The 71,210-nt window shown below is 49.0% G+C and overlaps 1 protein-coding gene across 1 annotated transcript; it reads right to left on the bottom strand.

Annotated features, from left to right (window-relative positions):
* Positions 1 to 28,486: 28,486 nt before the first annotated feature.
* Positions 28,487 to 69,150, bottom strand: SLCO2B1 (solute carrier organic anion transporter family member 2B1). The gene is made up of 14 exons (XM_023736497.1): positions 69,121 to 69,150; positions 67,811 to 68,011; positions 66,430 to 66,567; positions 64,838 to 65,000; positions 61,092 to 61,325; positions 60,740 to 60,838; positions 58,059 to 58,249; positions 46,068 to 46,170; positions 40,334 to 40,691; positions 37,142 to 37,307; positions 31,679 to 31,842; positions 30,134 to 30,198; positions 29,698 to 29,818; positions 28,487 to 28,667 (listed from the first exon to the last, which is right to left on the bottom strand). Exons 1-14 carry the CDS (start codon positions 69,148 to 69,150, stop codon positions 28,487 to 28,489), a joined length of 2,214 nt encoding a protein of 737 aa, XP_023592265.1.
* Between the last annotated feature and the right edge of the window lie 2,060 nt (positions 69,151 to 71,210).

Raw genomic sequence — 71,210 nt, 5'->3', positions numbered from 1 at the left:
CTTAGTGGGGGCTATTAGTCTTGTGCTGCTTGGCTTTTTAGGGGTCGTAGTCAGGGAGGGTAAGGTAATACTGTGCTTTGCCCAAGTTGGGCCCTGGCCTTCTCAGTGGCTTGCACTGTTTCCTGAACTTGCCCCCCCTCCCCCAGGGCCTTAGTTTGCCCAGGTATAAAGTGGTGATGATGTTCTCCAGGGGTCCTTACAGGTTCGATGCAGTAGTCCCTGTGAGCCAGCCTTCTTTTATCGTGGCAGCCCTCATCCTCATGCTGTCCTCCCTCCCCCTTGCTCTGCTCCTTCCTTGGAGGTGTGGAGGAGCAGCCGGCAGGCCTGACGGGATAGAGTTCAGTCGTTAGGCTATGGGGGAGGCCCCAGGTTCTCTCCTCTTGCTTCTACACTGGCAGGGAGGGGGAAACTTCACTGCGGGCCTCACTGTTCCCATTTCTCTCTCTCCCCCTCCCCCCCCCCGCCCCAACGCCATGAGACACAGGAAAATCCATAGGCCCAAGATTCATTTTCTCTGTTGAGTCAGCAGAGGCCACGCTCTGTTTTCGGAGGGGCGGGCAACTGGCTTTTAAATAACTCTCTGATATTTAATACCCTCCTGTTCCACTGCGTGGCCTGCACCACTGGGGAAAGTCTAGAATAAATGAGCTGGATGAGTCCTCTGCAGGTCGTAAGCACTCCAGCCCTCACTTCAACCTTCCCACCCCACCCAGACTCCCAGGGCCATAGGGGAAAAAAAAAAAAAATGATTCCTTACTACCTTTATACCGTGCTTTGCAGTTTACAAATGGTGTCCCAGGCCAGGTATGTTATCCCCAGTTTAGAGTTGGAAACTGAAGTTTAGAAAAGGGGAGTGACTCCCCTGGCTTCTGATCTTGGTCTGCTGCTGGCTGTGTGACTGTCAGCAGGTCCCTGTCCCTCTCTGGGCTTCTGTTTCCTCACCTGTGCTACCAGGTGGTTCAGCCAGTGGGTTGCTGTAGCTGTAAAAATGTATGATACATTGCCCTGCTTCAGGTCTCCTCCCCTCATGAGCCTCTGTTTGTTTCCCTACTCCTCCGGGGGAAGCTAAAGTGCAGAGCAGAGTGACTATCAAGGCCCAGCAGGGTCTGGCTCCAGGATTCCAATGTTAGCTAAGATGGGGCAGGGGTGTGGGAGGGAGGGGGAAGGAGTAGGGGTGGGCTTTTTTTTTTTTTTTTGCTGATGGAATTCAGAGTAGACCAAATAACCTATTTGATTCTTGTTCTCCTTAAAACTCAGGGTCTCCACAGTGATAGATGCAGTTTGAGGAGGTGGGAGCAAAAACCCCTTCCTCAGCAGTGCCAGGCCCCAGGCTCTGACAATGGAAGTTGGTGAGTCTAGCGCTCCTGGCTTTCCCAAGCACTCCCCTGTCCATTTTCACCACTGTTGCGCATCATTTGGAAGACAGGGATTGATTATCTCTGTTGGCTATATGAGAACACTGGGAAGTTAAGAGCTGTGCTTGGTGTCACTCCAGAGTAGTGAGGAACAGGGGCTATAATCTAGGTTTTCTGATTTCCGGCTTGATTCTCATGCCCAGTGCCCTGCTCCAGGTAGGAAGTTGGAGGGTAAAGGATGAGATTGGGAGAGGCAGGTGGGCTCCTACTCAGGTCTGGGGGTGACCTTAGTGTGACTTCCTGAGCCTCTTCTTGTGTCATCATGCTTCTCCTCGGCTATACCTAGCCTTCCAATTCTAGAATTAGAGACTCTTGGAATCAAAATATTGAATTCTAGGAACCTCAGAGAGCCATAGAACCATAGTCTCTTTGAAGCAGAACATAGACTTTTATGGTGTTGATGTCTTCAAATGAAGCATTTAGAGCCTGTGGTAGGTTGTTCTACTAATGGCCCCAATGAATCCCACCTATCTGTATCCACACTCTTACGTTGTCCCTTCCCACACAGACTTTGGCTTGACCATGTTGGACATCAGTAAATGTGATGCAATCAAAGGCTTAAAAAGTGCTTGTGCACTGGGGCTCCTCCTTTTTGCTGCCCTGAGATTGCCATATGTAGAGACCCAAACAAGCCTGCTGGAGGAAGAGACCAGAAATGAGCCACCCCAGCGGGAGCTTCCTAGACCAACCAGACCCCAGATGACCTTCCAGCTGACTCCACTACTGAGTGACTCCAGGCGAGGTCAGCAGAACTGCCTCACTGACCCCAGCCCAAATTGCTGACCCACAGAATTGTGAACAAATACAATGGTGGTTGTTTTAAGCCACCAAGTTTTGGGGGTGGTTTGTCACACAGCAGTAGATAACTAATGCAGAGCCTTAGAGTAGTAAAATCGTAGTCATAAATGCCATATACACTTATAATCACAGCGTCATAGAGTCCTAGGTCTAGAAACTGGAATCTTTGACGTAGACTGTGAGGAGAAGTGTCCTAAAAACTCACCTTCTTTAACTCCCATCCGGTGCTTCACTCTCCTTTAATTCAGACCAGTTGACCCACTCATCCTCTTCTAACACTGAGCCCTTCTCCTCACACGGGGGGTCCCTTATTCTTCAGTATTCTATCCATTCTGTCACACAGTACTCCTTGTTCCACTCAGCTGGTTTATTAATCCCTTCTTCTGCTCTGGGAAACCTTCCCATGTTGATCTGCTTCCTCTGGTCCTGGGAGTTAGATATGGACTTGGTGAAATTTATCTTGGTATTTAACCCAGATCCTAGCACAGTGGCTGGCACAGAGAGGAGGTTAATGGGCATACATTGAGGAAAAGAGCCGCCACTACCACCACCACCACCACCATAACTTTCCTTTATCACCTCTTCCTGCCCTATCCCATAACAGCCGCTCTCCTGGATCTGTCCACGGTGCTGAATATCTATCCTTGCTGTGATTTGCATCAGAAAGGGGGACTTCCCAATGGTAGGGATAATTCCCATATCCTAGAGGCTCTCTCTTTTCTGTCACTCTCTGTCTGTCTCTATCTCTCTCATATGCAGAGTATTGGATTGGACTACTTAATGCAAAATAATGTAAACTTACCTGTATGCATCTGAGTACCTAAAACAGCAGTGTCTTAAATGAGATAAAAATAGAAGTTCATTTTTCTCTCATTTAAAAAAAGGCCAGATGTAGCATTCCAGACTCTGAATGGTCTCTCCACAGTCAAGAGGGACGCACACTCCTTCCAAACTCCTACTCCGCCTTCCCTAGGGCATAGTCTTCATTCTTGTGGTCCAAAATAATGGCTAGAACACTAGGCATCACGTTGGGCAGCAGATGGAGGAAAGGGATAAATAAGGGTGCGGCTTCTTTTTAAGGGCACTCACTCAACACTTTCACTTAAATGGCTACACCTAACTGGCTTTAAGGGGCCTGCGAAATGCAGTCTTTTAACTGGGAAGCAATGAGCCCAACAAAAAGTTGGGTCCTTATCAGTGAAGTGTAAGGGGAAAATAACTATTGAAAAGTAACAGGAAGTCTCTTATGTTAGTAATGAGACAGTGGTCTTGATGGTGTTAGTGACTGTGTATAATATTAATGGTGATAGTAGCGATGGTGGTGATGATAGTATGATGGTGATGAGGAATGAGATGATGGTGAAGATGGCAGTCAATAGAAGCTCAGCTCCAGGAGCACAGATTCACTTAAGCACCAGCCTAGACCGGGAGAATACCAAGAGAGAAGCCCAGTGACCTCAAGGTGCCTGGAGCCTTGGAGCCTGCTCCAAGCCACAGTGAGGTGATTTCTGGCATCCCTGTTGCTTTGCAGTTTATCGCCATGAGCCTCCTGCCTTCCTGCATCCAAGTCACTCCCAGCAGAGCATGAATGAGATTCTGCCATTCAGGCTAGAAGTAACTCTGGAATGAAAACTTAAGGCCTTAGGGAGGTGAAGCAGGAAGGGAAATATTGGACTTCCATATATTGGACAGTAAACAGGGATAGAATTTGTTGTTACAGTAGAGGAAAGTTCTGTTGTGAAGTACACAGAGAAACACATGGACACATAGCCTCAGAAATAGGTTACAAAGACAGACTCACAAAGCGAGTTACAAATATGCAGAAAGAAACAGGTCCATAGTCACAGAGACCCACAGGTACAGACACACTTAATCTCACAAGGAGACACCAGACCAACCCCTCTCCAAAAAAAAGCAGGCTGCCCAGCCATCTTATTCCAAAGGAAAATTTGTGTGTTACCACACGGGTCCTCATGCACCAAAGATACTGAGGAGCCAGAAATGACGGTGATGAGGGGTGTCAGAGCTCAGTAACCAGTCAGACCTTTGATGCCCCTCCTACCTGGAGTGCACCACAGCCTACTGCAAGCCAGCCATCCCAGGTTCTGTGGCTGAAGGTGACCAGAGGAGTAGGGCTTAGGTAGGAGGGGGTGTGTCCTCCAGGATGTCTCCCCCCAGGGGCCCAAGGACACACCTGGAAGCCATTAGCAAAGGGGCCATCCAGCAGCAGGCTCGGCTTCCAGGTGAGAAGGCGTGATGAGGACATGTGGCAGCCTCCTGCCCGCTGGAGCTGAAGCAGAGGACACCTCGGTGCCGAGTTCCAGCATCACTCCCCCTGGACCCACCTGGACTGTAAAGCTGCACCATAGTGCAAGACCTGGAGCTCAAGATCGTTGGTGAGTCCACCTCTAATTCACCTCCTAAACCTTTGACACCAGATTTTCTGGCCTTTAAAGTGACACTCCTCTTCCAAGAAGCCTTCCTAATAATTTCTCTGACCCCACATAGTTTCTTTATTTTTGCTTCTGCTCAGAGCTCATGTAAGACATCTCCCTGACCTGCCGACCCTTTCCACTGATTTTTGCTTCTTTGTATGTGGCAGCCCTGCCTGGCTCCAGCCAGTGTGGCCCTCCTCTCTGCCCAGCTGGAGAAGCTTGGTTTCACTGCAGGCTCAGTCCTTTCCTTGTGATTTGAGGGCGTTTGGTTCCCACCTTGGGTCTCAGCCCCCTTTGCTGCTAATTCTTGGTGCTGGGTCTTATGACTGATGTACATTTCCCAGAGCTAGAGTGCCGGAGCTCCCAGCTCAAACTGCAGCCCCCAAGAGCCATCTCTTTGCAGACAGACCGTCTATTTCTACCAGCTGATGCCTTGAGAACTGGAGGTTCTCAGAGTCTCTTCTCCCTCCCCAGCCTCATGTTGGCCATGAGGACGTGATATCTCTGGGGGTTTCTATGAGCTCGTCACTCTCTGGCTGGCTCTGAGTGGGCAGGAAGACCTCGAAGACTGGCCAGAACATTGGTTATTGGCTGCACCACGTATTCATAGACTTGGGACAGGAACCTCAGGACAGATGAATGGACAGCAGGCCCAGTAGTCAAGAAACAGTTTCCTACTGGAGCCACCCAAACTCTGCCTCAGCATCCACCACGGCACACCCAGGACAAACAGTTCTCATCCCCTCCCTCGCACAGGGCCTGGCTGTGGTGGGGCTTTAGTTTTGTCCTGCCACTGTCTCCCCAGCCCTGCCCTAGGGAAGGAAAAAAGCCAGTTGGTAGTTCAGAAAAGGAAAGGCTAAAAAGGAGCCCACAATTGGCCCTGATTAGCCACTGGGAGAGAGAAAAAGGAGGTCAGAGGCTGAGTCTACTTCTGAAAGAGAGCACCCAGCAGAGCCATAGGCTGGCCCTCGCCCCCACACTGCTGTGCCCAGGGCTTGGCTCCACACGGGCCCACCTGACTCTAGCATTTAGCTCCCCCAGGCCAGGGGCAGACTCCACATCGATACATGGACCTGCCATGGCCCTCTTTAGAAGAGGCAGCTGGCTATAGGAAAGGAGGGAGGGAAGGCAGGTGGCCAGGCAGACTTGATTGAGCACCCACTGTATGCAGCGTGCTAAGTTGAGAGCTTTACAAATATGATTGTATTTAATCCCCACAGTGGCCCAGAAATGTAGGCACTTTGGCCCTAATTTTTAAATAAAGGAGTGGACACTCTGGTTAAGCAGTTGACTCAGGATCACACAGCTTAAAAGGGGCGGAGCAGAGAGTCCAGCCCTGGCCTGTGTACTTGGCAGCCGTGTTCTTGGTGCTGCACAGCGAACTCTCGGAGGGCACGGCCCTTGCCTGCATCCTCCCTGTGCTCCAGTGCTCAGCCCAGGGACCGGCAGGCACATGGCTAGTGCTGAGAAGAGCTGCTGAACTAAACGGACAGGAGGGCCTGAGCCAGGGAAGGACATAAAGAGAGGTAGAGAGATGGACAAATGGTGGCGACACTAGAGAGACAGAGGTAGAGCACTCCCATCCCGTGGGACAAGTGCAGGGGACCCCTGTGGGAGCTTTCCTGTAGGCAGAGGCAGTGCCCAACTGCACACAGCCTTGTGCTCGGAGAGGGGGAGGCAAGGGAGGAAGAAGTGCAGGAACAGTGCACATCCTTGCTCCTTTACCATCCCTGCCCCCAAGATGGTTAAGCTGAAGCAGAAAACAAGATGGAGAACTTTAAGCCCTTGCTGGAGCCAAGCGACTCTTGGCTGTATTCTGGGCAGGTCACCAGCAGGCCAGCTGGAGGGGATGCGGCTTGAGGAGGGGTGGGCCTGCTGGGCCTCAGGGCACGGCTGCTGTGGGAATCATTCCCCTCCGCCCAGGCTGGATCCTCTGGCAGGGGTGGGGTATCCCTAACAAAGGAGAGAAACAGCTAGACGGGGAGAAGGAAGAAACCCCTCCTTTGGCCCTGCCTGTGAGTACCCCAGTAGTAATTGGGGAGTAGGACAGATGCAGTGTGGGTCAGGCACACTTCACATATCAGCTGATTCACTCCTCACAACCACCACCCTGAAAGGCAGTGATTCTCAGCCCTAATATTAGCATTGAGGAAACTGAGGCACAGAGAGGCTAAGTTGCTTGCTTAAGATCACAGAGTGAGAAGGAGCAGGGCTGGAATTCCACCCCTGGCTGTTTGGCTCCAGGTCCCGCTCTTAATCATTATGATCTCCTGAGAGAAACAGCAAGAAGCCTGCCTGTCTGCACCCACCAGCAATTTTCAGGGGCCCCTTCGTATTATGAAAAATGCCAGACCGGGGCGGGGGGGTGGCGCTGATTAGGCTCATCAGTGCCCAGCATGGGACGTGTGTTTTTAAGATGGATCACCATTATCCTGGGCTGAAGAATTGCGTGGGGTTTTCTAATCACAAATTATTCCTGATGGATTTCATTATGTTCCCTCTTGTCCTGGCTTTTTGTGTTCTCAATAATCTTATACAACTTTGTAAAATCGTGGTTGCCAAGCTTATTTCCTAGGTCTTAAAATATACAGTTAAGCTTTTATTAAGACACAGTGTGAATGTTTGACTCAATATTACAAGAAGTGCATTTTTTTTTAATTTCACCAATCCACATTTATAATGAGTTAGAAGAGCAGGACCAGAATATACCTTCCTATAGGAAATCTTCGTTCATTCAGAAAGCAAGCTGCATGTGTTAGAGGGAGGTTTTCACTAATGGTTCTAAGCTGTTTTCAGCCAGCAGCCAACTGTTTCTAACAATAGTCCTACCATTTGTAAGCAAGCAGTCTGTGGGTTAATTTGATCATTTCTAAGTGAGCCTTTTCACTGACCACTGAAAATTCTTCCAATTTAACGGCACTGACAAAAACAGCAGCAAAAAGAATGATTTATAGCATTCAAAAAGATTCAATGGAGTGATCACTAGGACCGAGCTCAGGTATACTTGAAAGAAATCATGCCAGACTGCCTACTTTCCTCCTTTGGGGAATCCAAGGATGGATGGCTTGTCTGGGATCCCAGGGAGGGTGTACATTGGGGGTCCCAGATCAGGGGTCTGTTGGAATCTTGAGGATCTTGATTTCAAAAAAAGCATTTGGAAAATCTCTCAACATATTTTTATGGAAAGATAGGGGTGGGATCAAGTAGTGGTGTACTAGGGGGTTCATAAGGAGCCCTATTGGCACAGTGGTTAAGCACTTTGCTGCTAACCGAAAGATTAGTGGTTTGAACCCACCCAGCAGCTCCACGGGGGAAGGACCTGGTGATCTGCTTCTGTAAAGGTTACAGCCAAGAAAACCCTTTTGGGCAGTTCTACTCTGTTGCAAGCGGTTGCTTTGAGTCAGAATTGACTCGCTGGCACCCAGCAACAACAGAGGGATTCCTGGCTGCCTGAATATAGGTAGCTGGTGGAGGAGAATTGATTACTAGGTCAAGGCAGCCTGAGGGAAGAAGACCAGTGCCCTGCTCAGGCTCTGTCCTCTGTGCTGTTCTGCTCAGTCTGGTGTATGTTTGAAAGACTTGGATGAGGACAAATAAAACGCGTATCAAATCTGTGTGTAGGAGAGTGACTATGTCAGATGGCAGGTTTGAGTTTCAGAATGATCCAGATTGACTTGACCCATTGGTGACAATCAGGAAGGTATAAGTTCATGGAGGTAAATGCCATATCCCCATCTGGGTTCAAGGGCCAGGGTGGGAGAGAGGGAAAGGAGTTATTGAGCACGTACTGTATGGCCCGTCCTTCATATATCCCACTTGATGATGAAACCCCTAAGAGGAGAATGCTGTCCCCACTTTATAGGGGAAGAAACTGAGGTCTAGAGAACTAAAAGTCTGCTCTAGGTAACAGCTAGTAAGAGGTGGAGCTGAGATCAAAACTGAGACTTGTCTGACTCCAAACGCCCACTCATCTCACAAAAAATTCAGGACTGAGGAGACAGCTAAATAGCAGTTTTTGTGAAAAGAAAACAAAATCACACATTTATGTGACTTTAATCCCAAATTCATAGGCCGGGTCTTTCTGAACCTCTCTTCTGGGACCATCCTTGAGCCAGGCTCAGAGTACAGAGATGGAAACACACAGCCCCTGTGCTGGCTGAGCTCACGGTCAGGGGGAAGACAACCCAACACTACAACAGCCTCATTTCCTAGTGCTGGGGTATGCAGAACACAGTGGGAACCCAGAGGAAAGGGAGCCCTCCTGCATCAGGGAGTTGTGGCAAACAACACAGAGGAGGCGGTGCCTGGCTCAAGGATAGATGGCTTGTCTGGGATCCCAGGGAGGGAGGTGGTTGTGGGTCCAGGCAGAGTGAACCAGCCTGGGCACCTCACCTCTGCCCCTCAGCTCTGGGCCCTCCTATATGGCCCAGGAAGGGGCCGGGCTAAGGGAAGAAGGTTTGCCAACCCTCCACTCCCAGCCCCAAGCCCAGAAATGGAAGAAGAGAGCAGGAGGTGAGTGGGAGTTCTGAGAGGCATCTGGGAGCCAGAGTCAGGGACGTGCCTCGGAACACAGGAAGCTTTCTGGGACCTTGGGCCCTGAACATGCTTTACTTTGTAAACCCCTGACAGTGTTCTGCAGCTGTTCCTTCAAATGCGAAGTGCTAGAGATTGGTGTTCAGAGACAGTGAACATGTGAAGAGCAGATATACTGGGAGTAATTTGAAAGAGGAAAGGAGGGCAGCCCACGTTCTGGTTCCTGTGGGGGAGACAGTGTGAATAACGTATACAAAGACCTCTAAGGTAGGCAGGAAGGCAGAAGGGCAGGAGAGGAGAGGTCAAGAGATGGAGGTGGGAAGGGTTGTTTAGATAAAACTGGTGCTGTCGGCAAAGGCCAAGACATGATAGGCCTTGTAGGCTTATTAAAGATTTAACCTTTATCCTAAAGGCAAGGAGAAGCCACCAACGGCTTTTAAGCAGAGAGGTGGCACAACTTTATTTGCGTTTTGGAAAAGGTCGCTCTCACTGCAGGATTGAAGGGACCAAGTGTGAGAAGACAAATGAGGAGACACTTGGAAGAGTAGGGTTGAAAGATGATAGCAGCTTGGCCTAGGTGGTGACGTGGAGGCAGGAGAAGTGGATGGGTTTGAGATACCAGGACCTGGTGATAGACTGGCTATGGGGAGGGGAAGGGTTGAATCCTGGGTTTCTGGCTTGTGGATGGTGGCACCATTCACTGAGGGTGGGCAGAGAAGGGGAACTTAGCTTTGGTCCTGATGAGTTAGAGATGCTGAGACATCCCATCCAAGTGGAGATGTTGAGTGGGCAGTTGGATATTTAAGTCTGGGGGTCAGGGGCTGTGTCAGGGCTGGAGATGCAAATCTGGGAGTTGTTGGCATTTAGATGGTAATTGAAGCTTTGGAGCTACCATGCTTGCTTATCACTGGGGCCCTCCTCTGTCAATCACCTGCTTGGGAAGCTGGTGCTGACCCTGCCCCACTCCAAGACTGGCTCAGGTGGCCTCTGGGCTCCCACAGCCATGTCTTTGCACCAGTACGTGGTCAGTGCGTGTGCCTCCTCCCTTAGCTGGTGAGATCATTCAGGGCAGGGACCACATTCATCTCTGTGTCCCCCAAGCCCTGCCCAGCACTGGGCTGGAGGGCCTGGCAAAAAGGAGGCTTTGGTGAAAGTTCAATAATTGGTACATGATCAAACTATCAGTAGAGTGGGCTGCCCTGGAAGCTAATGAGCTTCTAGCCAGAGAAGGTACATGAGCAGGGGTGGAGGAGATTCCTCTATCTAGCAGGTGTCCTCCAGGACTCACTCAGCCCTGGATTCAAGCTTTCCAGGATTTGAGTCACCTCCCCTGGGGAGGAGGAAGTGTCATTTTCACCCACTCCTGAATCCAGGCCTTGAACTTAGACTCTCAGTGGCCTCCTCCTCCTCGAGAGGTTTCTGGAGGCTGTGCTGACTTCAGCAGAATGCCCCTCCCTCTATGAGTCTCTCTAACCCTGGGGCTGCCAGCCAAGTGTGGTGCCTTGCTGAGTTTAGCAGAAGCTGCTGAGGTAGCTCTGGCCTGGGCTACTAGGACTGGCTGGCTGCCCCTGCCCAGCCTCTTTGACCTCAGCCTTGGCTTTGGCCTGGGCCCTGCTCCCTCCCCAGCTGCCTCCAGGCTGCCCCCCTGCATCCCTTATACTGTAGCGTCTCTACTAAAGGAGTCAAAGTGGGGCTCAACCTGGAGATTCTGGGGACTTGGCAGGAAGGTAGTGTACCTGGAAGGAGGAGGAGGAGAGGGAGTAGATTGGTGAAGAAGCCGGGAGGAGAGAGGGAAGGAGAGGGGTCTGGGAAGGGCTAAAGAGGTCCAGAAAGTCACTGCTGGTTTGGAGGGCCTTAGAGAGTGTCAAGCTCCCTAGCTTTGCCCAAGGAAAAACTGAGGTGCAGAGAGGGACAGGGAGTGCAATGACACCCAGAAACCTGCTTGTATTGGGTGGGGGGAAGAGGGAGGAAGAAGAGGGCCCTGGAGGCCAGGGGAGGTCACAACAGTGACTCTGTCCCACCTGGAGAAGGCAGTAGGGAGGCCTGGGGGCCTGGGGCCAAAGTTGGGGAGTCAAGGTTTGGCTGAGATTGATTCTTTGCTGCATGAACCAGCCCCCACCCTCTCCTGTCTTGTCTGCCCATCACACCAGGAGCTCCTGGAAATAAAGACTGCCTCTTCCATCCAAGGGGTATTCCTCAGGGCAGGGGATAGCTCTCCTGTCAGCCCGAGGTCATCCTGAGGATGGAAGATGACTCCCCCACTGGAGACAGGATGGGACCTGCAGTGCAGTTACTTTTGTGTGTGGCCTTTCTAGCCATGGGCTTGTAACTCCACCCAGGTGATTGTGTGATAGGGTGATTGTGGCCTATCGAGGGAATTGGTCAGTTTTTCCTTAAAGTGAGCCAATTCCAGAGCAGAGGAGAGGAGTTCACCACTACCAAGGAAAGAGAGACCAGCAGGAGAGACCCCAGCAGCAGCAGAGACCAGGCAGCAGGAGACAGGCCTTCCTGGCCCACAGAGAGAGAAAGCTGAGTATCTTTGGGCAGAGACTAAGGGCCAGGGAGAGGTGCCTGCGAGCACAGCTGGGGAGAGGCTATCCTGATGAAAGAACTGTATCCTGAGTGTTCTTGAGCCTGAGTTGTAACTGTTACTTCCCTAGTAAACCTAATTTTGAGTATGGTCTGTGAGTTGTGTGTGGCCATTGCAATGAGTAGAGTGCTGTGGGAGGGATGGTTGGTGTCAGAATTGGCAGAGATGGCAGAGAGAGGAGGCTTATCTAACCTCCATCTCATAGGAATCAGCCTTGGGCTGTTGATCTTGGTTCTCTTTTCCCCTTGAGGGGTTGGAGGAGGTCCGACACTGCCCCTATGCTGTTTTAAAGGACCCAATCTCTATCCTCTGTTCTTCCACCACATTCAGCATCGAGGCAGTGTAGGGGGAATGGGACTGGGGGCTTGCAATTCAGATAAGAGTTGCAGAAGGCATCCCAGAGGGGTCTGCTGACTGGAGCCCAAATTTACATGATGGGACAGTCCTGCCCCATTCCCAGAGGGGAGGGGAAAACTCAAAGCATGGGAAATGAGAGAGAAAACCAGCAGAGAGGAGGCTTCCAGGCACAGGATAACACCATGCAGAAGGGCCTGATAGCCCTGACAACATGCACATTGTTATAAGAGGTGGGAACACTGGGTTATGCTGACCTGGCTCACAGTGTTCAGCCTGAGTTAACTGGGGTAACTGACCCGATGCCAGCTCTGCTAGCTCCAGCAGCAAACTCTGCAAGGGACCGCCAGGCTACCCTAGAAAACGCGGAACTAATTTTGTTTCCAAACCACTATGACTATAGGCATTAGAAAGGACCAAGACACTTCAGTACCATCTCTTAGTTAATATCATTTTCATGCTTGGTTATTTTTTTTTTTTAATTTTCATGCTTGTTTCTAAAATGAAATTTATTTTACCCCCCTGCCCTGGAGTGTGCCCATTATAGAAAATTTGAAAAATAGAAGCTGAAAGAAAAATAAACTCACCTATAATCCCACCATTCAGAAACAACCGTAGCTGACTGTTTAAAAAAATGAATTTCCTTCCTGTCTTTTTTCTATGCATATTTCCTCCACAGTTGTGATCCCAGAACTAAACCCATTGTTGTCGAGTCAATTCCGACTCATGGCAACCCCGCGTTTCACAGAGTACAACTGCTCCGTATGATTTTCTTGGCTGTAATCTCTATGGAAGCAGATTGCCAGGTCTTTCTTCCATGGCACTGGTAGGTGGGTTCAAACAGCCACACTGCTATAATCTTTAAAGCTGTTTTACTTTATTTTTCTTATGAATATGAAGATAAAACATGCTTTTTATTAAAAAAAGGAGAAATATGAAAAATATTTAAAAACAAAAATATGAAAAAGCAGGAAGAAATTACTCATAATTCCATTATCCCATGAACTGTTGTGAAAACATTAGAACATTTACCTCCAGTCATTGTTCTGTGCTACTCGCTTTTTTTTCTTAACGGCAGGAATCATACGTACAAGCGATTTGTGTTTACGATTTGAGAGACAGAGTAAGGTATTTACTAACATAACCAAAACCAAACTTGTTGTCAATTCCAATTCATAGCAACGTTATAGGACAGAGTAGAACTACCCCATATGGTTTCCAAGGCTGTAATCTTTACGGAAGCAAACTGACACATCTTTCTCCGTTGGAGTGGCTAATGGGTTCAAATCGCTGACCTTTCAGTTAGCAGCTGAGTGCTTAACCACTACACCACCAGGGCTCCTTTTTATCAGTATGACAAGCCTATATTCAAATTCTGGCTCCACTTATTGGCTGAGTGACCTTGGGAAAGTTACTTCACCTCTGTAGACTTCAGTTTCCTCTGCTATAGAATGAGACCAACCATGATTAAGTGTATAGAGTTGCTTTGAAGATTTGTGGACATAAAACTCCTGGCAATGCATTCAGCAAACCCCCATAGGTCAGCTCACTTTTCTTTTAAAAAAAAAATTTTTTTAAATGAGTTTTTGGTGAAAGTTTGCACAGCATGTTAGGTTCCCATTTGTCAATTTCCACACAAATTGTTCAGTGATGTTGGTTGCATTTATCACAGTGTGTCAGCATTCTCTTTAATTGTGTTCTGTTTGTTCCCTTGCCAGTAGTCTAGCTTCCCTGCTCCCTTATCTTCTCATCTTTAGGTCAGCTGACTTTTTTTTTAAATTGTACTTTAGATGAAGGTTTACAGAGCAAAATAGTTTCTCATTAAACAATTAATACACAGACTGTTTTGTGACTTTGGTTGCCAACCCCATGACATGTCAACACTCTCCCCTTCTCTACCATGGGTTCCCCATTGTCAGCTTTCTTGTCGCCTTCTGCCTTCTTGTCCTTTACCCTAGGCTGGTGTGCCCATTTAGTCTCGTTTTGTTTTATGGGCCTGTCTAATCTTTGGCTGAAGGGTGAACCTCAGGAGTGACTTAAGTACTGAGATAAAAGGGTGTGCAAGGGCCATACTCTCGGGGTTTCTCCAGTCTCTGTCAGACCATTAAGTCTGGTCTTATTTATTTATTTATTGTGCTGCAGATGAAGGTTTACAGAGCAAATTAGTATCTCATTAAACAATACACGTACTGCTTTGTGACATTGGTTACCAACCCTACGACATGTCAAGACCCCCCTTCTCGACCATTACCAGCTTTCCTGTCCCCTCCTGCCTTCTCGTCCTTGCCCCTGGGTTGGTGTACCCAGGTCAGCTCACTTTTGCCTGAGCACTGAAATACCTTTTGCTTAAGCATCCCAGCTCTAAGACAGGCCTAGCCCACAAGAGAAGCTCCAGAAACATGCAGCCAGGCCTGAATCCCACTTGGAGTCAAGCTGGTAAGGGTATTTCTTTGCCCTTCTAGAATTCCTGGAGGGCAAGGCCTGAGTCTGATTCATTTCTGTTTCACACCCCCCACCCCCAGCTCTGCCCCAGTTCCAGCACAGGGCCTGGCACACCATCAATCTCAGCAAGCATGGACTGATCAGAGATTCTGGGATCATTGCCTCAGTCCTTTCTTGGTATGCTGTCAATAAGTGAGACCTGGGCCTGGCTACCTCTCCTACCTCATTGTCCCATCCCTGCCTCAAGCTGTAGGCTCCATCCACATAAAGTGTTCATAGTTGCCTGAATGTATGCCAAACTGTCTCACCCGCCATGTCTTTGTACATACTGTTCCCTCAACCCAAAAAAATCTTCCTCAGCCAGGTCAGCCTGGTGACCTCCTACTCATCTATCCTTCCTTTAAGGCTCAGTGAGTACAATACTGCCTCCTCTGGGAAGCCTTCTGGGACTGGCCCCGGGAAGCCTCCCTAACCTGTGTCCCATTTGTGCCCTGTCCCTGTAGGCCCGTTATACCACTTCGTACAGAATGTTGTGGTGTGTGTTCCCTCCCCACCCCACCACCACAACTAGGCAGCATTCCTTGAAGAACTGGCTCTGTTCCTCTCTGTAGCTTCAGTGCTTCACTAGGACCTGGCACAGAGGGAGTATCAGGCCATATTTCCTCTCTACTCACACCACCTTTTGGAGTGGAGAGGTTGTAAGGTCTTGAATGCCAGGCTAAAGAGAGTGGCTTGGCCAGATTTGCATTGCTAAATGATCCTGGTGACAGAGACATCCCATTTGCGGACAAGATTGTGATTTTACAATTTGGCCCTCTCCAAGCTCAGAGAACAGGGGCTTAGTTTCCAGCAGGAACATGGAAAATGAACCTCTGTTTGGAGTCACTGTTGCCCCCTGCCCTGGACTCCCATTCCGCTTCTACATTCACTCCAAAAGCCTGAAGTCCCCTTCCAAAGGCCCAGAATCTGAGATGCACCCCCACTCCGGGAAGGCCAAGTCCAAACCTCAATCCCCTGTTATGTAAGTGAATTATCCACTGTCCCCAACCAGTGCCAGCCAGATCTCCTCCTCCTCCTAATTGATTTAATCTTCTCATACCAGAGAGCTGGATCAGGGTTGGGGAGATGTCTTTGATCGGAAGCCAACACAACAGTGACATGGTGTCATTAATTATAGGGAATCTGGGTCATGGATTGGCTTTAAGTGGTTCTGATCCTCCCCCTCCTCAGCCATTTGGGTCTCTGAGGGGGACATTTTCAGTTCCTTCTCATCCTCAAGCCCTGGTCCTATACATAGAAAAAGGGGAGGATCCCATAAGACCCTATCTGTCTGTTAAGTCCTTCCCCCTTCCCCTCCCAACCCTCGCTTTGGGCAGAAATTCCCTGTATTCCAATCTGAGTACAGGGCTCCGTAAAACAGCTAAACCTAATTTGTTAAGGAATGAAGAGATGAACAGATGATTTAATTTTAGGGTAGAAAGGGATCTTAGAGTTGCCTTTATTTATTTTCCACACCAGGCAAGTATCACTTTGTAGCTTCTCTGATAGAGGTTGTCCAGACTCTACTTGTGCAACCCCAGAGATGGGGTGCTTGCTCCCCTCAGATAGTCCTTCCCTTGGAAGTTGATAGCTCCACCCAGAAGAAAATCCTTTCTTATATGGGGCTGGGACACGAATCTTGTGACTTTCCCTGGGACTCAGTTCTGCCTATGGGGGCCACAGGACATGCTCCAGGACAGACAGATCCTGGGACATGGTGATTGCCACCCCAAGTTTGCTCTTTTCCAAGCTGAACACCCCTGGTTCTTTTACCATTTCCTTGTGTGGTAGACTTTCCATATTACCCCCCACTCTATATGCTGATGTGGACAAGCCCTGGATGTCATCATCCCACCAAATGCACAGAGCAGAACACAGGCTCCAGGGCGGTGTTAGATCAGGGCAGGACCATCACCTCTCTTTGTCTTGATATTAGACTTCCACTGATGTGAACTGAAATTGCCCAAGATCTTTTGGGGCTTAGCAGACTTTTGACTCAGGTTGGGCACAGAGTCAGATAATCCACATAGTCATTTTTCTGGCATTATCAGTGGAAAGTCTATTAAAAAGACCTTTGTGATACTAGGACCATCTCTATGTATTCTTTACCATAATTCTTCTTTTCACCTACCCTTTCTATAGAGTGTATGTTTATCTTTTCATACAATCATATAATTCTCCATCTACTCATTCCCCGCACACCTATCCAACTATATACTTATCCATCCAGTCAGCAGCCCCACTAGCCACCTACACACCCTTCCATTCATTTATCAGTCAATCCTCCCATGCACACATTCACCTGTCTACCTACCCATCTACCAACCCATTTACACATTTATCCATTCTACTATTCACCCTGTCCAATCATGTGGTTATCTATCAGTCAGTCTATCCACCCGTATACCCACTCAACCATACACACATTCATCCCTTCAGCCATCCTCTCTCTTTGTCACCCATCTATCTGTATTCATCATCCACCCATTTATCCCTCCATCTGTCCACTCATCCATCCATTCATCCATCCAATACTTACTGAGATTCTACTGTGCATCAGTCTTGTGTTGAGTATTCTGAAGGACTCAAAGCTGAATGAGACATAGTCTATATCTCTCAGTCTGTCTCTCAAACTTCACTTTTCTTAGGGGAGAGGATGGGAGCAGATAAGGCAGATGGTGCTAAGTACTATAAAACAAGAAGACAGAAAGTGGTTTCGAGATTCAGAGGAGGAAGACGTGGCATCTGAATGGGGTCATGGATGCCTTCATGGCAGAGGAGAAGTTTGGGTTGGGCCTTGATAGAAGAGCAGTATTTGGATATACATTGGACATACATAGATGAATGGGAAGGACATTCCAGGAAGAAGAAATAGCCCATCAAAAGTATGGCACCTGGAGAGTAGGATCCATTTTTTTCCTTTATATTTCTGCCAAAGTGCATAGTAAAAAGAGGGATACATTTTAGAAATCTAATATATACTTGCTGATTGATATTGTCTCTTTTCTTCTCTAACAGGGGCACCTCCCAACACTGGATCAGGATGAGATTTCACTCTTTCTCTTTAAGGGGACCCTACAATTGCCTTGCTGGATGGCCTTGGGCAAATCCCACAATCTTTCTGGGCTTTCCTGAGTTTGGAGTTGGATTGCTGTCTCTGTTAGGTGGTCCTTTTCCCCTATTTTGATTATTTCTAATATACTCTCTATCCTCTGCAGAGAGATCGGCAGGGATTTCCACATATCTTAATTTTTATTTTCTTTTATTGGCACCAATTAACCCAGTCCCTCCTGACTTCAACTTCCTTGCCCCACCTTTAGGCAAGAAAGTTTGTGATGTGGGTCAAGCAGGAGCTGTGCAAAGGAAATAACACTGGAATAAAAACCATGGACCATGTGTTCAAATCCAGCTTTGCCATGAGCTTGCTGGATGACATTGAGCAAGTCCCTTTCCCTCCATATTTAAAGGTTTCCCCCCATAGAATCTTAGCAATGAAAACAGCATTTGAGAGGGTCTTATCTAACCTCCTCGTTTCTCATTTTACAGGTGGAAAAACGGGCTCAGAAAGGGCATGTGACTTGCTCTAGATCATATGAGGAACCAGTGGCAAAGCCAGGACTAAACTCCAAATTTTCTGACTTCCAGGTTAGGGTTTTCTTTACCCAAACACCCATTTCAGGCTGTATTCACAGCCCCTATATATCTCTAGGAGAGCTTCCTCTCCCACCTCCATTCCCAGGAAGGAACGTGAGTCTTTCGAGCATTCTGGCTGTGTTACTGATTCATGCTTGGGTGGGGGTTGAGCAGGCAGTATTTAAGAGCAAGTATTCCCAGCCTGATGGAGTTAATTATGTTCATCAGGAAAGGAGAAGAGAAAGGAACAAGACGCTCTGGTTATCTACTGGGCTTTAATCAAATTGGGGAATGAGGAAATCCATCACCTGGAGGCTGAGGGAGTTGGAGAGCTTGGCTTCCGCTGGCTAGGAGTCCTGTAATAGGTTGGGTGCTGTCCAAGGTGCTGACATATTCACGTACTGCTCTGAGTTGCTGGCAGGAGCCAAGAGGGGCCCACAAGGGGCAGAGGGACGGGAGATTTTAGATGACCCAGGACAGAGCAAGAGTGAGTCTGGGCATGTTGTGGGGATGCTTGGAGTTCCTACTCTGCTTTCTGAATCTTCCATACCATTTATCTGGCTGTCTTCTTTTGGGAAAATAATCCCCTCTTATGGCCAAAGTCCTGGGCAGGGGCTGAAGGAATAGACAGAGAGGGGAGAGTTCTAGATCACTTGATGTCAGGGAGGGAGGCCTAGTATGATGGTGGAGGAGGCAAAGTCCTTGACCTTGAGGACTTCCTCATAGTAAGGGGAGATGTGGCTTCTGCATTTATGAAATCCTCAGTCCCGTGGTGGAAACATGAACTTGCTTTTGGGGATTTATTATCTGGTGGAGAAACATCACTCTACCTCTAACTCTAACTCAAGTATGATATAGGGGAGGCATGGCCCCTGTCAACATGGAGCCTCCAGTCTGATGGGGAAGACATGGTCTTTCTCTGGAAAACTCTCAGTCTGGTTGAGAAGACTCAATCTGGTTGAGAAGACATGGTCCTGATTTAGGTCCTCATATATCAGGGAAACCTTACATATAATCAGGGAAGGCGGATGGACACTTAAGTTGCAGATGTGCACAGTAATCAACCAAAGAGCTCAGACTTGTATACTTGTGTATACTTGTGATTGAAGTTATTGGTGTTAGATATTTACTGTCAATTAAGGAAGACTTCCTGGTAGAGGTGAGTTTGTGTTAGGCTTAAAAGGATGCAAGGGACATGGGTCCCTAGATCTTTGGCCCCTTGAGAATCACAACCATGATTTCTCATGGCATTATATCCTGTTTGTAATATGCACCCAATCCTGGGCACAGAGAAGACTTGGTAATGAACAACCATCAGCAGGTAGAGAGTGAATGTATCCATTTGGTGTGTTGGGAGATAACAGAGTGGGGATACGGTAGGGATGGAGGAGGAGGGTTGGTTGGAATGGAGAGCCAAAGGCAGAGAGTGGGATGGTGGTGAAATGATAGGGTGAGAAGAAGGTGTAGCTTAATGTGTGCCCAGGCCACTGAAGCACAGCATTTGGAACAACGCCCTCATCTCTTCTGGAGCTGGTCAGAGATACTTTATTGAATCTTGGATTGTTAAAGCCAGAGACTACTAAATTACAAAATTATAGACTCTTCATGTTCTATAGCCACACAATTATAAAAGATTAGAATATTAAAATCATAGCACCTTAGTGGAGCAGAATTACAGTGTGTTAAAATTATAGAACTGTAGAATGTTAGAGCCATAGAGCCGAAGATCCATTTTATAGAATCTTAAAATCCAAGAACCTCAATGTCAGAAGGAAAAAAGAAACAACAGTTTACTGGTTATGGTGCTGGGAATATTCTCATACTTTATCCAGTGTAATCCCAACCAAAAATCTTAAGCCATTCAGTCCCACTCCTATTCAATGCAGTACTTCTGACACAGGCTTATCAAACACCCGCTTGCATAATCTTTATGGCAGTGTATTCACTACGTCTGCACATTGCTCAACCCCCTGTCAAATGGTAGCTAGAAAGTTCTCCCTTATATGAGTTGCACTCTGTCTTCCTGTAGTGTCCCCACGCTGGTCCAGTTCATGTCCTCTGAGCAAGTCTAATCTGCTCACATGACAGTTTTTCAAATGGCTGAAGACAGCTCTTATTTCTTTCTTCTCCAGGATAAGCTGGTTTGTTCATCATGTAGCTAGCAATGGGACATCAAATCAAAGAATATTTTAAGCTGGAAAGGCCCTTAGAGGTCACCTTGTCCAAAGACTTCTTTTACTGCCAGGCAGTATAGCATTATGGTCAGGAGCCTGGGCTTTGGAGAGAGACAACCCTGAGTTCGAAATCTGAGGACCCAGCACTAACTCACAAGGTAATTTGTAACCTTGGGAAATTACCTAATGTCTCTGGGTCTCAGCCTCTTTATCCATAAAATAAAGAGAATAATAATACCATAATACCTACCTACCTAACAGAGTTGATGTGAGGATTGAATGAGATAACACAAGGGAAGCTCTTAGCAGAGTGCTTGTCACACAGTAAGCAGTCAATAAATATTAGCTATAATTATTGGAGGCTCAGAAAAGGAAGGGATTCGCTCAAGATCACATAGCAACTCTGAGGCAGAGCTGGGGTTAGACTGAGGACTCCTGCCTCCCAGCTCAGGCCTTTTCCCATCCCACTCCTCCACTCCTCCTTCCTCAGGAAAAGGAAATAACCCCAGAGGGAGCTGGGGTGGTTTGCTCACTGAATCAGTTAGGATGCAAGTAAGAGAAAACCTAGCTAAGAATGGCATAAACCTTTAGGACATTTGTTGTGGTTTTTTTTTCTTTTTTTTTTTTTTTAGCAAGAAGGCCACAGGAAGGTAGTCCCAGGGTTGGTCTGGTGATCCAATAATGTCTCTAATGACCCAGGCTTTTCCCATTCTAAGCTTTGATGGAGATTCCCTTGTGATGACAAGATGGCTGATGCAGCATCAAGCACCATGTCCTCCCAAGCAGGAAGAAAGGGCATGGGAGCAAAAGGGTCTTCTCCTCTTATGCCTCTCCCTTATCCAGGAGGGAAACTTTCCCAGAAGACATCCCCTTACATCTCATTGGCCAAAAATGAGATTACATACCCCCTCTTAGACCCCTCAGTGACAAAGGGGAAGGTATTTCTGCAACTAGCTTAGATCATTCCTGTGTCTGGGCATCTTGCTATTGGAACAAGGGAGAAGAAGGGATTGGCTGTGGCGAGGCAACCAACAGTGCCTACCACATTCACCATTTGCCTTCTGTCTGAATTGCCTTCCCCATTCCTCACCATCTCTGCTAAGAAGTCTTTTCTGGTTGCCACCCCCTTCTCTAGCACACCTTCTTCTACCTCTTCCATCATATAATTGAGTATTGCCCAATTCAAGTCACATCCTCCTTTGCCAATTTCTTTCATCTTTTCATGTCTAAGTCCTGTCTTCCTAGCCAGACTGTGAGCATTGGGAGGATACAAGCAGCTACTAGTGAATAAGTAGCTGCTGTGTGCCAGGCCCTGTTCTGGGCACTTGTGGTATCTAGCCTCCAATATGGCCCCCAGTGATCCCTGTCTCCTGGGCAGGATCATATTCTTGTGTATTCTCCTCCCACACTGTACCAGGATTAATCTGTGTGACCAATAGAATATGGCAAAAGTGACGATATGTCACTTCCAAGATTAGGCTATAGAAGACACTGTGGCTTCCATCTTGGTCACACGCACTGTGTCTCTTGGACCATCCACTCTAAGGAAAGCTAGCTAGCTGCCATGTCATGGGCAGCCTTATGAAGAAGCCCAGTTGGAAAGGAATTGAGGCCTTTGGCCAACATCCAGCAAGGAACAGAGACTTGCCAAACACATGAGTGACCTTGAAAGTGGATTTTCCAGCCCTGTTTGAGCCTTCTGATGACTACAGCCCTGGCTGACACTTGACTGCAACCTCGAGATATCCTGAGTCAGAACCACCCAGTTAAACTACTTCTGGATTCTTGACTCTTAGAAATCATCTGAGATTTATTATTTACCAAATATTTACTTATATTTGTTTTTTTAAGATGCTAAGTTTTGGGGTAATTTGTTATGCAGCAATAAGTAACTAATATAGTGGTCTAACATTATCCCATTAAGTCCTCACAACAACCCTAAAGGGTGGATTTTTTTTCTCCCATTTTACAGATGCAAAAATCAAGGCGCAGATGAGTGGACTTCCCACAGATGGGAAGCGGTAGAGCTGAGATTTGCCCTCATGTCTGTTGGATGCCAAAGCAGAGGGAACCTGGTTCTGTTTTCTTAGCTGGCATGTCCCTAGCTCCAGGGTGAAAGTTGAGGAATTGGGACCATGAGGAAGAGATAGTTTCCTCTCCCTTCTTCCATCCCAATCACATTGTGAACATTTAGTGTGCGCAAGCATTGTAGTTCAGGGACTAGTAAGCTTATTAGAAAAAACTTGAGAGTTTTGGGAGGGGAACACCTAAGCTGTTGAGTGACCTTGTACGAATTCCTGCATTTTTCTGGTTCTCCGTTTCTGTATGTGCTAGGTGGGTATAATAACTGCAGCTCTGCATTCCTTGACAGGAAGCCATGAGGATCAAGTGTGAGTCTTATGGAGAGGTTTGTTTTGAGTAAGGACCACCCCTGACCTAGAATTCTCACAGTGTGGCATGGAGGCAGGCCCATACAGCCACCTCTGCCCAAGTGGTGAGTGCCCCCTCTCCTCTCCTACCTCAGCCTAGGTTCAGGAGACAGAGACTGTGAGTGGCATTGAAGGCCTCGACCCACTTCTTCAGCCTCATCCCTCACCATGACCTTTCTTTTAGGCCACACTGCAGCCCCCCTGAACTAGTGGAAATTTCCTAAGTCTGCCAGGAGCTTTCTGTATGCTGAGCTTTTATCTGTGCAGTTTCTTCTGCCTGGACACCGTTCCCAACTTCTCCACCTGGTGTGATCCTACTTATCTTTCAAGACTCAGCTTAGATGTCCCCACCCCTAGGATGCCTCTCCTGACCTGGCTCAAGACCTTCTGCTTCTCCTCTTGACTACTGCACCAGCCTCCTGCCTGAGCTCCTGGCCTCCAGCTTCCCCTCTGCACTCAAAGCCCCAATAGTGCAGCCAGCGGCCTTTCTAAAACACAAATCTTGTCTTGTCACTCCCGACTTAAAATAACCCATCAATGGAATAATCCGTCAATCAATGCTTCAAGGGCTCCTCCTTGCCTTCAGGAAGACATCCAAAACCTTCAGCATGGAACTCAAGGCTTGATCCCTGGTCATCTCTCCAGCCTCAGCTCTCCCTCTTCTCTCTCTCCTGACCATCCTGCACATGTTGTACTCCAGCCACGCTGCTCTTGTCACCATATCTCAGACATACCTTGCCCTCTCAGGCCTTCCTGTGTTTGCTCACTATGCTGTTTCTTGTGTCCATTCCCATTCTCTCCACCTGGCGAGTTCCTTCTTAATTATGAGACCAGCCCTGATATAACCTCCTCTGGGAATCCTTCCTTGATGGCCCCAGGAATAGCCTATAACTTCCCCCTTTTCCTTCTCATATATGACTCTCAACCTTTTTATTGTTACTGTTTTAAGCTTGTCTCCTTAGACTGGGAGTTAGCTGAGAGCAGAGACCATGTCTGATTCATGGCTGTGTCCCCATCAGTACCAGACAGGGCCACAGAGCAGACATGTAGGATATGGTGGTTAGTTGGGTATTTGAATGAATGAATGAGTGAAATCCCCAGAACTGCTGTTTCCCAGAGTAAGCCCGTTTTATAGCAAAAAGGGAAGCAGAAGGAAGGGACTGCTCTGGAAAGGAGAAAGAAAATCAATAAAAGTGTAAATCTGGTTGAGAAAAGCTGTCCTAGGCTGGCTGTGGATAAGATGGGGCCGGCTGAGCCCTGGCTGACAGTGAAAGAGAGATGAGGGAGGGCACAAGTGGAGCTGGGGCAGGGCAGGGCAAAGGGAGTGTGTCTCCCCTTAGTAGTGACTTCTCCCTCTGTCTTCACTGCACTCTTCCCACCCCCATGCTCTATGTGCTCATTAAATTCTTTCAGGGACAGAGGAAAGGGAAGAAAACAGAATTATTGATCATCACGTGCGGTGCCTGTGATTAACTGTATACTCTTACTTGGTCTTCACAACTTTTGGGAGCTAGGCGATAGGTATGATCAACCTCACTTTACAGGTGAAGAAACTGAGATGTAGAGAAATTAAATCATTTGTTCAGAGGCACGCCATGAGTAAGCAGCAGAGTCAAGATTTGAATGCAGATCCGTTCTTTTCACTCTAAGAGTTTTTGCCTTGAGATCCTGGACTCCTAGAAGGTCTACAACCAGGCTTCAGATGGTCCTTAACCTCTGAAATTGTATGCACAATTGTGTTTGTGTTCATTTTAAAATGGAAAGTCTGTATCTTTTGTCAGATTCCCAAAGACAGTTGTCACTACTCCCCATTGCTTATACCATGCTACCTCCTGGAGGTGGTAGCATTTGACCTGGGCCTGGAAGATTGGATAGAACTTCATGAAGTGAGAATGGAGAGAGAAATCATGCAGTGGGGATGAAGAAGGCAATCTGGGGCGGAGGGTACAGCCCAAGCAATTCCAACTCATAGTAACCCTATATGACAGAGTAGAACTGCCCCATAGGATTGCCTAGGTTGTGAGTTGGAATCAACTCAATGGCACATGACAACGATTTTCATGGGAGCAGATTTTCAGGTCTTTTCTCCCACAGAGCCACTGGTGAGTTCAAACGCCAACCTTTCGGTTAGCAGCTGAGTGTTTTAACCATTGCACCATCAGGGTTCATTAAAGGAATGGTACTGAGAAAGAATTCAACATGTTCAGGGAGTGGTGAGGTGCCTATGGGTTCTTGCTCCTCATTTATTTGGGCTTTAATCATGGATCCTGGCTCCCAACTCTTGAGGGGCATCTGCTTGCTCTGGTACTTCCCAGCATGAGCTCATAGACAGAAGGAACTCAGACCCAGCTATCAGGTCATCAGTTCTGGTCCCAACACTGCCCTATGACCTGGTGTGGGATCCGGATTTTACCAGCAGTAGAATCTAGCAGGTACACTTTACCTTCTCTCTATTGCTTGGTACAGGGTGAGAAGAAAGTGATCTCACAGATGCAAAAGTCTGTGGCTCTTCATTGACCAGGGACTCTATTAAGGGAGAGGGCTGCTCCCTGGACCTCTCAGTCTCTGGGAAGCCCTTTGGCCCTTACCTGCTCCACCCCTTGGCTGGCTCTTGGCCCCATGTCACTCTTGTGGGGACTCCTGGTGTTTCCTCATCTCACCAGCCTGGGAGGGACAGCAGCAATGTGTTCATATAGTCATGGTTTTGTGAAATTTGAAAAGATGAGATACTTTAGCCACCATCAGTTAAGACTGCTATTTCCTTCCACTCTGTCTTCCCTTTGTGTTACAGTTTGCCTTGATGTGAGATGGTTGGAGAACCCACAGGCATTTCTGGGATCTGTCAAGTTGGGGGAAGTCAAGTTGGGGATAGACTCAGTTTGGTCTCATTGGGATACATTTATGTGGCTCTCAGTCACTTCTGTGTATAGATAAACCATTGCTAGCCATCTCTGTGTAGGGAATGGCTTCTAGGAATATTCCTACCCACTGCCTGACTCAGCGTGGCATTGTGACATTGAGATGTCACATCTAGAGGTCATCGCATGATATGAATGTGTTTTATGCTGCCTGGCCTGTAAGGATATGGGCAACGGAAGAGAAACAGGAGAGACAAGATTTGAAATGTACGGAGCTAGAAGCTAGTCTGTAGGAAATTCTTTTAATCATAATGGGAAAAAAAAAGTATTTTAGAGGTATGTAAGGCAATAATATAGTTAATAAAATATTATGTGATTTTTCTAGATTGTGTGATGTATTTAATTTGGTTTTACTTTTTTTTTCATTCTAAGAAAATATTCACTTTCTCACCTAATTTTGTATTCTTTTTCTTAATGAGGGCTCCCAAAATTGTGTAAACAGTTCCCACAAATCGGGATCCATCCTTAGCTTCACCGTTTATTTTCTGTGTAATCTTGTGCAGTCACTTATCCTTTCTGAGTCCATTTCCTCTTCTGTAAAATGGGGCTAACAGTTTGGATAGGTGAGGACTCAGAGAGCTTCGTGACCTTATTCCATTTCTGAAACCATTACTAGAGGAAGTAGCCCAGCCAAATGAAAATTAAGCCCGAATGTGAAGATAGGGAAAGATGTATTATACAAGACATAATGGCGAGCAATGAAACCAGTAAAACTTAAATCTAAATAACTGGAAATAATGTGGTCGTTGCAAACTTCAATGCGGTTTGTAAGAAAAGATTTTTGTAATAGAAGAGACATTATGCAAGAACAAATTTAATAATAAGCTGTATCTGTAATTCCAGATTATTTATGCAAAACCTGGGAAACAGGAGGGAAGGAAAAGAAAATACAAACATACTATTAAGTTCTTATCTGGTTAGAGGAGACTCTGAAATTCTTGCCATTAATAAATACAGCTCAGATATTTGCTAAACATTTAAAGGTATCAATCGATAGAATAAAATAGTGAATTAGAACTTCTGTACCTCCCTCTTCTTTCATGTGGGAAAACTTCAAACTCCTGCCACCGGGAGTTGCTCAGAGGGCACGAGCCACATGCATCCCGCCCCCTGCCCCAGCTTGTCCCACAGTCCTGAGCACAGGGCTTGGGAAGCCACTGCTGATGGCTCCCCATCTCCTGCCTCTTCCCCAACCAGGTGGGGGCATCAGACAGGTGGGGTGTGTGGTGGCAACAGAATGAGCTGGGAGCAGATCAGGAAACTTTCTCCCCCTCCCAGGGAAATAACCAGGTCAGGGAGTCGATTCTGACTCACAGCAGCCCCATAGGACAGAATAGAACTGCCCGATAGGGTTTCCAAAGCTGTAATCTTTACAGAAGCAGACTGCCACATCGTTCTCTTGCAGAGTGGCTAGTGAGTTCGAACTGCTGACCTTTTGGTTAGTAGCCAAGCACATAACCACTGCACCACCAGGACTCCTTAGGCCAGATGGAACTGGCATAAAATAAGACCTGATGTAGAAAAGGATTGAATTGTTCAGGCCCAAGCATTGCACAGATTTGTTCTTTACACAGAGCTGGGCATTACTGCTCCCAGCATTATAGGCCTGGGTGTTAAAAAGAACCAGTCCTTACACCAACCCCAAAGAGAACCAGATGTCACCCAAAACACTTGGGTGTCACTAAACCAGGTATTATCTACACAGCCCCTGGTAACACAGACAGACATCTGGACAGAATTGGGGGAAACTAGGATTCTATTCACAAAAGAGGTTGCAGAGACTTTGATGGTACCTGGTCAAATGTACAAAATCTTGACCACCCGTTGGTACCAGTGAATGTGTTTTGAGTGTGTGTTTGGTCTCTAAAGTTAGGAAATTACCCAAGTGTGGGGCCTGGGTCTCCCTCCCTAGACCAGGGTCCCTAAAGGCAGGGACTAGGCTTCACTCCCATACTGTGGGTCCCTGAGTCTGGAGACTCGAGTCTTCCCCTTCAGCTAAGGCTCCCTGAAGGCAGTACCAATGAGGATAGACTGGAGTCCCTCATACCAGGCCCCTGAATGCCCTATCAACCCTGGATGTCCTGAGGGTGAGGCCTGTTAACTTCCACCAGTGGGTCTCCCTTTAGAGCCCAGCTTAGGATTGGCCTCTAGGGGGCACCAAACAGTCAAATCTTTACAGAGGCTGACCTGGCCCCACCTCCAGGCTGAGCCGGGCTTGGGGAGACCAGAGTTCATCTTGACTACACAGATGCTCACAGCTGGAACAAGCCTGAAAGCAGGCAAGTCCACTCCCACTGTACAGAGGAGGTGGTTGAGGCTCAGAGAGGGTGCTCCAGGGGAGCAGCAGAGCTAGGCTGGGCCCAGTGTGGAGGGCAGCCTGGCCTACTGTGGTCGACTTTCCTGTCCCGGGCCCCAGGGAAAGATGCGTAGCCCTTCCACCCAGGAAAGCCTGGTTCAAGGTCAGCCTGTTGGCTGAGGAATGAAGGGAAAGAGCTTCTTGCACAGAAGTAAGTGATCAACACAGCAAATCCTCAAATAATGTCATGGTTCAGATGAGCAAATGAAAGCCCAGAGAGGGTCAGTGACTTGTCTGAAGTCACACAGCAAGTTAGAAGAATAGCCAGAATTGGAACACAGGGCTCCTGACACCCAGTCTGGGGAAAAGAGCCCAGAGGAGGTATCTTCTGGGACTGCCACTCGCGGCCAGAGTGGGGCCCTGAGACAGCTCACACTTTGGACTCCTCAAGCTTCTTCTCTGGCCCTGACTCTAACTGCTGCTGCTCTAGGCCACAGCTAGGCAGGGTCGTCTTGGTTCCCGCCTCTTTGTCCTGCTGCCTCAGGATGGCCATAATCAAGATGAAGCAGACCAGGGAGCCCGTCTTGAAGAAGAACTGGAGGCCGATGAACCTAGGGGAAAAAGCAAGGGACCCTTGAAAAGGACCTCTCAGTCCAAGACTTGGATATCCTCAGGCTGGTGGCATGGTGGCATCAACAGTCCTCACCCACTGTGCAGTGAAAGCCATTGAGGACTTAAGGGGAGTAGAGGCGTTCAGCCCCAGGACAGCAGACCCCAGCACCATGGCCGTGGCTGGGGAGACATGGGGATCCCCTGGAGTTGATCCTTATGGGGCCCTTCCTTGGAACAGGGGCAGAGGCTCTGCAGATGGGGCCCCAGGCAAGGATGGGACAGAAGCCTGGGCATCTTCCCTGCCCTGTCCCTGCCTGCTGTGTGGCTGGAACCAGCCTTGTCTCTCTCTCTCCCCTCTCTAAGAGTTCATGGGCCTAACAATTGCACCTTTGGATGTCCTCACCCCTCCCAAGAAAAAGAGGATTCCATCTGTCCTATTCGTCTAACTCACCAAGGCTCTTGTTTGACTTTTCCTCCCCTAGGAATCCCCCCTGGACAGTCTCTGCCTCTAGGGACCATGCCCTCTTCAAAGCTGAAAGTGACTACCCACTCCCTGCCCCAGCCCTGCTAGCAAGCTTGTCCATATCCATCCTAGAGCTAGCAGCCTCTCTGTCTTCAGGTTCTTCTGAGCTCCCTGTTGTACAGATGGAAAGACTGAGCCCCAGAGAAGAAGCCCCAGTCTCTCTCATAGCTAGGCCACTCCATGATTCTCCCCCAGGCCCAGCCTGTGACAATATCATGGTCCCTGCACAGACTCTATGATCACATGGCTTGGGTTGGAGGGCCAGCTTTGACAGTTATTAGCTGTGTGACCTTGGGCGACTTGCTTTAACTCTCAATTTCCTCATCTATAAAAGGAAGAGAGTCAAGCTTGCAGGACTGGAGTGCTCAGCACTGGATACAGCACCTGCCACATAGCAGGTGGATGTAATGGGACCTCCACTTCCCTGCTGGTGTCCTGCCTGGGTCCCAAGTGTCTTTCCAGCCCCCTTCCCACAGTCCCCTGGCAGCCTCCCCGCCAAGTCTCACCGGGTTCGGAGCAGATCGTGGTCATAGTAGCGGCAGACAGCTCGACGTCCACAGCTCTGGGCCCAGTACACACAGGTGGTATCAATGGCGCTGCCATGGATCACGGGGCTGGGCATCCAGGCTGCAGGAGGAGATGCTCAAGGGACAATGGAGGCCCGGCATTCCCACCCCCTCACCACACTCCCTGGCACACACGGACCCCTCGGGGCTCTGGACCTCCAGGGGCCTCTTGGCTTAAGAAGTGTTTGAACCTCAAGCCCACCCCTTAGCCTTGCATCAGATGGAGCCTCCCTGACAGTCTGCCTAGCTTCTGCTCATCGCGTCCAGAGTACCTGGGAGCCACAAGGTCAGGGACTGGGCCCCACTCATCCCTGTGGGGTCCACTCATCATCTGGACCCCATCACTACCACCAATGGTCCCAAGCAGGCTGTTTACCAAAAACTCTCAGGAGCATGAACTGGATGCCCACAGCAAAAGTCTTGTCTTCTTTCTTCACTCCCCTAACAAGCAAAGACATTAGAACATGAGGATAGAGAGTTCCAGCCCCCAAGGGCCATGCAGCAGAGTGGAGGGGCTCTCACCACCCCTTCTCTCCTACCACTGAGAGCCAGCCCTCCCCCAGTCTGAAGGTTGGGGGTGAAGGACCTGCACCCCATCTCCCTTCAACCTGCAGAGCCTGGTCCCGGTGTACCAGGCACACTTACTGACCATCAGGGCGCTGTGCTGACCGCCCTATGGTCCTGGTCAAGAACACATCCCCTCTTCCCCTTCCTCCTACAATTGGCAAGACATGGAGATGGGACAACTAGACACTCCCTCCAGCTTCCCAGCCACTGTAGTGTCTCAGCCTGAGCTCTCCGGGCAGTCATGGCTCCTCCTAAGTAATAACAATGCTGGCACTATGGAGTGCTTACTATGGGCTCAGTCATTCTATACTGCAACCCCCACATCACCCCTGTGAGGTAGGTATACTGTTAGGCCCATTTTACAGATAAGGAGACTGATGCTTAGACAGGTTAAGTGACTTGGTCAAGATCCCAGCTAACCAGTATCAAAGACAGGATTTGTGCAACCCAGAGCCTGCATTCTTAACCGCTCCTAATCAGGCTGCCTGCTGGGGCTTCTGATTCCTCCACTTTCTCTCTCGTGGACAGCCTGTTTTAAGGACCTACATGTCTTTTAATATTTACAAGGGCTCTATCCCCCTTGTAATTTTCTAGAAAGCAGAGAGGAAATAAAATAATCCCGGCATAATGAAGAATTGGAATTGTCTTACTCTGAGGTCCCCTTATCCCAGCCCATCCTCCCCCGCAAGATGACCCTGACTTTGGCCTCAGGTGATGATCTGTCAAGCCCAGCAGGCATTTTCAGGACAATGGCCAGAGAGATACTGTACCAAGAGTCAGTGTTCAGCACAGGGCTGGTACCCAGTGAGCACTTAAAAAGTACTATAAGTGCTTGTTGACTTGAACTGATGTTCAGAATCATGGACCACACTGACACAGTTTGGTTTTATGGACACACCTCCTGTGCTTGTCCATTGCAGGTAGGATGGGGCCAGGGAGTCAGGTGACACTCCTCTACTTCCTCCTCACCATTCCTGTGATACTCCCTCAATTTGACTGGGAGGCCAGGGCAAATCCTCAAGGTGTGGCCTCCTTTCCTGTAGGGCAGATAGGTACTGGGCCAGGCACCAGTATTATTCCACCCAACACTTGTTATGTGACCTGGGGCCAGCTCTTGAACTTCGCTGAACCTCAGTTTCCTTATCTGTAAGATGGGGAGAAAAACCTGTCTCAGCATGTTGCCATGAGGATGAAAACAGGACAATGAAGGTCCAGGCTGTTGTGGGGAACCAAGACATCCACGTGGCCTCCTTCTTGGGACTCCTCCTTCAGAATTACTGGTCCTGCCTATGGTTAAGGACTTCCTGGTGTCCACCTGTCCCTGCCCATCCCCGCTTCCAGGCGCTGCTCTCACCTTAGGATGAGCATGAAGGAGGGAGTGTGTGTGACACTGGCCAGTGCCGCACTCGCACTGATCAGGAGCACGAAGGGCAGCACCAGGTAGCCGCAGGCTGAGTCACAGGAGCCTGCTGTCACAGAGCCGCCCCCCACCACACAGCTGCAGTTGGTGTAAAAAACCTGGGGGCAGAAGGGAGGAGAGAAGAGCCTTCAGGAGCTTCCAAAGGCAAGCAAGCTGCCCCCAGGCCTGAGGTCCAGGAAGGCTCATGAAGGCCCAGGGGAACATAGCTGGCTGGGCCAGAGCCGGCTAGAGTGTAGGACTTCTGACCTCTTGGCCATGTTAGGACAAGCTGGGGAAGCCAGGCGGGTACTTGTTCACAGGCTGTCTGCACACCAGTTGGGCTGAGCCTGAGCTGAGACCGTGGGGAGACAGGGAAGTGGAAAAAGACCCAGAAAAGCATCACCCCCCCAAACACACACACATCCAGGGGTGGATTATCCAGTAGGCAAGGTAAGCACGGTTCTTACGTTGCTTACCAGATCATCCGTAGTGAACAATTTCACATTTTTCCACCACATCAAAGATTCTGCTTCTAGATATGGCTGGCATCTGTCTCTCTCCCAACCCCATAGCACCTTCCTACACAATCAAAGCCTCTTTTCAAATTTACAATCCCTGACAGGGACAGATTACACAGTAAGCACAGGTAAGACCATACTTACTAATCTGTAAAGTAAGGAAGCACAAGTAAGCCCGTGCTTACCTTGCTTACTGGGTAATCCGCTCCTGTACCCACCCACACACACACCACATAACTCACACCTGTGTACACACCGCACACATACCATACCCCTTACACACACACACCATACCACCCACATACCACACCGCTTATACACGTACTATACACACACACACCACATAACTCACACCCTTGCACACATTACACACATACCCTACCCCTTACACACACACACCATACCACCCACACACCACTTATACACATATTACACACATATACACACATACCACATAATTCACACGCACCACATACCAATAAGTCACGCACACACACACGCACAAGTTCCTGACTACCTGCGTAAGGAATCAAAGCAACAAAGAGTGCTTTTGGGGAAAGAGCTCAGAGGTTTTCCACCTCAGTTTCCTTCCTTCCCACTTGACTGAGGCTTCTAGGGCACTGGGTCCTGGAGAAGAATCTCAAGGGAAGATAAAAGCACAGAATGGAGAGATCCAGACAACACTATGGGAGCCCCAGGACACCGGGTGTTGGAAACAGATGAATAGATATACAAAATGTGGTCTATCCATATAATGGAATATTACTCAGCCATAAGAGAAATGAAGTTCTGATGTTTGCTATGACATGGAAGAACCTTGAAAACATTATACTGAGTGAAATAGTTAGACACAAAAGACAAATATTATATGGTCCTACTTACATGAAATAACTAGAATAGGCAAATGCATAGAGGCAAAAAGTAGATTGGTGATTACCGGGGCCTGGAGGGAGGAGGAGGGAATGGGGATTTATTGCTTAAGGGGTACTGACTTTGTTTGGGGTGATGAAAACTTTGGAAATAGTGGTAATGGTTACACATTACATGGTGAATGCAACAAATGTCTCTAAATTATACACATAAAATTAGTTAAAATGGCAGAATTTTTGTTGTATGTATTTTACTATAATAAAATTTTTTAAAAGTGGTCTGGATGAAGAGTACCTTCAGGCTTCTGATGGGAGCAAAGCTGACCCCAAAAGTCTGGGCCTTTCTTCGCTGTGGATCAGAGCTTCTCATCCAGTGTCCCAGCAATCCTTAGCCTCGGCTGGGAGACAGGTGTGTGGAGAGTGATCTCAGCACTCCTGGTGGCCTGGCTGGCCTGGGGCAGCTGGAGCCCTCAGGGCCTCTCACCTCCAGCCCTAGAAGCTCAGCTACTTCCCAGTGTGGAAACAGCTGATATGGATGCGAGAGAGACTTGGAAGGATTTTAAGCTGGGAGAGAAGAGACCTGATATTCCAAAGCCTTCTCAGGCTGCTGCATGGAGCATGGACCGGATGGAGAGGTTTGGGGCAGGGGCCCATTTAGGAGTGAGGGAGTGAATGGAGAGATGTGGAACTAGAGAAAGGTAGGCAAGAGAGAGAGAAACAACGTCTAGGATTAAGGCTTGGGTAACTGGGTGCTCTTCTTCCCAATGCCTGGTCAAGCTGACATGTGTGATGAGGCTGTGCTCCACAGGTGACCTCCTGAATACACACCATTTTACACTGCAGGAAAAGTGGCCTTTGGGCCTTCACCTATGGGCCAAGCAACCCACTGGGCTGAAGATAAATGGAGGGACAGGTAAGGGGAGAAATGGGCCAAGGCAAAGTTAGTGGAAGAGAGATGTCCTGCCCCTGTTCCTTCTCTAACCTTTATTTGAATTCACGTAATTCCATGGCAGGAAATTCGTCTTATGGATGACTTCAATCTCTCCAGCTGCTTCTGATTCTCAGTTTCCCAGGGATTCCGCCCCACCCCTGGGCCCTAGATCCCGTCATCTGCCCACCTTTCCCCTGGCCATTCACTCATTCATAGAACTTTACTGAGCACTGCTGTGCTGGACACTGGTCCGACCATCCCTGGACTAAGGAGCTCAGTCAGCCTGAGGAGCAGGCGCGCCAAGAGGCAATTCCAGCCCAGTGTGACGGTTCCTGAGTGCTGACCAGGTCTCAGCTACACCCCTCGAAATACTGTACTGTCATGGTTTGAATTATGTCCCCCAAAAAATATGTATGTCAATTTGGCTAGGCCAAGATTCCCAGAATTGTGTGGTTGGCCTCCATTTTGTGATTGTAATTTTATGTTAAAGAGGATTAGAGTGGGATTGTAACACCACCTTTACCCAGGTCACATCCCTGATCCAATGTAAAGGAAATTTCCCTGGGGTGTGGCCTGCACCACCTTTTATCTTTCAAGAGATAAAAGGAAAGGGAAGCAAGCAGAGAGTTGGGGACCTCATACCATCAAGAAAGCAGTGCCAGGAGCCCAGCGCATCCTTTGGACCAGTGTCCCTGCACAGAGAAGCTCCTAGTCTGGGGGAACACCGAAGAGAAGAAGGCCGACAGAGAGAAAAAGCCTTCCCCTGGAGCTGACGCCCTGAATTTGGACTTTTAGCCTACTTTAACTGTGAGGAAATAAACTTCTCTTCGTTAAAACCATCCACTTGTGGTATTTCTGTTATAGCAGCACTAGATGACTAAGACATATACCTAAACACAAACCTCTGAGGATGCTCCAAAGAAGGGGCTGGACTGGGAGGCTAGAGCCCCAGGTTCTAGTCCTGCTCTGGCATTGAGACCCTGGGCAATTCCCTGTCCTTTTCTGGGACTCCATTTCCTCATCTACACAATGGGCATAGTAGGAGTATCAATGAGTGCTTAATATTTTCCAGGCACTGTGCTAAGTGCAGAGTCCTTGGGTGTTGTAAATGGTTAATGCGTTTGACTGCTAACTGAAAGGTTGGAGATTTGAGTCCATCCAAAGGTGCCTCAGAAGAAAGGCCTGGCAATCTACTTCCAAAAATCAGCCATTGAAAACTCTATGGAGCATAGCGCGTAGCTCTACTCTCCAACACACATGGGGCCACTATGAGTTGGAGTCGACTCCATGGCAACTGGTTACTAGTGATGCAAAGTGCTTTCCGTGAATTATGTCATGTGACTCATCAGTTACTATTTAGTGAATTAATTCAGGTAATGCATTTAGCCTAGTATGAAAAAACCAAACCCGTTGCCATCGAATCGATTCCAACTCATAGCCACCCTAGAGGACAGAGTAGAACTGCCGCATAGGGTTTCCAAGGAGGGCCTGGTGGATTCGAACTGCCCACATTTTGGTTAGCAGCTGAACTCTTAACCACTACACCACCAGGGTTTCCTGGCATATAGTAGCACTCAATAATATTGTCCCCTCTATTTCACAGACTAGAAAACTGAGGCATAGGAGTTAGATAATTTGCCCAAGGTAACACAGCCAGTTAGAGGCAAGACAGGGATTTGTACCAGGTGGCTGGCCTCAGAGCTCAGGGATCCACATCCACAGGAGAACACAGCCTTCTTCAGGAACCTGCCCCACCTGTCAGGGCCTGGGAGCCTCTGGAGGGGCTCTTGGGGAGATCAAACCAGTCAGGACGGTGAGTGCTAGCGGGCCTGAGAGGCTGGGATTGCGATCATTCCAAATGCAAACAATTTACACAGCCCGGGTAGTGTGTGCCTTCTGAAGGACTGTCAACTGGGCAGTTTACTCTGGCCAGCTGGCAGGGCCCCATTCTGTCCCTGAAGAAATCCTCAGGGTTAGATGCAGATGCCCTGAACAACAGCAGGGATTCTGCCTGATGGAGGTGGGGTGGAGTTCTAGAGGGACATGTCATAACAACCAGCCTGACACTGCCGTTCCCACATGCCTTACTACAGCCTGGGGGTGGGGGGTGCCTGAGGAAGGTGGGTATTGTCCTCATTTGAGGAGGAAGGGGAGGGGAAGCCAGCTGGTTTTGGTGGCCTTCGCTCACGTTCACAGAGAACTCACCACTGATTACACTGCCCTCATTTTCCCACTGGGGGCTCCCTGATGGCAGGCTCCATGGCTCTGGGTCCTCCACCCCAGCCCGGGGCCTGGCACAGAGGAGGAGCTTAGCAAAGTTTTGTTGACAGACTAACTGACTGAATGAATGAATGAATGGGCTTATGGTGCCAGCCTCTTCACTGGTCTCCTTCCCTCCTATCCTGGGCTCTGTTCACCTTTCTCCACACTATGGCCTCCAGCATGATTGAACACATAACCAATCTTATCGCTCCCTTGCTCAAAAACCATCCATGGCTCCCCATTGTTCTCAGGATAACGTCTCCACTCTTGGCCTGGCACTCAAGGCCCTTCTTTGTCTAGGCCTTGCTTTCCTTCTCTGAACTCTTATGCTTCTGTCCCAACAAATTCTTTGCAGTTTCTTGAAACTCCGTATTTTTTTTTGTGTCTCCAGATCTTTGCTTATGCTTTTCTCCCTGCTTGGGGATCCCTCTCTTCCCAAGTCAATTGCAGTTCAAATGCCACCTCCCCATGAAGTCTTTTGGCATGCTCCCAGGTGGGACATATCTGCTTGCTTCCACACTTGTGTATACTTGTAGGGATCTATTAGCCTCCTTGGAGTTCCCATGAGTGATTTCCTTTTGTGTCTCACCTGCAGCTGGGGGTCGGGTCTGGTTCACATCTGTACCCTGGCACATGACTGGGCCTGTGCCAGCAACGAAAGCTTATAGAGAGAATGATTTCCTACCTCTGCCAACAGAAGGAAGAGACAGACAAACAGCACAAGAGAAGAGAAAGACAGAGTGAGAACGCTCAGAGGTGGAGGATGTGACAGGCTCAGAGACGCAGGGAAAGGCAGAGGCCCTGAGAGGCTGAGGGAGCAGCCAGAGGCCTGACTCACTGTGCTTTTGTCCAAAGCCTCCTGGATCACCTGGCTAGTACAGCCTGCGTGGCAGGGTGTGATGTACTCCACACGGGTGCTGGGGTCGCAAACAGGGTTAAAGTTGTCCGATGGGCAGGAGCAGGGCTCTGAGCAGCCTGGAAACAGCCCAGGCTCAGGCTGGGCGCTGGTGGGAGAGAAGGCCATCAGGGTTGGCCTAGCTCTTCTGCCCTCAGACCAGGAGCCAGGGCCACCTCAGCCCTACAGCCCAGCTCCCCATCCCTAAGAGCAATGGCCAGAGCCTTCAGCTCCACACAGTTTTTTCCCTGTCATGGCTGCCCCATCACAGTGTGGTGTCTAAGTGCCTTGAACCAAGGTGTGTGGGTGGGGAGATGGGCTGGAAGCTGATGGGAGAAATGGGAGTATATTGGAACAGAGTCCTCTGATACCCTTTCCAGCCTCAAGATTCTGCAAGTCTTTAAGCTTCTTCTGAAGAAATCGCTGCTTCTCAATGGCCCTACTACGCACAAAAAAGTCCTCAGAATTTAGTCTCAGCTGAAAAGTGCCTTTCTCTCAATGAGCTGGATTGCTTCTTTTTCTCAGAAAACTAGAGCTGAGTGTGGGACCAGTCTGGAGGCCTGACTAGCTATGCGATGTTCGACCTGCTCTTGCCTTTCTCTGGTCTCAGTCTTTCTGTCTGTCAGCTCAGCTGAGTCACCCTCCCCATCCTGCAGTCTCCTGACATCATGGCCCACTTCTGATGCCCTGTCCACTGAGCCCAGGACCCCCCTTAGTCCCACCTGCCTCCCTCCTGAGGATCTGCCCCCTGACTCCAGGAGTTCCCTGCTGCCATTTGCTGTTTGTTCGTGCCAGGGCAAGGTAGGATAGAGGGGGCAGTCACCTGAGCCGGAGACGGCAAGTCTCCCTGAGGGGGCAGGGAGGTGGCCCCTAAGACTCAGAGTCTGACCTGGCTTCACAGCTAGGAGGGAGCACAGCAAGCCTTCCAGGGAAGCAGAGATGCAGAGAGGTGGATGCCTCGCTCAGGGGGGCACAAGGAGCCAGTGGCCAAGCTGCAGAGGAGCCACTGGGGGAAGGGCTGGAGGTCTCCTGGGCTTGAGGGGGAGGGTGTGGGGCCGAGGCCCAGGCAAAGGGCTGAGTCTGGCAAGATGAGTGAGATCTCAATTCTGTGGAAGCTGAGCAGCGTGGGCCGGGAAGGCTGGGGGTGGGACTGTCATTGAGATGGCCTGTAGTTGGAGATGGACAGGTGAGGCATGGAGGCAAAAGTGAGCTCCTCTCCTTCCCTATGATGGAGAAGAGGAGCATTAGCCAACCCAGTCTTCTCCTCTTCCCCTGCCAGCCAACACCCGTGTGCCTGGCACTGCCTCAATGCATCTCACACGGGACGGGGAGCAGGCTGGAGCTGTCTGAGCTGAAGACCTATCAGGAGGCCACGCCAGGTGACTCTGCCCAGGGGAGGCATTTCCCGGAGCAGCCTCTGCCAGCAGCTGGAAGGCTGAGCAGGGAGAGCCTCCTCTCCCCCAGCCCCTCCTCCCTCATTGACCACTTGGAGCTGGTTGCTCCTACAGAGGGACCCCTGGCTCTGGGCTCTGCCCCTCCTACCTGGGCAGATGACTTAACCTCTCTGAGCCTCACTATTCTCATCTGTAAAATGGGGATGACAATAGTCCCCTTCTCACAGAGACTGTGAGGGTTCAATGAGAGTATGTGAAGCACTGGGCATGGCATCGGGCATGTGGGAGACCCTTGGTTCTTGGCAGCCGTCACTTGTTGTGCCGGAGAATGAGAAACTCTCCCCATTTGGCTCTGTTGGTCCAAAAAGGCTTCTTGGATGAATTAGAACCCAGGGCAAGAATATAAATCAGAACACAGGTGAGATGGTGCCAGAGTCCAGGAGTGAGAGAGAAGAGAGATGGTGCACATGGGGTAGACTGACTTCTCTCCATTTACTTCTCACTCTAAGAAGACTTCTCAGGCCGGGACTTCCTGAGGGCATGACCCAGGCCCTCCCTGCAGTGCCTGCAACAGGGCTCTGCACAATGAAGGCCCCGCTCTAGACAACGGAGTTGCCTCACTATTTGGAAAAAGGAGAAGGGACAGGGAAAAAAGGAAGAAAAGGAAAGAAGGAGACGTGGGAGAGGTTGGTAAGGGTGGGACCTGGGACACAAACAGGGAGGGCTGGGTGTTTCTAGGTCAAGATCCCGGGTCCCACACAGCCACGCAGAAGGAGTCCCAGGTGCCAAAAGCTGACACCTGCATGGAAGGAAGAGATGCCAAGCGAGAGATGGAGACAGAGAAAGCTGGGGAATTCTGGCTGGGTGTTGGGCCAATCTAAGCCTGGAGCAGTTCCCAGGAAAAATGAAATCATTCTGGAGAAGAGAAAGGAAAGCAACTTCCAACATCCTCTGCCAAGCTGAGAGGGTGTACGTGTGCGTGTGGGACCCGGGGACGGGGAGGGGTGTGCAGTGAATAGGAGAAAGTGAGGCATCAGGGGCCCCCTTCCTGGAAGATGGAAGCAGGTGCCGCCCCAAAGACTTGAGAAAGAATTCTGGGATTTTAGGGTCATGGAACAACAGAATTTTAGTTCCTGGACTCTAAGAACCAAGAATCTCTGAGGTCTCCAGTCTAACCCCTTCTCACTGCCTATGTCCCCTCTGCAGCCACCCTAGCAGGGGCCACTCCATTCCTGCTAACCCCACCTCCCACCGTCACCCTCAGGGATGGAGACCCTCCCTCTCCTGGGCAGGCCTTTTCTCTGCCTGGGAGCAAAATTACTTCTAAGGGTGAGCTGAGTCCTGCCTGCCATGATGCCCCCGCCCCCCTCCTCCACTGTTCCCACAGAGCCCCACCATTCTGCAGATCCCTCATCACAGGCGGGTATGCCCTGTCTCAGCCTCCACCCCCTCCCCTGGCCCGAACTTTCCTGCCCTGGTCGTTCCATCCCTGCCCCTTTTAATGGTGCATGGCCCCTTCACCAGAGCCTTCATGAAAGATGGCCCCACCTCTTGCAACTGAGCCAGGCAAGTGACTAATAGAGGGCTTTTAGGCAGAGTGGAGAGAACACAGTGCTACGGTGAGGGGTGAGACTTGTGTTAGATGGGTGCCCCACTGACTTGGCCTGTCTGGGGTCACGCCTCTTCCCTGTCCCAACCCCTGCCCCCATGCTTACACTCACATGCTCACTCACGCACTCACCCAGGCTGGGGGGTGATGTCTGCAATCTGATGGGTGGGGCAGCCGATGAAGAAGAGCGGCAGGCTGAAAAGTAGGCCTAACAGCGTCCCCAGCAGGCAGAGGGCAACGCAGCGCTTTGGGCCCAGGTGGAGGCCCTTGACGAGGACACCTCCCACCACGATGCCCACGATGGCCGAAGGGATGGTGAGGCAGCCAATGAGCAGATTGGCGTAGGAGGCGGTGATGGAAAACTGGCGCTCCAGAAACTTAGGCAGGAAGGTAGCCATGCCTGCCACCATGGATGACATGCACACCTGGGACAAGGCCACCAGCAGGAAGATGGGGTGGCGCAGGGTCCGCAGCAGCACCCTGGGGAAAACTGTTGGAGTGAGTGGGGAGAAGGTTAGAGTGGGCAGACGGGGCAGCAGGCCAGCCATGCCATGCATTTCTGTCCCATCCTACCCTGTTTGTTTAAGTCAGTTTCTCCTCAAATTAGTTCTACACTCCATTCCAGTCCTTTACGTTTCATTCTGTTCCATTCCTTTTCATCCCTTCTTATTCCATTCCACTTAATTCTACTCCATTCATTTTGATTCCATTATATTTGACTTCATTTAATTTCATTCTATTCCGTTTTTGAAATCCTGTTTCTTATCATTCCACTCCCTTGAATTAGATTGCATTGTATTCAATTCTAAGGCGTCCTGGCGGTGCAGTGGTTAAGCACTCAGCTGCTAACCAAAAGGTCAGTGGTTCAAACCCAGCAGCAGCTCTGCGGTAGGAGAAAGATGTAGCAGTCTGCTCCCATAAAGATTACAGCCTTGGAAACCCTATGGGGCAGTTCTACTCTGTCCTATAGGGTTACTATGAGTTGAATTGACTCAATGGCAGTGGGTGGGTATTCAATTCTTTCCTTTCCATTCAATTTTAACCCATCTCATAGAATTCTATTCCATTCCATAGAATTCTATTCCATCCCATACAATTCTACTCCATGCCACCTATTTGATTCTATTTCATTCATCCTGCCCCGTCTCATTTCAGTTTTTTCATTTCACTTATTCACACCACTTTGTTCCCACTCAGCCCATTCCATTCTGATCTGCTATAGCTCTTTCCAAGTCAACCCAAGCCTTTTTCTTCTTCTCTGTTCCCAGCACAGGACCAGACATAGAGTTGGATCATTTTGTTGTGCCCTTCCTTCCACTTCCTCCCTGCTCCTCCGGGCACTCCCACCTGAGTTAGGTCCCTATCCCTGGCTGTGGGCGGTGCCCCCAGTGCCCCTGGTCTATCAGTTTCCATCCCCAAGCCTTTCAAGGTCAGGCTCAATCTTCCTTTCTCCAGAATGTTTTCTCAAACTCCTGCCTGCCTTGCCCACTCAGCCCTCAAGGAGACAATGCCCCCTTGCTGGGTAACTGTCCCCTGGTTGCAGCCTGCCTCCTCCATCCCAGACTGTGGGACATGCCAGGTTTTGTATGTGGGGGTCCTTGGGTGAGTGCACCAGGTGCAATGAGCCCCTTTTCCCTCCGCTCAGTTTGCTCGGGCTAAGCTTCTGCCTGGACCTCAGCTGTGAGCCGAGGGCTGTGAGCTGGACAAGTGCCCTCATTCTTCACATTCCTAACACACATACCCTAGTGGCTAGTGTGTGCCAGGCCCTTGACTGGGTACCCTGTCATAGGGCTGAGTCCCTCTTGGTCCTATCCCTCAAAGGGTTCATATGTTAATTGTAGAGACACCCAAATTATAACACAAGGGGATAAAGGCCATGACTGTAAACTGCAGTCACTCCCCTACTCAAACCCCTCCCATGACTTCCATCCCTCACGTGACCAAGGTCAGCCTCCTTGGCCTGCTGCCTCATTCTGCAGCCTTACCTGCAGGCCCCTCCCCTGTACTCAGGACCCTCCTGAGTTCCTTGAATGCCCCAGGCCTTCCGGTCAAAGGCCTCTGTACATGCTATTCCCTCTGCCTAATTCACTTCCCTGCCTGCCTTCCTCTACCTTTGACTAGTAAATTCCTGCTAATCCTTCGGACTTCAGCTTAAATATCAGTTCCTGAGGAAGCCTTCGCTGGTGCCAGTTTGGGTTCTGGACCCTCAGGAATGGGATGATCTAGGGAGGTGGAGATGGGGTGGGGTGGCGGGGGCAGTGGGTGGTGTGGGAGAGTCCCAGAAGGGGGCAGGAACAGAAGTGGCTATCCTGGCACTGATGACCTCCCCAACCCTCTGCTAGCTCCTAAAACGAGGCCTCGTTCACAGGTTGCCCACACTGCAAGTCTGTTGAACTGAAGGGTACTCAGCATTGGGTAAGTCCCTTCCCCTTTGAATTTCAGTGTGCTTATTGGTAGGAGCAGCCAAGGTGATGTCTAGGAGCGCTTTCCGTCTGACATGTGCTCCACTAACAGCAAGAGGGAGAGGTTTGTTCTGCCTGCAGTAGGCAGGACTGAAGTTAGACGCCAGGTGTGAGGGAGAGGAGGAAAGGCGTCTTTAAGGAGGAGTCAGAGGAGGAAACCACTGGCTGGACTGGCTGCTGGGGAGAGATGGTCATGAGGGTCCTCTGAGCCCGGGGGTAGGGGAAAGGGGGTCCCTCTGTTCCTGCAGCAGCAAGACCAGGGCCTCTGTTACAGGAGAAGATTTATGTCTGTCTGTCCACAGCACATGGCCAAGCCAGCTGATTCCCCAGCCCCCTGGGCCAGAACAGGAGCTGTTTTCCTTGGGAGCCAGAAAATAAAGACAAACAGACCAGATGGGAGGTGGTGGCTGGGAGAGTAGAATTCCCCTCTTGCTTCCCAGGCCTGCCTCTGGTCCCCAGTCCCTTGCCACACAGAAGTGCATTCAGCCAGCATTTGGAGTGGGGAGCTGTTATGCCTGGGCCTCACTCCAGATGCTGCTCCAGCTTCCTTCCCTCCATTATCTACCCTGGTCAGGGCATCTGATACCCTGTGAGGGCCATGGAGTTTTAATCTGGGTTTAGCTCAAATTGTACAGGTGCCCTCGTTTACAGGTGAGGTCCAGAGAAGGGCAGGGACTGGCCCAAGGTCATCCAGAGGCTGGGATAGGACCAGGATTTGCCCCTGCATTCCCTGACTCCTAGGACAGGGGCTGGAGTCCTGGTGGCTCAGTGGCTTAAGAGCTTGGCTGCTAACCAAATGCTGGCAGTTCAAATCCACCAGCTACTCTTTGGAAACCCTGTCGGGCAGTTCTACTCTATGGGTCTGACTTCTGGCTCTGCTATGGACTAATTCTGAGATCTGCGCAGTGGCTATGAGTTGCAATCGACTCGATGACACTGGGTTTGGTTTTTGGTTTTTTTATTACAGGCACCATTCCTCCTTCTATCTCCCACAACCGATTCCTATGCCTCTCTGGCTGCCTGACTCCAGAGGGCTCTATCTTGCTAATTGTTTCTGTCGTTCAGCCAATCTCCTCTACTAATCACTGCAGAGTGCTTTGTACCTATCCTCCATCTCTCCTCAGCATCCACAGCTGTCTCTAGAACAGATGGAAAATTCCTGGAGGGCAGGGGCTATGCCTTTCACTTAGAGATACCTGAAGGGGAACTCCAGGAGCCACCTCCAGCTCAGAGGCAGGTCTTCCCCATTAGACAGGAGTCTCCCTTAGCTCTATACAATGCCTCCCCCATCAGATAGGCCAGGTTCTCCCCCAGCTCAGGGACTATGTCTCCCCCATCAGACAATGACCTCCCCCAGCATAGAGGCCAGGTATCCTCCATCAGACAAAGCTGGTTCTCCCTCCATTCAGAGATTATATATCCTCCATTAGATAGGGATCTCCCCCAAATCAGACACTCTGTCTCCCCCATCAGACAGTGGCCTACCCTAGGTCAGGGACATTGTCTTCCCCAAGAGTCTAGGGGTCCTCCAGATGAAGAACCATGGCTCTTCCTCTCTCTGCCTCCCCGCACCCAGGTGGTCAAGGCCAGGCCCCAGGGTCAGACTGGTTCCTCTGGAGCTCAGCAGAAGCCCAAAACCAGGTAGGCTGACTGGCCACAGGGCCTGTGGCCAGCCCTGCTTCAGTCTTCCCCAGGCTCACGTATAAGCTGAAATCATCAGAGACAATCTGGCCCAGGACACATGCTCCAGGATCTAATTTCAGGAACTGGCCCCAGCCTCCCTCTGGGCAGAAGCCAAAATCAAAACCAAAACCAAACTCATTGCTGTTGAGTCGATTCTGACTCACAGCGACCTTATAGGACAGAGTAGAACTGCCCCATAGGGTTTCCAAGGCTGTAATCTTTATGGAAGCAGACTGTCACATCTTTCTCCTGCCGCAGAGCTGCTGCTGGGTTTGAACCTCTGACCTTTCGGTTAGTAGCCGAGCATTTAACCATCACGCCGTAAGGGCTCAAGCAGTGATTAATAAGCTCTTCCATGGTACAACGTGCCAGCGCCTTCCAGCAGCTGGGGGGGACCTGAGGTCAGGAAGTCCAAGTCCTTGCCTCTAGACTTAGCCCCATGAAATCTAGACCCTTCCTTTCTCTGGAAAGCTGGAGAACTAGAGGTTAGATTACTGGTATCTCAACACCAAGTCTTAGGAAGCTCTTCCCAAGAATTGGGCCTAATTCCTTCCTGTGGTGGAAGTCGTTAGTGAGGGGTTGAGCAAACTCTGTGGTTATCACTCTCCTAAACCACAGGCAGCTCAATTTACTGTCCTGGGACATTGTCAGAATAACAGCAGTAGGGTAGGAGTGGTAATTGAAGTAGTAATTGTACCTGATACAAGCACAGTTTTTTATAGTATACAAAGGACTTTCCATTCATCATCCCATTTGATTCTTACAACAGTCCTTGAGAGAGACAGAGTAAGAATTAGTAACCCAATCACTACCCAATACCATCAGTACAATTTGAATCTCACAATGGCCATTTTTGTCACTATCATTATCTTTCAGATGAGGAAACTCAGTTTAGAGAAGGAAAGTAACTTCTACAAGATTTACATTGGTCAGTGTTAGGGGCAGGATTCAAATCCAGGTCTTCTGACTTGCCATCCAGTGCTCTACAAGAGCCTGTACACAGCAGGCACTCAATCAATGTTTATGGGATTGAGATCTTTAGAAAAGATGGCCCAATCACAACATATACCTTGGTTACTGATTGGTTCAGTTCATACTTTCAGAATCAGAGATGCATGGACCTTAGATCATTGAGTTCATGCCGCACTGTACAGATGGGGAAACTGAAACCCAAAAAGTAGCAATGACTCAGGATAAAAACTCAGGTCTTTGGACTTCAGCCCAGAGCTCCCTCCATCCATGCCACAGCCTGGGAATTTGGCAAATATTATCCGAAGACCTCCTATTTGCAGGGTCAGTGGAGAGTGGGACAAAAAAAGGGGTCACAGGTGAGCCAGCCCAGGCTTTGACCTCTAGGAGCTCACTGCAGACAAGCACATGGCACAGATCTGAGCTGAAACAGAGGCCCTGAGGGTTCTGAGGACCCAGAGGACGGAGAGCGGCAGCCTTTTGGCTGGAGAGCCAGGAATGCTGGAGGAAGGAGTAGTCCATGAGCATGACCTAGAGGGGCAGGGAAGATTCTGATAGGTAGCAACAAAAAAATGATGTTCCAGACAGAAGGAATTGTATGAGCAAAGACTCGTAAGGAATGTACAGGTGCTAATGAAGGTCCTGTAGATGTGGAGGATGAATCAAGAAAGGGAGGAAGGGGCTGGATCCTGTCAGGCATTGAGTGCTGCTCTAGTTCTGCCTCCCCATAGCCTGGCCTGGAGCTCACTTACCTTTGATGAACTGGATCACAGTCAGGTCTGGTGCACACTGGGCTAGGCCATTTTGCTTCCCTGGGTATTCTCCAGGGCTTTGCTCAGAGGAGGAGCCCTCACCCTGGAGAGACACATAACCAAGGGCAGTCACATGGTTGCCAGAGATCCTGCTCAGAGACGGCTATGGGCTGGGGCAGGGGACTCTAGGAGGGGAGAGATTGGGGCTTCTGGCTCTTGTCAGGAGCAATGGGGACCAGCAGTGTTCCATTTGTTCTTGGCACTATAGGCTCTTGACAAGTGTTTTTGTTTTTTTTAAAGAATTAATGAAATTCTAGTGGTTAAATTTTGTCCTCACCATCACCAGTGTCCACAGCCAATTGTCAGCACCATCATTAACATCGTAATGATCACCAACATCACTTATAAAATTACCACCATAACCACTAACATCATTATCACAATTCCCACCACCTTAAATATCTCCCCATTAACATCACTAACATCATCATCAATATCATTATCAGTATAATTTGAATACCACAACAGCCAATATTGTCATTACCATTATCATCATCTCTGTCATGGTTACCACCACCAGGACTATCACCAACACCATCATTATCATCATCACCTGAACCTTCAGAATCACTAACATCATGATTATCAGCATCATCAGTATCACTATCTCTAACATCATCATCCCTGTTATTGTTTCCATAAACATTGGTGTCACCAATCTCATCTCTATCACCACCAGTGTCACAAAAAATAACCACCATCAACTCACCAATTCCATCATCATCACCGCCACTGTCACCAACTATGTCTCCATTACCAATATCATTATCAATGTCACTGTTACCATTACTGTCAGTGTCATCTATTCCATTACCACCATCACCATCAGTGTCACTGTCACCATCATCACCAACATCCTTACCACTGTCACTGTCTCCATCACCACTACCACCACCATCAACATCATCAACATGGTTATTACCACACCTCTATTTTCAGTTATTACATCACCTATGACTTGTCACCTTGAGGGTAACCATGAATAGGAGAATCCAGTGATAGAAGTTGACAAGAAGTCGAGGTGGTTTGAGCCTTCAGGCTCATTCAGTTCTATCCTGTCTGCTATGACAGGAGGGGAACTGGGTAAAGGGAGCCAAGAGACAACAGTCTTCTCTCTTCCCCTTGGATGACTAAGGACACACCCAGAGTAAGTGCTCAGCTCTGGGACCCACACTGTAAGGAAGCAATAGACAACATGGAGGGCATCCCTATACCTGGCTGAGGATGTCCCACGCGCAACCCCTGGAGGAGAGGTCTTTTATCCTAGGCAAGAGAAGACTGGGGGTGCAGGGGAACACAGTCACAGACTTCTGATTGTCAGAAAGGAGGGAGGAAATGATGATAAATAATGGTTAATGCTTATTAAGCACAAACTACATGCTGGGAACTGTTGTAAGAATTTCAATTAATTAATTCATTGAAACCTCACAAGAACCTTCTGAAGTAGGTGCCATTAGAATCCCTATTTTTCAGATGATAAAACTGAGGCACAGAGAAATGAAGTAACTTGCCCCAGGTCACACAACTAGTAAGTGGTCCAGATAAGATGTGAACCCAGATAGCTTGACTTCAGAGCCTGTGTACAAGGGAAGGAGAGAACCCAGTGTCCAAGGTAGTCTACCTGCATTGTCTCTAACAAAAAAAACATGTTGAGGCAGGTACTACTATGTGCACATTTTTTTAGATGAGAAAACTAAGTCTTGGAGAAATTGCTACTTGCACTGGGTCATTCGTATAAGTGATCAAGTGGGTTCTGGTTTTACTCCATTTTTCTATGTAGGTCCAGATCAGAATTAGGAGCAACAAGTTCCAGGGAGAGACTTAAGCCCTATGTAAAGGGCAGTTTGGAAAAGGCTTCCCTGGGAGGAAGTGAGTTCCCCGTAACTAAGAGTGTGCAGAGCCCTGGTGACGTAGTGGTTAAGCACTTGGCTGCTAACTGAAAGGCTGGCGGTTGGAACCCACCAGCCATTCCATGGTAGAAAGATGTGACAGCTTGCTTCCTTAAAGATTACAGCCTCGCAAACCACATGGGACAGTTCTACTCTATCCTATAGAGTCCGTATGAGTCGGAATCGCCACGACAGCAAGCAGAGAACAGTTCCTCCCTGGCCAAGACTGCTGTGTGGCATAGGGGAGGACTGGCAAGGCTGGAAAGCCCATTTGGGATTCTCTGTTAAGTCCCTATGGGCCTCACCCTCTGGTCTGATACCTTAGGGAGCTTAGTGGGGCAAATGCTGGATTTTCCCACAGTTCAGAACCTCCATACCTGCCCCCGCCCTGGGGGTGTTCTGGGGCTTGGTTCCAAGCTTTCTCCACCTGATTCCCTCCCTCGCTCAAGTCTGGCCTTATGCAGAAAGATAATTCATTCAAATATTTATGTGCCTGTATTTGTTTCTCTTGAGGTTTTCCCTTTCTCCTCTCTTCTTTCATTCCAGCAGATGGCTGACTCTGAGTTTTCTAGCCTCAGGGAGGTTCATGGCAGGGTAGATAGCAGTAATCAGCTGTAAGATGTTCCTTCTAAACTTTTGTTTCCCAAGACTGAGCTCATTGAGAAGATCATTCTGGGTGTTGTGGAGAAGTGTGAGGAGACAGGGAGGACTCCCAAGAGGAGGGGAAGAGAATGAGATCCTCCCTAAAATGGAAAATTAGAAACAGGGGTGGGGTGGGACCAAGAATTCTGTGGGGTCCAAGAGCAACAGGGAGCCACATATCTCTGAAACAGGGCCCAAGGAAGCAGTTGACCTCAGAGGGGCAGGCTGCAGGCTGACCTAAGGAACTGGGCCCTGGCTTCTCATGTTCCCAGACGCACCAAGACCACTGTACTCCAGGCGTGCTAAGAGGGAGCACATGGGCAGACGGCAGCCATCTCCACAGTGACCAGTGTGGGCTGAAGCTCCTTGGATGGAGGTGGGGCCTCCATTGTGCCTCGGCACCATATAAGACCTCAGGATCTTTGCTTCATCTTGAGAAGGGAAACCTTGAGTAAGGCTGAGGTTGAATTTCTTGCTGATCTGGTAGGATGGGCATTCAGAGTAGAAGTTAAGTTGATTTTTTAAGAAAATAAGGTATACCAACTTAGGTCTGAGTCAAACCTTGTTCAGTATCTATTTCCCCTGATGGACCCTGGGCTCTGCAAAAACAGGGACTGTGCTTATCTTGTTCTCTGCTGAAACCATGGTACCTAACACAGGGCTGACACATAGTGGGTAGCTGGTAAATACCTATTAAAAGAATGAGTGCAAGAGATGTCTCCAAGGGCAGTGGGTGCAGCCAATGTCAGGTTCTTGGAAGAAAAATGAGAACCTCAAGAGGTGTTATTGTGCTAATGGTTCAGAGAGTGGTAAAGGGTCTACACTGGGCATGCTGGAGGTCTAGAAGAACTAAGCTTCTAGGACATATGAGGTCACTGGTATGGGCTGGTGGCTACACAAGCATGATCCTACTCCTTCCTCACTGGCACCTGCAAAGGAAGGAACCGTACACTACTTTACACGTAAGGGAACAAACTTCAAGGTTGAGTACCTTGTTTAACATTATATAACTACAAAATGGCAGAACTAAGATTTGAACTCATGCCTGCGTGAGTAGAAAACTCTTGCTTTACCCACCAAACCCAGTGAGCCCAGAGCCCCTGGAGACAGAGTTTTGTGATTTGAAGACCAGGCTGACCTGTTGGTCTGGGCGCCTGAAATCTCACCAATTTAAGGCTTATTTCTTTGGGTGGGGCATCCCCGGTCTATAACTCATTTATACCTTAGTGCTGCACGGTAGCTACATGTGGCTATGAAGTATTTCAAGTGTGACTAGTCTGAATCGAGATGAGCTGTAAGTGTAAAATATGCATCACATTTCAAAGACTTCTTTTGGAAAAAAATAATGTAAAATATTTCATTATTAAATTTTTATATTTATTATATATTGAAATGATAATATTTTGGATATATGGATTAATTTAAACAAAGTACATCATTAATTTAGTTTTACTTTTTAATGTGGCTACTAGAAAATTCAGAGGAAATCCCTAGGCACAAACAGTTAAGCACTCGACTCCTAGCCAAAAGGTTAGCAGTCCGAACTCACCCAGAGATGCCTTGGAAGGACAGGCCTGGTGATCTGCTTCTGAAAGATCACAGCCTTTGAAAACCCTATGGAGTAGTTCTACTCTGCACACATGACCATGCATCAGAATTGACTCCACGGCAAGTGACAACAAGAAAATTTAGAATGACATGTGGCTCGTGTTATATTTCTATTGGACAGCGCTGCCTTAAAGAGATTGGTGAATCTTCTTGCTCCTTTCTCAGTCCTGGTCAACCTTTGGGGAGAGTGGTCTGGGAGGGACATCACAGCTTGGTAGGAGGGTCCTGGATGCCTGAGGGAGAGGGGTGCTGCCCTAGGAGAGGAACTGGGAGGGGCTGGAGAGAGGCATAATTTTTCTTGCCAGGGAGGGCAGGTGTGCCCTTAGAGGCAGGCAGAATCTTGTGAGTTCCTTGCCTGGGGTTCCTTGTCTCCATGTTAACAGTGAAGACAACCATCCAATGTCATCTGCTCCCCCATGTACAGCCCTAAATGGTGTGCACTGCACTTTCACATCCACTGTGGCATTTAATTCCCGCAACCATCTGGTGCAGGGATTATTACTGCATCTCTTTTATAAAGAGGAAACTGAGGCCAGAAAGGGGAAGTGTCACCAGGGACTCAGGCAGAGCAGACTTTTGAACCTCTAGACCTCCCCCGCCCACTCCCGTCTCACCCCAGTCTCTGGTTGTGAAAACAGAATGTGGTTTGGAGACAGGAGGGGAGGGACAGAATTTCAAGGGCCGGCGTGGTCAGCGAAGGCTTCCAGGGGGAAGCGAGGGCTGAAGGATTTGGATAGATAAGAAGGGAAAGGCTATTAGAAGCAGCATGGCGGTTGGAAGGAGCCTGTCATGGGCAGGCAGTGGAGACCCAACTGGCTACAGTGAAAAGCCTCACTGGGGCAGGAGCAGGGGGCAAAAGATAGGCTAGAGCCGGACCTGGGAGGTTTCGAGGGCCAAGCTAAGGGATTTGGGCTTAATCCTGTGGGTGTTGTGAGCACTGACTATCGCTAGCTCCTGCTCCCCCCCGGGCTTGCCACAGGTTTCTGCCTCTTTGCCTTCGAGTGTTTTGGGGACTCCTGACTAATAGTGGGCTCCAGAAACAGGAAACATTGTGCCACAGCTCAGAGCAGGGCTTGGGGCATGACCCATCTGGGCTGTGGCTTGCCCAGCTCAGCAGGCTTGGGTTGAGGGAGCTGGCTAGAACTTCCTCTCTTGGAGCTCTGTGCTGACTGCTGCAAGCCTGCAGAGCCATGGAATACTGTGTGTGGTCCAGCGCCCAGAAGGCCCCACAGTCTGCTGAGCCTCAAGGGATCCAGGAGCCATCCTCAGAGGAAGTTGAGTTCCTAGAAGGCTCTGTCCTAGGGCTGTGTCACCTCCGGGCAGATGTTGTGGAATTCTCTGCCAGCCCTCAGTTCCATCACATACTGCCCCAAGAAGCAGCCGCAGGGATGGGGTTATGTGCTACACTTTCTATCCCACTATGGGAGAGAGTGTTTTCTAGCAGAGTGCCTGGAGATGTGAGCTTCTGTGAGGGACAAGACATGCTTCCACCTTTCTTATAATGAGATTCATGCAACTGGCCATTCCTCTCTTGTCCTGTCGGAGGCCAGAAAGTTCAGAACCAAATATATGGTTCACCTATAACAATAGAATTGACCTTTTCATCTGTGCATCTATGTTTTTCTCTTTCATGCTGGGAACGATCTGCTCTTATTTAGTCTTATTTTCTTTTCCTGTGCCTTATTCTTAAATTATGTATTTATTTAGCACAGCTCAGGAATGGATGAGTCTCTTTGAGTTTAAATCCTGGCTCCTTGATTTAATAGCCATGTGACCCTGGCCAAGTTATTCAATCTCTCTGACTATTTAACTTCTCTGGAAATTTGATTTCCTCAGCTGTAAAATGGGTGTAATAACTGTATGCCCATGACTGGTAAGTTATGAGGATGAAATGAGATAATACACACAAAGGGAGCAGAGCAAGCAATAAATGTTAGCCTTATCCCCACTATTCTACTTTACTGTACGTGATTGGGTATGAGTTGCCTCAAACCTTTTGTGAAATATGATGGAAATAGGATACAAAAGGAGCCCTGGTGGTGCAGTGGCTAAGAGCTCAGCTGCTAAAACATTGGCAGTTTGAATCCACCAGCTGCTCCTTGGAAACTCTATGGGGCAGGCAGTTCTACTCTATGGGTCTGAATTCTGGCTCTGCTATGGACTAATTCTGAGGTCTGCACAGTGTCTATGAGTCAGAATCAATTCAATGGCACTGTTTTTTTTTTTTTTTTTTTTTTTTTTTTTAGGATATAGAAAGGTATTTAAGAATATTAGAGAAAAAAAAGGAGTACAGTATTCTAGTATTTTTCCTCTTAAGAGCTCACCTGATCAGAAGAAGATGCTAAGAACAAGCCCTCCTGTTTACTAAGCTGCACCCTGTGTGCTAGGCATTGAAACTCCCACCTCACTGCTGTGCCGCATTTCATTCTCATAGTAACCTCAAGATGTAGATGTTATGATTATCCCCACTGTGTAGATCTCAGAATTAGTGCACAGCAGAGCCAGAAGTCAGACCCAGCTGGTGCAGCGTAGGCACACATGTGTTTAACCATGGCCAGCTGCTGGCTTCCCTTCCTCCCTTCTTCACTTTCTCCTCACACATGAGGAACATCTCACATGTTGCCTTTTTGGCTAGATCAGCTACCTGTCACCTCTCTTCTTTAGCCTCAGTCTCCTCCTCTGTCACATGTGGCTACTGGATTAGATCAGTGGTTTTGAAACTGGTCCTTAGCAACAAAACCCTTTTCCCAATTGAAATGTCACTCAAAAGACTGTCATATAAAACACGTGAAAGTAGAATCACTCTGACTGAAGTACGTGTGTGTGTGTGTGTGTGTGTGTGTGTGTGTGTGTGCACGTAAGGAGGTGGAAGACGCTTAGCTCTGCTGGGTAGACACCTATCCTCATTCTGTCTGTGGTGGTACCTTTTGGATTCTGTGGGGTACAGTTTGAAAATCATTCAAGGAGATCACCCCAATGCCCTCCAGCCCCAACGTTTGAGGAAGCTCTGATCTGTACCAGGTCAGAATGGGAAGTATCTCCTCAGCCCTTTGGGGTCAGAAAATGGCCTTGTACAGATGGGTGCAGGGGCCAGTAGTACTAGCTGAGCTCTGGGCACATCCTTGACCCTCACTGGACCTCAATCCACCCATCTACAAAATGGAGTGGGGGGTTGAACTGGATGATCACTGAGGTCCCTTTACCTTGAAGAGATGAGGTGGGGCGAGGATGGAGTCACAAGCCCTGGATTGCTGGGGATGAGGAAGACACAGCAGGGATGGGAGGGGTCTAAAGGCAGTGTCTTCAAGGAAAAGGCACTGGGGCAAGGAAGGCTTACGTCACCTCAGAAGTTACAGAGGCTGCAGAAAGAACACAAAGTCCCAGGGGAATGGGCAGTCCTCCCAACTGGGCAGATCCCAGTGAATCAGCCCTAGGTCTTGGGTTTTAAGGACCATTGACATCTCCTACTCCTGTCCCCCACCCCTGACCATTCTCACGAAGTACATCAAGGTTAACAACTGGATTGTCTAATGGATTTCATAGACCATAGACTCTTAGGACAAAATCATAGCCATTTAGAAATGTCAGTTTTGGGAGTCAAGACCATTTGAGGCACTACTCCGACTGGGATCACAACAGAGGGTCCTGGAGAGAGCAGGAGAAAAATGTGGAATAAAAAATAAAATTTACAAAAAAGACCAGACTTACTGGTCTGACAGAGACTGGAGGAACCCCCAAGACTATGGCCCTAAGAAACCCTTCTGACCTGAAATTGAAGCCATCCCCTGAGACCACCTTCCAGCCAAATAATAGACAAGCCCCTAAAATAAACAATAACACCCAAGAGGATATGCTCCTCAGGACAGTCAATTATACGAGGTCAAAAGGGCAATATTTGCACAAAAGCAAAGACGAGAAGGCAAGAAGTGGTAGAAAATCTGGACAAAAGAAAATGAGGAAACTAGGGCGGAAATGGGGAGACTGCTGACACATTGTAGGGAATAAAACGAAGGCCATGAAGCACAAACTATCGAATGGGAATCTAATTTGTTCTGTAAACTTTCACCTAATGCACACACACACACACACACACACACACACACACAAAAGACCATCTGAGGCATAGAATCTTAGAATAATAGAACGTAAGTACTTGGGAATCTATTAGAATTGCAGAACCTTAAAATGATGTAACCTTTGCATCACAGACTCTCAGAGCTATCCTAGCAATAATAGACACATAGAATCCTGGAAAAAATGAGCCAGAGGGAAAGTCACAGAGTCCAGTGGTGCTCAGAGGCTGAGCAGGGACAGTGGCTCCCAATAGAAGAGGCCCGCATGCTGGGAAGTAGCTGGCTGGGCCTCTCCCAACCTCTGGCCCAGCCCCAAGGGCAGGTACTCAGAAGGGCCACAGGGCCATGGAGGACATTCAGTTGCTGGCTGAATGGGGTCCCCACTACCTGCCAGGGAGCCTCCAAGAGACCATCTTTACTCTATGGGCTCTGCAGAGCCGCCTGTCAGGAGTCCTGGGGACTGACAAAACCTTAGAGACCAGTCAGTTGTACAGAAGGGGAGATAAGGCTTAGAGAGAGACCCAGAGGACTGCCCTGGATCGCTCCCAAGAGAGCATCTGGGCAGCCACCAGAGCTCTGAGGTCATAGCCGCAGGTACAGAGCCAAAGGCAGGAAAGCAGAGCTCCTGCTCCTGGCATCCCCTGTATGACCCACCCCCCAGTCCCATCTCATATTCTTCCCTGTGGGGACTGCAGAGAATGTGGTCATGGCCATGGGAGAAACCTGGGCTGTCATTCTGTCATGTCTCATCTCTATGCAAATGCCCCAATCTTCCCTCACTACCTGAGAGCTCCTTGAGGAAGGGGCTGTGGGATTCACCCCTCTGTTTTCCTGTGAAAATGCTCACAGAATACTCCAGAGACAGGGAGCTATCATTGAACCTGTCAGAGCTAGCAGATCTTGTGGGATTGACTGCCCACTGAACAGGTAAGGAGATGGAGGCCAGAGACCTTCTCTCCTGGGTAACTTTAAAAACTGCATTTACTTCCAGGAGGGTATTTGGGAGACCCCCGAGCCCAGAGCCTGGGAGGGCCTACTTGAAGAAGTTTCAGAAATAGCCCCCTTTTCACTTTTGTCTTCCTGCCTGTTCCCTTTCCCAGCAGAAGATACTTGCCCCAGGTCTGGAGACCTGGACTTTCTCCTTAACTGAGCCCTTCCTTCTAGCCCATCCACCTCCCCATTGGTGGCCTGGGTGGGCCAGCTCAGCCAGCATTAATTGAAAGCAGCCCTGGCCAAGGCAGCCTTAAGGAGGTGGAGGAACAAGTGCTGCCACATCAATATTTATTGCCTGAGAGTTGCTGGAAGCAGATCATCATGTTCTCAGCCTTCAGTTCTTTTTTAAGAAGCTTTCACCCACTTCTCTCCCTACTCGCCATCCCCAATGTGCTGACAGAATGAATCCAGACAGCCAGACAGTTTCACAGCCGGGGAGCCAGGGTTTTAAGGAATCACAGAGGCATAGTTCTTAAAACCAGAATCTCTGAATTATAGCAGCTTCAATTCAAGGAACTGTGCATTCTCAGAATCTGAGATGCACAGAGTATTGCTCCAGGAATCTAACCTCAGCATCTTATATGACAGAACAGAATGGGGAAGTGACTTGCACAAGGTCACACAGCTGACATGTGACCAAGCCCAGCATAGGCAAGTCTCCTACCCCCAGCTTTGCTTCTTCTACCTATTCAAAAGTCAAGCTCACTCCACTGCCCATCTGGCTGTTCTTCTCCGTTCAAATTTAGGACTCAACTTGCAGATTAGTAATCAGCAACCCAGATTTTCTTCTTCCTCTATGATCACCCACTTCTAAGAACTCTTCCCCAAGTTACAGGAATTCCATCTCCTCCAAATTTTGGCCAGAGCTAGGCGGAACAAGGAGGGACCATCTATGGTTCCAAACTCCATTCTTCTTCCTCTGAAACTGGCCACTCTCCACCACCTGCTGCACCCAATCCCAGCATCAGCCCAATCCCTCACTGTCTCTGGAACGGCCCATTGCAGAGCAACACCCGAATCTGTGAAGTCCATCTCCTGAGTAGCTCCTGTTTTCATCCCCCCACCACCACCTCACTGCCAATGCAGTGGTTCAGCCACTGGCAGCTCCTGCCAGGACCACTGCAAAGGCTGCCTCATTGGCAGCCCTGTCTTCAGCCTCTCTCCACACACATCCCTTGTCCCTCACAATTCTTCCTCTGCCTACCACCCAGTGATTGAGCCATGGGACTTCCCTATTTACCTTCCTTCCAGGGCTATCCATTACTCTTTAACCTGGCAGCCAAGGCCTTTCTTGTTTTGGACCCTGCTGGCTATTCCAACATCATTTTCCTTTGATCTCCCTCCACGCGTACACATCCTCTGCCTCAGCCAGAGAGCAGGGTGGTGAGGTTCTGTAGGGCAGTGTGGGTCTGGGAGTCAGGGCTGATTTAGCCCTTTCTACAGCCAAACTCTCTTCCTCTAAGAAGGAGGCCCTCTCCCACAGGACAGCAAACATTTGAATGCACCAACCTGTCACAATAAGTTGAATTCTTCGTGCTGGAAAACATTCTACAGGATTTCTATAAATTATCCCTTTGAAATTCAAATTACTTGGCAACAAGTAACTTCCTCAATTTATGATTGTCCGTGATTTCTCAATAATCACTATCCATACTTGGGAAAAGAAAAAAATTTAATCTGAAAATTTTCAAATTGTAATGAAATGTGTATGAATGTTAACTGAAAATTAATGAAGTTGACATTAATGACATTATAATTCAACTTTAAAAAAGTTTTGTCATCTTCTTTCTTTGGTATTTTGGAGCCAATTTATTATTTTTCAGGTCTCATGCTTTTGTGGGACCCTAGAAAACTTGGAGGTCCCAGGTCTGGAACCATCTATCCTGCTCAATGGCTCACATATCCTCCCCTCTCTTACTAGGTCTGTGATCTTAAGCAAATCTCTTCATCTGGCTGAGCCTCAGTGCCCTTTTCTGAGGAGAACACCAGCTGCCCTAAGAGGTAAGCAGGGAATTCAATGAGATATCCTGAGAACATCATACCAGATTGTTGTTACTTGTCTATGAATCTATGTCTTCATTAGATCAAGCCCCCTTTAAGGGTAGACACCACATCTGATGTTTACGTGGCCAGTGTCCAGCCTGGGCCCTGGCCCAGAGACACACTGAATACACGCTTGTCCCCTTCACTGTCCCCAAAAAGGCCAGGTTCATTTCTGCAGCCAATCCTTTGCCCATGCTGTTTCCAAGCCTAGAATGCCCCTCCTCCTTTCCAAGTTCCCACACATCCTTCAAAATGCAGCTTAAATCTTTCTTCTTCAGAGAAGTCTCCTAGACCCTCCTGCCCACCCTCTGCATCCTCCCATTTCTTAACATCTCTATAGCACTTTCAGAATTTACAAAAAAAAAATTTTAGTGACCAGCAGAGAGGCAGTGAGTGCAGTGGTTAGAGTAAAGGGCATGGACTTGGATAGGCTTGGGTTCTCATACCAGCTCTGTCCCTTGCTGCCTCTGTGATCTTGGGTAAGTCACTTCCACTCCCTGGCCCTTAATTTCCTCACTGTGAAACGGGTAGGTAATACTTACCTTGCAGGACTGTTAGGAAGATGCAGTGAATCCCAGGTATGAATGAGTTTGGTAGGCCGTGAAGTGCAGTGCACAGAAGGGATAAAATTTATGGTTACGAAGGCAGAGGGCATGGTGAGTGAGGTGGTGAGTGAGGCTTACTTTGCTGACACGTGAGGCTATAATTGACAAGATCCTTGTCCGGAAGCGAAGCTCATGCTTCTCCTTGGGCATCTCCCTGGGGAAGAAGAAGTAGGGGATGGCAGCCAGGGCCACCGCGCCAGCAGAGATGAGGAAGCCCAGCCACCAGGCACCCACCCATCGGGGGTCCTTTGAGGTCAGACTGATGCCACCTGGAAGAGAAAAAAGTGGCGATGTTAGGGTCAGGGTGAGCCATCACTTCTAGGCCAGCACCCTGGGGCTGGCTTCTGGGACTTAAGTCAGCCTGGAGCACCAGAGAGAGGCTTGGGCTGGGAGTCAGGAGACCTGGGTTCTGGCCATGGCTCTGCAAGTTATGGCCTGTGTGAGCTTGGGCAAGAACCTGACCCTTTCTGGGCCTCAGCTTCTTCAACTACTAAGGCATTATAGTAGAGTAGTCAAGGTCATGGACTTTAGAAATGGATTGCTGGGTCTGAATTCTGATACTGCCTGCATAACCTTGGGCAAGTTAAAACTAAAAAGCGTTGCCGTTGAGTGAATTCTGACTCTTAGCGACCCTATAGGACAGAGTAGAACTGCTCCACAGGGTTTCCAGGGAGCATCTGGTGGATTCATACTGCTAACCTTTTGGTTACCAGCCGAGCTCTTAGCCACTGTGCCACCAGGTCTCTGGGAAAGTTACTTAACCTCTTTTTGTCTCAGTTTCTTGCTTTGTAAAATACAGATAATAATAGTACCTACATCATAGGGTTGTTCTGGGAATTATGGGAACAAATACGTGTGAAGTACTTAGAATAGTGCTTGGCACATAGTATTGCTATATAGGTGTTTGCTCTTCTAAGTTTTATTACTAGTATTACTGCTGTTTTTATTACTGTTCAATACAGGATTGAGACTACTCTTGTGGTTCTCAGACTTGCATGAAGATTAAAATCATCAGGGAGGACCTTGTCAAAAATACCCGGTCTTGCCTAAGACTCACTTAGAATAACCAGAGGGTGGGGTGGGAAGGTAGCCAAAGGAATCTTTATCTTTAACAAGTTCCCGCAGTGATTTTGATCCACTGCCAGGTTTAGCTAGGACTAGATTATCCCAGATAAATCCAGGCTCCTGGCTGGAATGTACAAATCTCCCATCAAACTTTTTGGACCCCAAGGCTGAGTTGGGTCATCCTCCTTCAATCTCCCAGCATCTGGAAAGACTTTATAAAACTACAAATGCATGATAAGACTGCCCCCATTGTGCAGGGCTGATCCCCTGGATGCTTGATCCTGCGCTCCTCCTGGCCCAAGGAGCCAGAGCACAAAAACAGCACTCAGCAAATGTGTCTGTCAAGCTGGTGATGGATTTGGCTTTGGCACTTGTTGGGCTTGGGTCCCTCCTCCACTTACTGTTCCTCCTGCCTCTGTGCCAGGCCAGTGAGAGTTCACACGCATACATCCTCAACTCCTCTGCTTCTCACATACTCGTCTGCGCCTGCAGCAGACCTGATCCTCCCACCCTGTGAAATCCCCCATAGAGAAAGAAGAACTAGAGATGTGGCATCTCAGTCCATATCTGCCTGTGGGGGTGACAATCTGCCAGGATGATGTCAACATAATCTGAAAACATGCTCCCTCCCCTAGAACTGGGGTGTGTGTCCAGGGAACCCTGACTCCCAGAACCTTCCTTCAAGGAAGAGGGGAATTGCCACCAGAGCCCAGATCTGGCTTCTGTGCCCAGCTTCCTGGAAGGAAGTGGGCTGGGATGGGGCTGTCCCTCTTGACTTCAGTTCAAAGCTGCCCAGATCTGTCCTGGCTGGAGTCACCCTTGACAAAAGCCAGAGTACAAGAAGCAGCCTCTGCACGTCCAGCTAGCCATATGCATGTCATCCTGAGGCTTTTAGGACCTGTGGGAAAATCTGTAGGTAAGGGGTAGGACTTCCAAGTAGCAGGAGGCAGAAGGCACACCTGAGCAGGAAAGTTCTAACATGAGTCCCCCTCCCACTCCTCAGCAGAGACCCAGAGCTCCAGGACCCTGAACACTCCTCCTCCATGGCTGCCTTCAAGCCAAGCTTCCGTCCCACTCCTTGGCCCACTCTGACCACGAACTGGAACAGAGACCATTGGACCCCCGATTGTACACCCAGCACAGTTTCCCAAACCCTGAGGTGGTCAGAATGAGAAGGGCCCTTAGAGGTCACCAGGTAAAGTTCAAGATAACACATTGAGTCACTGAGTCCTGCTCCAAAAGTTCTCTCCACCCTGCCATTGTCCTCTCTATTTTACCTATGAGTCTTGTTTCCTCCTAAAGATAGGAGCCCCCTACAGACTAAGAGAGAGTGTTCATCTGTCTCCTCCACAGAATATCTGAGCATGAGGCTGGGGGCCTGAGGGAACAAGATAGGGAATAAGGTGAAGACGCATAACACTAGTAGTAACAAGCACAATTCTCCTCTGATGGCACGTAACAGTTTATCTCCATCATCTCTTTGGATTCTGACTGTAGCTTTAAGAGATAGACAGGACAGAGATTACTGACCTTATCTCAAAGATGAGAAAGCTGAGGCACAGAGAGGTTAGGAGGCTTCTCCAAGGTCGGTGGTATCGCTGGGCTTTGAAACCAGGTCCCCTGACTCAGTGTCTCCTATGAGACCAGCAATCAGTCTGGTCAGCCCCTTGGGGAGGGGAGAGGAGGAGGCTCACCTTCTGGCATCCGGTCAATGTCCACATAAAGGCTCAGCATGAGGCCGCCCAGCCCATAGGCCAGACCTGGCCCCAGCATGGTCACTGCAAACAGGATCCCTGCAACACAAAGCCTAGGTTAGGTCCTGCTAGCCTTGGTTTCCCTCAGCAGGTTAGTGCTTGCCCTGTCTCCTAGTGGGCAAGAACAGCTTGCGTCCCCTGGTCAGATTCAGAAAACTCTGCAAGGATTCTCCATGACTTGCTGGCCAGATGGGGCAGGGTCAGAGATTCAATGCCCAGCCCCTACCTGCGATCTCTTTTACCCGAGCCTGGCCTGCCCCTCAGGGCCTGGAGGGGTGGGACGAGCACTCACCGATGTAGAGGGGTGAGTTGCTGTTGTGGGCAAAGTCATCGATGTAGGAGATGCCAAAAGGCTGAATAGGCACAGCACCCACTCCAAGCAGGGTCTGTGCCAAGAACATTATCCCCACCACCGCCAGATGCTGTGCCTCTGTGTAGCTGGAGCAGCTGCTGTTGGAGGGGGCTGGTGCCGGGCCTGAGGTCATGGGCAGGCACAGGGAAGCCTCGAAGTCCTGTGGCAGATCCTCTGACAGATGATAATAAAAAATAATATGACAATAAACCAGTGGCTGTGGAGTTGATTCTAACTCATGGTAACCCCATGTGTCTCAGAGTAGAACTGTGCTCCATAAGTTTTTCGATAGCTGTGATCTTTCTAAAGTAGATTGCCAATACTTTCTTCCAAAGTGTCTCTGGGTGGATTCAAACTATCACCCTTTCTGTTAGTAGCTGAGTGCTTAACCATTGTGCCACCCAGGGACTCCTGTGTGGCAATAGCTAATGTTTACATAGCACTTATCAATGCAAGGCATTGCTTTAAGTGCTTTGTATATAAATCATTGAACCCCTGCAACAAGCCTAGGGGATAGGTATGCTCATTACCCATTTCACAGATGAGGAACCTGATGCTCACACAGCAACTGGCAGAGCCAGGATTTGAACCTGGGCAGTCTGGGTTCAGAGTTCATGCTCTTAAACACTATGCCCTCCTCTGAGCAGAGGTATGTGGAAGTGCTGTGGCAACCGTGGTTCTTGGGTGGGGTGGGACAGTTACAGGAGGTAGAGTTTGAACTGGGTCTGGAAGAATAAACAAGATTTTCCAGAGAGTGAAGGAAGGGGGAAGTGTTCCAGGGAGAGGTCACAGCATATGACCAGGGGCTTGAAAGGCACTGTGTTGGCAAAAGGAGAAGAATGGCTGGATCAGAGAGTGAAGGGCAAGGCCAGGGCTGAAGGCAGGGCTGAGTTGAAGGAAGCTGGGTCTGGGTTGTGGAGGGCTCTGGTGGCCTTTGAGTTCATTCTGGGGTTTGGTGTCAGCTTAGGGCACAGCTGCAGAGCACAGTAAAGTACTAATTTAGTAATAGACATTTGTTCCCTGCGGCTCCCCAAATGCAGATATAGAAGTGGCTTTTTGTTAGCGGCCTGCCCAGCCCTTTCTGGGAGCTGGGGCTCTGAGCTGTGTCCACCCAGCCTAGAGAGCTCCTCCCTGGGACAGTAAAGTGCCATGTGAACCAAAATCAAGAACCTGGACATAGGCCTTCAACAGAGGCTGCCTGGGCTTCACCACGTGACTTTGACAAAGGTCTTTGCCCTCTCTAAGCCTTCATTTCCTCATCTCTCAAATGAACCTCCTAGAGTAGAAGCTTTACAGAGAAGGAATTCAGAAGCAGAATAACTAAGTAGTCCAGAGCAGGGGCTCCAGGGCCAGCTACCTGTGTGTGTCATAGTTCTACTAGCTGTGGGCCTTGGGAAAGTTCCTTCCCTCTCTGAGCCTCGGTTTCCTCACTTATAAATGATAACTCCTGCCCCAAAGGTTATAAACATTAAGAGTGGTGAGTGTTGCCTGGGTATAGGGCTTAGTAGACATTAGATACGATGATGATTTAGAGATTATGCCTGGCTTCCACCACTGTGTCCTCAGTGCCCAGCAGACGGCCTGATACATAATACCCATAAACCCATTGCTGTCTAGTTGATTCTGACTCATAGCGACCCTATAGGACAGAGTAGAACTGCCCCATAGGGTTTCCAAGGAGCGGCTGGGGGATTCGAACTGCTAACCTTTTGGTTAGCAGCTGAGCTCTTAACCACTGCACCACCAGGGCTCCTGGCACATAGTAGAACTTAGTAAGTATTGGATAAAGAATAGATGTACGAAATAGCCTGGAATGTCAGAGCAGGATGGGTTCTGGGAGGTCACTGAGTCTAGTTCACTAATTGGACAGATGTGAAGACTGAGGCTCAGACAGGAGAAGTGCTTGCTCAGGGCTTCACAGGGAGCTTAGGGCGGGGTGGAAAAGCATGTGTATGACCTTGCACAGAAATAGCATTAATAAAGTAAAAATTCTGGACAAATAAGTGAGAAAGTATTGTTTTTCAGCATTCCAATTAGTTCTCTTGACACCTCTCCACTCAGGCCTAGATAAACTACAATTAGCCCTCTTGACAACTCTCCACTTGGGCCCAGATAAACTACTCTGCATTCCTCAGGCACACTCCGTACTTCCCACTGTCCTGTCCTGGCCCACATAGCTCCTCCACCTGAAACTTCACTTCAAGTGCCACCTCCTCCAGCTCTCCAGCTGCAAGTGTTCCCCCCTACTCAGGGTTCTAATGGCTCCCCCTGGCCACCTCCTAAGGTGTTGTACTCTTTATACATTGTAGCAGAGTTGCCCATGCTCACTCCAACCCACACTCAGCTGGGAGCTCCTTGGGGCTGGTCATACCTGTTTCATCTCTCCTAAAACTCTTTTATGTTTTCATTTGTCTGTTCATTCATTCATTATTTCATCAATTCTTGGCTTCTTGTGAGGATTAAATGTATTAATACATGTAAAGTGCTGACAGTAGTGTCTAGTGCATCATAAGTGGTGTATAATACTGCTATTATTATTCCACTAATATTTACTAAATATTACTAATATTTGCTAAGGACCTACTGTATGTCAAGCTTGAAATTCAGATGTATTGTAAATTCACCTCCATCTCAACAAAACACAGTGAAGTACAAGCAGACTCTTACTAAGCGAGGCCAGAGGGCCTCAACACTGCCCTGGCACAGAGTGGGAGCTCTGGAGGTGTGAGCTGATGGGAGGGCAAGGGAGCACAGACGCTCTCTGACAGCCTCCTCTGGGAAACTCTTGCTGCTAGGCTGGGGCATGGGCTCCTTCCCTGGGCTCCGATAGACCCTCGGCTTCCCTCCTCACACAACTGACACACTGTGGGGTCATTATTTGTCTCTGTCTCCTTCCCACAGACTGAGAGATCCCTGGAGGCAAGGACTGAGTCCCCTGAGATAGTCTGGCACACTAAGGGTTTGTTGGGTGAGCCACCGGACGGATGGACGGATGGGTGGGTGGATGGATGGATGAATGATTGGATGGGTGAGTGGTTGGGTGGATGGGTGAATGGATGAGTAGATGGATGGATGAATAGATAGGGGGGGGATGAAAGGAAGTGAATACTCAGGTCTTGGGTCATTCTTTAAGGGACAGGCACCAATTTGTCAAGTAGGCCCTCAACAAAATCCCACTGGACTGTATGGGGCTTCACGGTTCCTGTTTAAAATTCTTTTATGTTTTCATTTGTCTATTCATTCATTCATTCATTCATTATTTCCTCAATGTCTTGGTTTCTTGTGAGGATTAAATGCATTAATACATGTAAAGTGCTGACACTAGTGTCTGGTGCATCATAAGTGGTGTATAATACTGCTATTATTATTCCACAAATATTTCATAAGGACCTACTGTATGTCAAGCCCAAAATTCAGATGTATTCTAAATTCACCTCCATCTCAACAAAATACAGTGACGTATAAGCAGACTCTTACTAAGTAAGGCCAGAGGGCCTCAACACTGCCCTGGGACACACTCTATCCTACATCCAAGGACTGGGACTCAGGGAGGCAATGGGGTTGGGGGATAGCAGGTGCCTTGGGAAGCTGGGACTCATCCTGACTGATGATGGTCTACAGATGGCCATGGTGCACAAAATGCAGCTCCACATGTCCATCTCTAACCCTGCCCCTCTGGCTCTTACCATGGCTGGTGTGGTCATAGCGGTATGGCTCTGAGATGAAGTGTGGGAGGCTCATGAGCAGGCCTGCCAGGGCCGCAAGGACAGCCCCACAGCCGATCAGTCGAGGCCGGTGTACTCGGCTGCCGAAATAGCTCACAAACACAATGAGGGCTGTGTTTCCCACCTGCAAAAGGACAAGAGGACCCATTAAAGTGGGACATAGCCTGGTGGAAGAGGCCCACACCATCCTTATTGCTATGGCCAACCTCAGTTTTCCAATCTGTGTGGTGGACTAGCTGGCTGAGTAACAATCTTCTAGGTCTTTCTTATAAATACAGATTCTGGATCCTTCTCGGAGGGGTCCTACTGCCCCATTATGGGAGAAAAATGAGGACAAGGCAAGAATTTCAGTTTCATTTTGGAACATGGCTTGGACCCCATTTAGAATATGGAGGAGGGTAGGCAGTCAAGGAAAAGCTTTTGGAGTATCTGGGAAGTTAAGAATGAGAGAAACTCATTAAGTCTAAAGCCAGACAACTAAGCCTTGGAATTCTGAATCCTAGAACCAAAATTCCAGGATGTGGGCACTGGAGGGGACTTGAGAGCTTACAGGGTAGGGGCAGGTTCTGCAGTCAGAAGCCAGGCTGTGAGTCCCAGCTCCACCATTTACTGGCTGGTGACCGTGGGTGAAATACTCACCCCTCTGAGCCCCAGGCTCCTCACTGGGAAGTAGGGCTGGTGGGAGGACAGACACTCAGAAGGACAACCACTCCCCATTTTATAGATGGGCCACTGAGGCCTTAGGGGGGTGACTTGCCCAAGGTCCCAGAGCAAGCTAATGACTTTCACTTCCCACAGCTGAGATCTGGAGGTGGGGCGATGAGGGACATCTGGGGACACGGTATAGCCGGCAGGCCTTGGAGTGGGAGGAATATGACACATTACCCAAGGAGTGGGAGAATTTCACAGAAATCTGCTGGGTACTGGGGAGGAAGAGAGTGTTCCCTGGACAGCTGCCTTCTCTGAGGATAAAAACATCTGGTGGGGGAGGAAGTGACAGCTGGACTGTGATCTCCAAATTCACCCAAAGCAGCTCCTCCACTCCTAGCTGGAGAGGCCCCAGAGGCAGAGGCCCGAGGATCCCTGAGCAACTCTGAGACTGACACTCCAGGCCATGGAATCATTCCCTCCTCCATCACCCTCCCCCAGGTTTGAAAGTTCTGCCTCTGATCTAATTTAAGCCTCTCTGGTTGCTACTGTTGAAGTGACTTCCTCTGATTCCTTCCAGGACAGGTAAAGGTAAAGGATCCAGAGGAAGAGAGGGTGGACATGGGGATCCCAGCTAGCTCTCAAATATCCCACGTCCCCCATTAGAGTCTTCCCAAGGGAAAGATGGCGAGGTCTTTAGAAAACCAGGACAGGTTGTGGACTTCTCTGGGCCTATTTCATAAGCACGTGGCTGGTCAGTTTCTTGGCCAGGAAGCTTTAGAAGGGGCAGGCTAAGGAGGATTTGGGGAAGGGGCTAGGATGGAGATTGCCCAAAGGCACTGGGAGAGGAAGGTTTGTAGTAGGGTGGTGAGGGAGGAGGGGTACACCCAGGCCCAGGCCAGTACCTCGTTGAAGGCAGCCAGCAGCCCTGAGGACTGGCTGGAGAGGCCGAAGCGCTTCTCCACAGTGGAGATGGAGCTCTTGAGGTAGCCAGAGATCATGAGCTGTGCCAGCTGCAGCAGGCTGTGGCACAGGACGAAAAACTGCCAGGGTTTTCACAGAGATGTCAGAGGGCAGAGGGACAGAGAAACGACACAGGGGAGATATATCAGAATGAGTGGGGAAACAATCAGTGGAGGGGGAGACATGGAGAGAGATGGAGTTGAGGAAAGAGAGAGAGAGTGAGGTCAGAAGAGGGGCAAAGAATAGAGATGGGGAAACAGAGTCAGAAAAAATAGATGCAAAGGAGGAGAGAAAAGTTAGGGAGAGTCAAGAAGAGAGGGAGAGACCAAAGGAGACAGAGAGACAGAGAGTGAGAAAGAGTTAGTGGAGTAGCCCAAGGCTTCTCACACAGGCCTGAAAACTAGAAAAGCTGTCCTGAATTCACTCCAGGAGTCTGGGGGCCACCCAAGACACACATGGCTGAGAGTAGGGCTTTCATGTGGCCAGGAATGGTGGGACCCCTCTCTGACCCCCAGAGCTCCCCTTTGAGATAAGCTGGACTTTCCACCCTGCTTCTACCACCCTGCCACTTTCCCCAGGAAGCCAGATTCACCCAGATCCTTCTCCATCCCACCCTCACCTGGAACTCCCCTAGAGCTTCCCTGTAAGACTGCCTGTACACACCAAATCCCCAAGCTGCCCCACCTCAACCCAGCCCCACCCTGCCCCACCCCACCCTCCCCCAAATATCCCAGCCTGCCTTCAGTCCTCCTCCTGAAAAACTGGCAGGATTTCTAAGAGAAGAAAAACCTTCTTCAAAGAATTTAAAAACAAAAAATTGGAGTTTTCATGCCAGCGCTTCATAGCATTCAGTCCTTTCTTCTGAGTCTCAGTTTCCTCACCTGTATAATAAGGACATCCCAAGGTTGTGAGAACTAAATTAGATCGTGTGTGAACAGCCCCTGTAGGTGCTTCAGTGGGTGTTCAGATGTTTGGCGCTGCCCTTAATGGAGCCAGAACTCCTTAGTATTCATGCAGGTTCAGGACCCCTGGGCCCTTCTTATCCCTCTAGGGAAGTCAGGGGTCTTGGCCCCCACCACCCACAGAGTAGCCCTCTTTCGTCCTTGGGGGATAGGAAACAGTTACTGGGCACCTTCCATGTGTCTGAAACCAATCTAAGTGCTTTTGTACATCATCCTTTTGAGCCTCACAGCCACCCATTCTACAGATGAGGAAATAGAGGCTGAGAAAGGCAACAACTGCTTGGCATTATACAGCCAGTAAGCGGCAGACCCTGCTCTGCTAGGTTTGGATGCCCATGCCTCTGCCAGGCCCCAGAGGTACCTTGATGCTGTGGAACACACTTGGCCGCAAAGCCTCAGTGCCTGGTCTGGCTTTGTCTCCAGGTGTGCCTTCTATGTCCAATGTGACTTTGATGTCCTTGTCTGGCATCTGGGTTCCCTCACCTGCTGGCCCTGTGGGACAGACAGCCAGGGAGTGAGAATGGAGATGGAATCCCAGAGAACGGTCCTGCCCCAGGTAACCCTAGACCCTGGAACCAAGGTGTTTCAGGAGGAAGGAGCCTTAGCGGTTGCTGAAAATCTAAGAATCAAAGCACCTCTGCTGTTCTGATTCCCAGGCTACAGTGCTGGAAGGGATCTTCCTAACAGGGTGTGTGTTCCATCTGCCCATGCTGGCCAACTCCCTGCTGGGGGCCACTATTACACATTCACCCCATTCCCAGCATAAACCTTCCTTCTAGAGAGAAGCTGCCAACCCCTCCATGTGCACAAACTTGCACGTGAACAATGACCTGAGCAGTGGGGATGAGAGAAGCACACTCCCTCAGTCCCCCCTTGGGCCTAGAGGTGTGTGTGAGACACCTGGTGTTCTTGGAAGGCAGCGTCTGGGTCTGGGGCTAGGTCTATCTGGCTCAGTTGAGGATCAGGGGTCTGAGGTCAGGTTCAGGGTCAAGGCTCAGTCCACAGTCAGGACTAAGGAAAAACCAGAATAAAGTTTTATCCTTGGTATAGTTCATAACAGATTCCAACATCCCCACAAAGAACTACCCTGTATAAAATCACTGAGCTAATCAGCCCAAGGCTCAAATTATACCAGCAAACCATGTTGCTGATAAGTGCAAAAGGGGTCTCAGAGATCTTCTCATTTCACCTTCTCCTGGACAAACTAACTCAGGAGGCAGGACTGTGGTTAGAACCTGGACCCTCGGCCTCCATTATTATGCTGGTTTTCTCCCGTGGTAACCTATTCACTTAGGTGAGATGAAAGCAGAACCCCTTCAGAGGCACCTCCCAGGGTCTCCTGTTGTTTAATCTCAGCAGGGAGCCTGGAAGTCTGACTTTGGGAGACTCTGCCTCTTCATTTAGATGGAAACCACCTGCCTTTCTAAGCAGCCCAAGTATCCTTGACCTTCCTCTCCTTCTGAGGCCCACTTCCTGCCGGAAGCCTCCACCATTGTTTCAAACCCCTCTCAACTCTGGAAGGAGTTTCCCCTCATTCAACAAGCTCCTTCTGCAGCCTGAGGTGATCTGAGGATACCTCTGACCTGGGGGACTCTCCTGGGGTCATTACTCTTCTCATTCCATCTCCAGACCTGGAAGACAATTAAGGAGGGGGCTACGAAGGCCCTGAACCTCCACAAACGACGGTTTTGTGTTCTTCATGCCGTGTCCCTGAGAGACCGAGGAATTTTTTTTTTCTTTTTTAAATTGAGATATAATTCACATACCATAAAATTCACCGTTTCAACGTGTACAATGCAGCGGTTTTTAGTATATTCACAATTCAAGTCGTACAACCATCACTACTATCTAACTCCAGAACATTTTCATCACCCTAATGAAAAACCCCATACCCATTAATAGTGGCTCCCCATTCTCCCACCCCCCAAGCCCTGGCAACCATGAATCTACTTTCTGTCTCTATAGATTTGACTATTCCGAACATTTCATATAAATGAAGCCATACAATTATATGACTTTATGTGACTGATTTCTTTCACTTAGCATGTTTTCAAGGTTCATCTATGATGTAGCATGTATCAGTACTCCATTCCTTTTTTATGGTTAAATATATTCCATTTTTTAATATACCACATTTTGTTTATCCATTCCTCAGTTGATGGATGTTTGAGATGTTTCTGCTATTTGGCTTTTGTGAATAATGCTGCTATGAATATTTGTGCACAAGTTTTTGTGTGAATGTGTTTTCAATTTCTTGGGTAGATAACTAGGAGTGGAATTGCTGTCATACGGTAACTTTATGTTTATCTTTTTGAGGAACCATCAGACTCTTTTCTACAGTGGCTGTACCATTTTCCATTCCCACTGACAACGTATGAGGGTTCCAATTTCTCCACATCCTCTATGACACTTGTTATTATCTGACTTTTTTAGTATAGGCATCCTAGTGAGTATGAGAAATCCCTGGATGGTACAAAATGTTAACACGTTCAACTGCTAACTGAAAGGTTGAAGGTTTGATTCCACCCAGAGGCACCTTGGAAGAAAGACCTGGTGATGTAAATCAACCGTTGAAAACCCTATGGAGAAAAGTTCTACTCTGACAAACATGGAGTTGCCATGAGTCAAAAACAGCAACTACTAGTGGGTGTGAAGTGGTAGCTCCGTGTACTTTTGATTTGCCTTTTCCCTAATGCAAACTAATGACATTGAGCATCTTTTTCATGTGGTTATTGGTCATCTGTATATCTTCTTTTGAGAAATGTCTACTCAAATAGCCTGAGGAATTTGACCGAGGAAATGGAAGTGCTATGGTTGGGGAGGAGTCCCTTTTGGGGCCACAAACAGAGAGAACAAGGAGATACCAAGCACAACTGACACCTGACAGGGAGGAGCTGAGGAGCTGAGCCAGTGACGGGAGTGTGAGGGGAGACTTTGAAGAGGTCATTTTGAAGAAGAGGAAGTAAGGGGGTTCAAAGTAGATTCTTCCAGACATTGAGGGGACCATTTCTGGATCTCAGCTCCTCTCACCAAGCAGAGACTGGCTAGGGGCCATATTCTAGGTGTTGTGCTACACGCCTTACAAGCACTGGCTTGGAAACTCTCTCCACAACTCTATACCTTTGGTGCTTTAATTATTTCTGTGCTTCTGATGAGAACACCGACGCTCAGGACACAAGCTCTGCTGGTTGATATGGTCCAGGCACTCAAGCCCAAGTGTTAAACTCAGCGTCACTTGATGCAGGAAAGAAGCACAGTGCTCTTCCCTGCCTCAGCCCAACCAAACCTAGCCAGGTCACCTCAAAGGAAGCAGTGCCTGCCCACCAAGGTGCCAGGCCAACCAGATGAAAGGGCTGGTGCTGAGGCTAGGAGAGCAAAAGTCAGTGATCTGAGTGACCCAGAGAACTGAATGGGGGAGGGAGAATAAAGGTCAGTGGACCAGCCCAGAACATTTTCCCTACCCGTGGCCCAATCTCGCAGAGAGGCAGACCCAGTCTGAGTCCCAGGTCAGATCCTGGATCCATTGCTTGGCTCCTGGGCACACTTGGGGGCATCTTCCCTGCACCCTAAACTGTCTAGCCCTGGCTCCAGCCCCCCACCTTCTAACTGGCTCATGCCCTGAGCCTGCTCACCTACCTGCTCACCTGTGTGGTCCCCGCTCCAGTCCCACCTCTGGCCCTCTCAGCAGCTTCAATCTCAGCTTTGAAGGATTTTCTATCCTTCAAAGATATGGCTGTTTCTGACTTTTTTTTGGGGGGGAA

Source organism: Trichechus manatus, unplaced genomic scaffold (assembly GCF_000243295.1).
Source record: "Trichechus manatus latirostris isolate Lorelei unplaced genomic scaffold, TriManLat1.0 scaffold00088, whole genome shotgun sequence".
Classification (NCBI taxonomy): domain Eukaryota; kingdom Metazoa; phylum Chordata; class Mammalia; order Sirenia; family Trichechidae; genus Trichechus; species Trichechus manatus.
The sequence above is the reverse complement of the archived record's forward strand: the minus strand, read 5'-3'. Positions and strand labels throughout refer to the sequence as shown.

What these genes read in the sequence shown, in the direction of transcription:
- SLCO2B1 (XM_023736497.1), bottom strand. Translation starts at nt 69,150, where the DNA reads ATGAAGAACACAAAACCGTCGTTTGTGGAG. An exon ending in GTGTGTTCCACAGCATCAAG is followed by an intron (nt 66,568 to 67,810) that starts GTACCTCTGGGG and finishes AAACCCTGGCAG; the next exon opens with TTTTTCGTCCTGTGCCACAG. An exon ending in TAGCCTCACGTGTCAGCAAA is followed by an intron (nt 46,171 to 58,058) that starts GTAAGCCTCACT and finishes GTGTCTCTCCAG; the next exon opens with GGTGAGGGCTCCTCCTCTGA.